The 72,089-nt window shown below is 37.8% G+C and overlaps 1 protein-coding gene across 1 annotated transcript; it reads right to left on the bottom strand.

Moving 5' to 3' along the window:
• Window positions 1-20,445: 20,445 nt before the first annotated feature.
• Window positions 20,446-22,243, bottom strand: LOC133814275 (uncharacterized). Its single transcript, XM_062247261.1, has 3 exons — window positions 21,604-22,243; window positions 20,749-21,294; window positions 20,446-20,576 (listed from the first exon to the last, which is right to left on the bottom strand). Exons 1-3 carry the CDS (start codon window positions 22,241-22,243, stop codon window positions 20,446-20,448), a joined length of 1,317 nt encoding a protein of 438 aa, XP_062103245.1.
• Window positions 22,244-72,089: the final 49,846 nt, after the last annotated feature.

A 72,089-nucleotide genomic window follows, 5' to 3' on the forward strand; every position in this document is an offset into this window, starting at 1 on the left:
CCCCGATTGGGTAGCCAACCCGGTGCTAGTCCCAAAGCCTAACGGGACATGGTGAACCTGCATTGACTACTCGGACCTCAAAATGGCCTGTCCTAAGGAATGTTTTCCTTTACCACGGATCGACCAGCTCGTGGACGCCACAGCAAGGCATGGACTCATGTCATTCATGGATGCCTATTCTGGATATAACCAGATTTCCATGCATGCCCCTGACCAAGAACATACGAGCTTCATAACAGACAAAGGGGTATATTGTTATAACGTCATACCATTCGGGCTCAAAAATGCTAGAGCCACTTACCAGCGGCTCGTAAACATGTTGTTCTCCGAACAAATAGGGAATAACATGGAAGTTTATGTTGACGATATGTTAGTCAAATCTCAACTTAACAATAACCATGTTGATGACCTCGAAGAATGCTTTGCCGTGTTACGGAAATATAACATGAAACTTAACCCTCAGAAATGCTCTTTTGGAGTATCTTCAGGAGAATTCATGGGTTTCATTGTAAATGCTCGGGGGATAGAAGCTAATCCAGAAAAGATCCAGGCTCTGATCGATATGCCTTCACCTCGAAAACACAAAGATGTCCAGAGTTTGACTGGCAGAATGGTGGCACTAAGTAGGTTTATTTCAAAATCTATAGACCGTTGTCTTCTGTTTTTCAACCTGTTAAGGGGAGGCAAGAAATTTGAATGGACAGAGGAATGCGAATTGGCTTTTCAGGAACTAAAGAAACACCTCGCAGAACCTCCCATCTTGTCAAAACCCATTATGGGAGAAGTTCTGTACTTGTACCTTGCTACGACCAAGCACGCCATAAGCGCATTACTTGTGAGAGAAGAAGGAAAAGTGCAAAGGCCCGTGTATTACGCCAGTAAAAGATTATTGGGGGAAGAATCAAGATATCCCTTGATGGAGAAGTTAGCTCTCAGCCTAATTCACTCATCTCAAAAGCTTCGACCCTATTTTCAAGCGCACCCCATCCATGTACTAATTGATCAACCACTAAGACAAGTCTTGTCCAAGCCAGAAGCTTCAGGTCGACTGCTTAAATGGGTCATTGAACTTGGACAATTCGAGATCACTTATCACCCAAGGACGACCATAAGGGGACAAACCTTGGCCGACTTCATAGTGGAATGAACGGGCGTGGCCAACGATGAAGTTATAACCCCGGCCCGCGAGTTGTGGAAACTTTATGTTGACGGGTCTTCTAATGAGAATGGATCGGGGGCAGGAGCAATTTTGATCACCCCAGCAGGAAGCCGATTTCACTCAGCCTTAAGATTTGACTTCGATGCGTCGAATAACGAGGCCGAGTATGAAGCTCTACTGGCAGGACTTCCCATAGCCAAGGAGCTCAAAGCCAGAGCAATACATTGCTACAATGACTCTCAGCTGGTGGTTAATCAAATTTTAGGAGAGTACCAGGCTCGTGGTACGAGGATGGCGACATACTTAGAAAAAGCGAAGTCGACACTGGAGCAGTTCGAGTTCTATGCGATGGAACAAGTCCCCCGAGAACAGAACTTGAACACGGACACCTTAGCTAGGTTTGCTACTTCTACCGAGAGTGATGAACTGAATATCGTGCCTATCGAACATCTCGCGATGGCCAGTATTGACGAGCCAGGAGAGGAGGATGTGTGTATGATCAACTCTGAGCCAACCTAGATGACTCCGATAATTGAATACCTTGAGATCGGTGTTCTCCCGAAAGAACGGACCAAGGCTCAAAAGTTGATGTATCAAACCCCTTGTTATACCATTGTAGATGGAAGGCTGTATAGAAGAGGATATTCCATGCCACTACTCTGGTGTGTGACTCCACCAGAAGCTCAGAAAATCATAGAAGAAATTCATGAAGGGTTCTGTGGAGACCATACTGGGGGGCATAGCTTGTCCAAGAAAATCATACGCCAGGGATACTTCTGGCCTACCATCAAATCAGACTCGTTCGACTACGTAAAAAGGTGTGATAAGTGCCAACAATTCACCACAATTCCTCGAGCTCCACCATCTAAGCTAACTATGATGACCTCCTCGTGGCCATTTGCGATATGGGGGATCGACCTCATAGGCTCCCTTCCGACTGGCAAAGGCGGAGTAAAATACGCAGTAGTCGTCGTAGATTACTTCACGAAGTGGACTGAAGCTGAACCTTTTGCGACAATAACCTCGAAGAAAGTCCTTGACTTTGTGGTGAAAAACATCATATGTCGATATGGGATGCTGAGGAAGATTGTGTCCGATAATGGTACCCAGTTCAACAACGATCTGTTTACCAACTTTTGCAAAAAAAATGGGATAATAAAGAGCTTCTTGTCAGTGGCCCATCCCTAGGAAAATGGCCAGGTCGAAGCTGTAAACAAAACCCTAAAAACTACGCTGAAGAAAAAGTTGGAAGAAGCTAAAGGAAGATGGCTCGAAGAATTGCCCCAGGTTCTGTGGGCATATAAGATGACGACCCATACATCAACAGGACATACCCCATTCTCTCTGGCGTACGGTTACGAGGCTATGTTGCCAATCGAGGTTGAAATTCCCACGATTCGAGCCCTCGCTTATGATCAAACCTCGAACCACTCTCAGCTCGAAGAAACTTTAGACCTGATCAAAGAAAGAAGGAATGAAGCTCAATTAAAAGATGTTGCATACCAACAGCGAGCTACCCGGTACTTCAACAAAAGAGTTCGAGATCAAAAATTCAGCGCAGGAGATTTGGTGCTAAGGCGGGTATTCTTGGCGACACGGGATCCAGCAGCTGGTGTGCTCGGGCTAAATTAGGAAGGACCTTATCAGATAGAATCAGTTGTCCGACCCGACATATACAAGTTGGCAAGATTGGATGGAAGTCTGGTACCACGAGCATGGAATGGCAAACACCTACGGCCTTACTATCAATAGTGTAGGAAGGATGTTGCCTATAACCATGCTTTTTGTCTGTACTGTTTTTCTATTTCTTGATTTTTTCAAATAAAGTTTGATTTCGTTTAATATGTTGTATTTTTTGCAATCTCTCTTAATTTAATAACCTATGGTTACACTCATAGGATATTAAGGGGGCATTAGTGGTACATATACCATCAGCTTGAAAAAATAAAATAGCATATACGAAACGCATATAAGTGTTTGGATATAACCAAATGCGCGAAATGAGATAAGTTTGGATATAACCAAACTATCAAAAACATATTAGTGTTTGGATATAACACATATAAGTGTTTGGATATAACCAAATGCGCGAAATGAGATAAGTTTGGATATAACCAAACTATCAAAAACATATAAGTGTTTGGATATAACCAAATGCGCGAAATGAGATAAGTTTGGATATAACCAAACTATCAAAACATAAAAGTATTTGGAAATAACCAAATATGCAAACTAGATTAAAAATATAAGTGAATGGATTACAAACCTAACACGACCTTAATAGGTTTGGAACAAACCAGCTAAAACTAATCAACAGTAAGTTGGAACATAACCCACTTCGTGTTAAGTCGAGATCGAGGCTGGAGTATCTTGCAAGACAATAGTTTCGACCTCATAAACTTGGGGAGCTAACTGAGGATGAGAAAAAGTAACTAAAAAAGTAAGATACAACTAAACCATTTTCATTACACACCATATAAGTACTTGCAGGTGCATGGTGAAAGTAATATCCGACCTTGACAAATAACGAGATCGAAAGCGGATAATTCGAGCAAACTGTGCATGAATGCATTGAATCTCGAGCTTAAATCCAAATTATGTTTGTATGAATAAACAGGCATCTATGACACTTTAATTTAAATTATGAAAAATATTTCGACCCAAGAAATGTAAAGCAAAGTGTATTAAAGTAAATTAAAAAAAGTAATATCATAAAGGACAACTCTTTCACGAGCTGTAAAATTGTCTTGGCCCTATGGGCATAAATAATAAATCAAACATAAAAGGCTATTACAAAAGATTCTGAGGGACGCAGCCTCGAGGCAAGTATTAAGAAGGAGGAGCATCTTCCTTGGCCTTCTCAGCATCAGCATCCTCCCCAGCTCCCTCTGCGACATCTTGAGAAGCCTCCTCCTCATCAAGTCGAGCTTGCCATTTGGCCACGAGCTTCGCTTCAAGATGGCCCAAGAAGCTGGTATTGAGGTCGACATTGTTTGCCCAGATTCTGTACATGGCCAGGTCGACCACCCTATCCTTTTTCTCTTTAAACTCTTTAAGAAGATGAGTCTTTTCACCCTCCATGATCTCGAAGGTGACGGCCTTCTCTTCTTCAAGCTTGGCATTGGTCTCCTTGACCCAAGCATTTTCCTTTTCAAGCTCTGCGAGCCGAGCATTCAGCTTTTCAAGCTCGAAAGACTTGGCCTTTAGCTCCTTAGCTTCGACCTCCACCTTTGCCTTTGTTGCCTTGAGCTCATCACTTAGTTTGAGCTGAAGAACTCGTAATTCCCTCCTGACACACTAATCAAGGCCCTTAAGCCTTATTAGTAAATTTGGGTCGTTACAACTATCCCCTCCTAATGAGAATTTCTTCCTCGAAATTTACCTGAATAACTCGGGATACTAATCCTGCATCGCTGTTTCAAGCTCCCAAGTGGACTCCTCGACCTTACTATTCCTCCACAACACTTTAATAAGAGGAATCATCTTATTCCACAATACTTTATCTTTCCGATCCAAGATCTGAACCAGTTGCTCTTCATAAGCCAAATATGTCTGTAACTCCAAATCTTCATTCCTTAATACATGAGTTACATCTGAGACGTACTTTTGAAGCATAGAAACATGGAATACGTCATGGACTCCTAACAACGATGGTGGCAAGGCTAACCTGTAAGCCACCTGACCAATCCTTTCCAGGATCTCAAATGGTCCAATGAATCTAGGGCTTAGCTTGCCCTTCCTTCAAAACCTCCTTACTCCCCGCAATGGTGAAACTCGAAGAAACACGCGGTCCCCAACCTAGAACTCCACGTCCCTACGCTTAGGATCAGCGTAGCTTTTCTGTCTGCTCTAAGAGGCGAGCATCCTAGCTCGGATCTTTTCTATAGCTTCACTTGTTCTTTGAACCATGTCTGGTCCCAAATACTTCCTCTCACCCATCTCATCCCAATGAATGGGTGATCTACACTTCCTCCCATACAACATCTCATAGGGAGCCACTCCAATTGTTGATTGGTAACTATTGCTATACGAAAATTCAATCAACAGAAGATACTTACTCCATGAACCCTCAAAGTCAATCACACACGCTCTGAGCATATCCTCTAACACCTGAATTGTCCTCTCAGACTGTCCGTCAGTCTGAGGAAGAAAGGTTGTACTGAACTTCAGTTGAGTCCCCAGAGCTTTCTGCAAACCACTCCAAAACTTGGAAGTGAAGATAGGATCCCGGTCCGACACAATAGACTTAAAAACCCCATGAAGATGTACGATCTCTCTCACATACAACTCAGCATACTGATCCATAGTATATGTCGACCTCACTGGAAGAAAATGAGTTGACTTGGTGTATCTGTCCACTATCACCCACACCGAGTCATGGAACCCCACTGTTCTGGGTAAAACTCCCACAAAATTCATAGTAATGTCCTCCCATTTCCACTCGGGAATACCTAATGGCTGAAGCAACCCTGCTGGTTGCTGATGCTCAGCTTTCACCTGCTGACAGGTTAAGCATCTGGCTACGTACTCCACCACATCCTTTTTCATCCTAGGCCACCAATATAACGTTCGCAAATCCTGGTACATCTTCGTGGTACCCGGATGAAGCGAGTACGACATCGTATGAGACTCATCTAGTATCTCTCGTCTGATCCCCTCATCAGTTGGAACATATATCCATCCCTGATACTGAAGTAAACCAACCTCATATATAGAATAGTCCTTAACTACTGCCATTAAGACATTCTCTCTAATCCCCTATAACTGAGCGTCTGCCAACTGTCCTTCTCTGATCCGCTTTAGCAGGGTCGACTGCAGAGTAATATTGGCCAACTGGCCTACCACCAACTCTATCCCCGCTCTGACCATCTCATTAGCTAACTCTCTTGAGATCTGAATGGAACTATATAACTGTCCTAGGACTCTCTAGCTCAATGCATCTGCCACCACATTGGCTTTCCCCCGATGGTAAAGAATATCACAATCATAGTCCTTTACCAACTCAAGCCAACGCCTCTGTCTCATGTTCAGGTCCTTTTGTGTAAAGAAATACTTCAGACTCTTATGGTTAGTGTATACCTCACACTTCTCCCCATACAGATAATGTCGCCAAATATTCAACACGAATACCACTGCTGCTAACTCCAAATCATGGGTAGGATACCGCTGTTCATACTCCTTCAGCTGTCGTGATGCATAAGCTATAACCTTCTCATTCTCCATCAACACACAGCCTAAACCCAACCTTGATGCATCGCAGTAAACAAAAAATTTCCCTTCCTCCAAAGGAAGACTCAACACAGGTGATGTAATAAGTCGTCGCTTCAACTCTTGAAAACTATCTTCGCACTTGTCTGACCAGATAAACTTCAAATTCTTTCGTGTCAATTCTGTCATCGGTGCCGCTATCTTTGAGAAGCCCTCTAAAAACCGTCTGTAGTAACCTACCAAACCAAGAAAAATCTGCACCTTTGAGGCGTTCCTTGGCCTCGGCCAATCCCTAACCGCCTCTACCTTAGATGGATCTACCTTAATCCCATCTGCACCCACTATATGTCCAAGGAATGTCACTTCTGGTAGCCAAAATTCACATTTCTTAAACTTAGTGTACAATTGATGCTCCCTCAACCTCTGAAGAACCTGTCGAAGATGAAGCTCGTGCTCTGCCTCTGAAATGGAATACACCAAGATGTCATCGATGAAGACAATAACGAACTGATCCAGAAAATCCTTGAACACCTTGTTCATTAGATCCATAAAGGATGCTGGGGCATTGGTCAAACCAAACGACATGACCAGAAACTCATAGTACGCGTACCTCATTCAAAAGGCCGTCTTCGGTATATCCTCATCCTTGATCCTCAGCTGGTGATAACCAGATCAAAGATCAATCTTTGAGAACACCGTCTTACCCTGCAGCTGATCAAACAAGTCATCCATCCTTGGTAGGGGATACTTATTCTTGATAGTCAACTTGTTCAATTCCCGGTAGTCTATACACATTCTCAAGGTTCCATCCTTCTTCTTCACGAATAAAATTGGAGCACCCCATGGCGAGTAACTAGGCCTGATAAACCCCAAATCTAGAAGCTCCTGCAACTGTATCTTCAATTCTTTCAGTTCTACCGGTCCCATCCTATATGGTGCCCTTGACACTGGCTCTGTCCCTGGCACCAACTCAATGACAAACTGAATCTCTCTACGCGGCGGCAACCCAGGAAAATCCTCAGGAAACACATCCAAAGACTCGCAAACCAGTCTGGTCTCCTCCGGTCCTACTGGTGAAACTCTGGTGGTATCCACCACATTAGCCAGGAAGCCTATGCATCCACCCAGTAACAAGTCTCTGGCTCTCAACACTGATATCCTGGGTACGCGGGGTCCATGCACCGCTCCCACAAAAACAAAGGGATCCTCACCCTCTGGCTCAAAATTCACCATCTTCTTCCTGCAGTCAATGGTAGCTCCATATCTAACCAACCAATCCATGCCTAAAATCATATCAAAGTCCTCCATACTCAACTCAATCAAGTCTACTGATAATTCCCTACCATCAACTATCACTGGCAGTGCTCTAATCCACCTCCTAGACACTACTAGTTCCCCTGTAGGCAAAATAGTCCCAAACCCTGAAACACAATACTCACTAGGTCTACACAGTCTATCAATCACCTTACTAGAAACAAACGAGTGTGTAGCACCAGAGTCAATCAATACAGTAAAAGGAGTGCCAGCACTAGAAAGCTGACCTGTCACTACCGAGGGACTAGCCTCGGCCTCCGCCTGCGTCAGGGTGAACACTCGAGCTGGAGTCATGCTGTCCACCTTCCCCGCATCTCCCTTCTTCACTGTCGGGCAATCTTTCTTGATGTGTCCCACCACCCCACACACATAACAGGCCTTAGCTCGACATTCGCCTGGATGGCGTCTTCTGCACCTTGTACACTCAGGATAAGTCCTCCATGAATCACCGCCTCCCTGACGGCCACCCTGAGTACCCCGACCTCTCCTATCAGGAGCAGTAGCGATCGAAGCATCAGGGGTCTTCCTCTTTAAATCACTAGGGCCTCCACCCCTACCAGAACCAGCATTAGGAGGCACCGCCCTGCGGCCCTCGCGCCTCACTGCACTTTCTCTCCATATCTTACTCTCCGCTTCCTCAGCGGTAAGAGCCTTCTCTACAGTCTGGGCATAAGTTGTCCCTCCAGGAACTGTCGTAATCCTCACATCTCGAGCAATCATAGCATTAAGCCCTCTAATGAATTTTTCTTGCCTAGCTGCATCAGTAGGCACAAGATCTGGTGCGAATTTCGCAAGTTTATCAAACTTCAGGGCGTATTCTGTAACTGTCATACCGCCCTGAACCAGCCCCACGAACTCATTTACTTTCACTGCCCTGATGGCAACATTATAATACTTCTGACTGAATAGGTCCTTGAATCCTTCCCAAGTCAAAGCAGTAACATCTCTGGTCTGTGATGCCACCCCCTACTAGATTCGGGCATCCTCTCTCAGCATATATATGGCACATGCCACTCTGTCATGTCCCTCTACCCTCATAAAATAAATAATGGTAATAATCATGGTCATCCACTGCTCAACCTTCAGTGGATCATGTCCTCCCTCAAAGATCGAGGGTTGTTGCTTCCTGAACTGCTCATACAACAGTTCCCACTTGTTCCCAACCTTAACTAGCTGCACAACAGGTACCACTGCAGGTGGCACAATAGGGGCAACACTCCCTGATGGAGCCTGCTGCCGCAGAATTCGGATCTGTTCATCTTGGCTCTGAAGCTGAGCCTGCATGTCTACCATTAGCTGCTGACAGTTCTCAGGGACTGGCGAAGGGGTCTGGCCCTGGTCATCATCTCTAGTCCCAAACCTGCCGGCTAGTCGCGTAGATTTTCTGGGATGCATAATTATCCAAGTCAATCTGTAATCAAAGACTCGACAATCAGACTATGATGACAGGGTAATAATCCTTTCGTGATCCATCACTGGAACTCCAATCATTCACAAGCAATCAATTTCATAGCAATTTATCCAAATATTCATTCACATGCATAGCAGTGCTGATAAGCACGCCTCAATAACATCATGCAATAGTCAAGGGCCAGGCCCTATCAGTATCTCATGCTCCCTATTAATCAAACATATATCAACAGTCATATCTCATTCAAATCATTCAAGCACATAATCATGTGTACACAATTACCAAACCCTGAGTCGAGCTTGTCTTTCGCGGTGAATGTACATGTCCAGCCAGTCTTCAGGAACCCATAAACCTAGGACACTCTGATACCAAGTTGTAATGCCCTGAATAGCCAAGAACGTTACACTGTGTGTTTATAAAAGTGCTAGACTTGCTAATCAAGTCATTTAATTAAAAACGTGTTACTGAAACTATAATGGAATTAGGGTTAAAATATTTTGGTCTCAAAAGCCGCATTTCTTATAAATAACATTTTCTTTTTACACGGGATCCCAAAAATAATAAGATTAAAACCATTTACAAAGATTCAAGATTTAAATACAGTAATTAGCCACTCTAAGGCAAAACATACTAATAGGCATTCCTTATCCTGATCCACTCCTCGGCCATGGCGGCCGAACAGCTGGCTATGTACGTTCAGCCCCACAGCTCTCTGTCTCAAGGTTGGTCCAACTTGCATTTTCCTTTACCTGCAGCACGTAGCACCCGTGAGCCAAGGCCCAGCAAGAAAACACAATAACAGAGCATAATCAATCAACAGATAGTCAAATATCTCATATTGCATAAGCATGTACTTAATTAGTTTAAGCTTTCATGACAATCAAGTATTCATTACACCAAGTATATCAATTCATATCAATAATCAATCCACATATAATAACTAGGGTTAGCGCCCTTAGGCTGCACCCCCTGTTTATCCCACTGACTCCGGCCCGCTTAAACCGAGCTCAGTGAATATTAAGCTGTCATCGGCTACCAGTGGCCAAGCCGCACCCTGTGCGCAAATATTGTATACGACACCCTTAGGTCATTTATCACATTTCCCATGGTGTTATCCCCAAAAATTGGAGATCAATGATGTGGCAATAAATGTGACAAGTGGCAGTGCATGGTCAGTAAAAGACATATTAATAGTCAATAAATACATTGACTCTTCAGAGTTGTGATAAAGTGACCCGGTAGACTGACGAAGAATTTGGACTGCTTGAGAGGCCCCAAGAGGTTCGGTCGGACCTTAGTCCGAGGGGTCTAAGAGATGGGGTCGGACCTTGGTCCGAGGAGAAGCCAAGGAGCATGTGTTCGGACCTTGGTCCGAGGAGGAGAGCCCCAAGAGGTCCGGTCGGACCACTTTGGTCCGAGGAGAACCCAAGGAGGGTGTGTTCGGACCTTAGTCCGAGGAGAGCTAAGGAGAGTGCATCCTAGGAGAGCTAAGGAGAGTGCATCCTAGGAGAGCTAAGGAGAGTGCATCCTAGGAGATCCCAAGGGTGTGGTCCGAGGAAAGCTAAGGAGAGTGCATCCTAGGAGAGCTAAGGAGAGTGCATCCTAGGAGATCCCAAGGGTGTGGTCTGAGGAGACCCCAAGGGTGTGGTCCGAGGAGAGCCCAATAATTTGATCTTTATGCATATGTCCAACCAGTGCATGGTTGTCCAAATAAAGAAATGGCATGCTAGAGGAGAGAAGTGCATGTCCAGCACTTGCGTGTCCTACCAGCAAGTGTATGTCCGACCAGCATGTGTATGATCGACCAGAGTGGAGGTGAGGTGGATCAACTAGCTAGAGGAGGACTAAGTCAAGATTCCCAGAAATGGCTTCAACAAGATACGCGGGAATCTCTCATTCTTCCCACAAATGGGGGTTTTGTTACATTTTGAATGTTTTTTTGTAATTTAAATGTAATAAATATAATAAAATATCCTGATTCTAGGGGATACCATATGTATGACCCTAAGCCTATAAATAGAGGGCTGATGGGATTAGAGGGGGCTGCTTCTTCTTCTTGGGAGACTTTTTGAGAATTGGTCTGAGTTCTAGAGAGAGAAAGTGCGTTTTTCTTGAGAGAGAACCCTTTATGTATTCCTATTTACACTGAAGAAACTCAGTTGACACTAGTTCATCTGATCTTGAGTGTGGATAAAATAATAAAATCTCTAAGTGGATTAGGCTATTACCGACTGATCGGGGCTGAACCACTATAAAATCTCTTGTGTTATTTACTTTTCTTGATTAAACTGTCTATGTCGTTTACATTCTCTTGAAGACTTGTCATTATTGACGTTCTCATGTCGTTGGCTAAAAACACAGTCAACACATGGCATAATACCATCATTGACATTATACATATATCGGGAGCACTTAGTCCCATCGCAAACATATAACCGGGTGCAGTTTTCTTACCTTTAGATTCACTAGCTTCGTTCACTTGATCCTCAAGCACGATCCCTCTTGAGCCCTAGCGCACACCTAGTCACAACCATAGGTCAGAATCATCACCAACCCTCAAGTCCAAAACCTAACCTCGGGACCAATCCCGAGCCCTCGGGAAGCTCAAATTCCACCAAACAGGGTGGTGGAATCAAACCCCAAACCCCCGGGCAAAAACCCTTAAAAATAACTCAAAAACCCCTTTTTGGAAACAGGGTAGCGCTACAACGCTCTAAGGAGGGCGCTACAACGCTACAAATAGAGCCCAAAATTGCCCAGAACACTTGGCTTAGTGCTACAGCGCCCAAAGGCTAGCGCTGTAGCGCTAGTCATAGAACAACAAATGCTGTTTTTCCCTCCTTTGACTTCCCCCGAGCCAAACCTTACCAAAACTTCTCCAATCTTCAACCAAACCTAAAAACAAGCTTATCAACATGCTCCACTCATCCCAAGCATCCTAAATACACAAAACCCAATCACATGCATCCCTAAACATAGAATTCACCATAGTTGAACCTAAACTCAGTAAAACAATCACAACCTTAGAATTTAGAGCTTAGAATTGCATACCTCCTATGGGGATTTGACCTTAAGTTAGCCTCTACACCTCCTTGGCTTACTCCTCCTCAAACCCTTGGCTTGAATTCCCTAGAGTTCCCATCAAATTCAGCTTAGACACCTTAGTTCAATACCAAAACCAGAAACTGAAGAACTTCAAAGTCTTACCTCAACTGAATGGTTTGTTCTTGCTAAAACCTTACCAATTCTTCAAGCCAGACCAAGGACTCTAGCCTCAAGCTTTACTCTGGCTTCCCCTGAGTTTCTGCTCCAAAATACCTCAAGAATTGATGGAGATATGCCTAAACCGACCTTGGAAAATACCCTGCTCTTCTTTCCCTTCTTTTCCTTTCTTTTCTTTTCTTTCCTTCACAGTTCTATTTCTTTCTAAAAGTTCCACTAAACATAAAGCCTCAGTTATGCCTATCCTTTATAAGCCCAAATGACCACAATACCCTCCCCTTTAATTCTAACTCCTTTAATCCACCTAGGGGTATTTTTGTCATTTATCCAAATTCCCGCTAATTCCTCGAGTGTCTCTAATATTTTCCGCTTACTTCCCGATAGCTAATTAATCACCAATTATATTCCTCAATATCAAAATTAACCCCAATATATTCTCTAAATTCCCATTTATACCCCTAGGCTCGCCTCGAGCCGGGTATAAATCCCCGCCGTGACTTTTCTCTAACCTGCTCGCTAGGATCGTCTCGAATCACAGATTACAAATATATCCACATAATAATGTGGTCTCAACAATTATCACATATATATACAGTTATGCCCTCAACGGGCCAAAATTACCATTATGCCCTTTCTAACCTAATCAGGGCCTACATGCATACTAATACACATAATCATGCATCTCAGATATTCAAATAGTCATATAGCATACTTTTAATCATTAAATCACATATATTCCAATTATGCCCTCCCAGCACACTAATCAAGGCCCTTGAGCCTTATTAGTAAATTTGGGTCGTTACATGTATCATCCGGGAAAGGCTAATGTCGTGGCAGACGCACTTAGTAGGCGGAGTTACGGAAGCTTGTCAACACTTAAAAGGATAGCTTAACACTTACAATATGATATTAAAGGGTCTGGAATTGAGCTGATAACTGGACAACTAGCTGACCTCACAATCAAGTCAACTCTAATGGAGGAAATAAAGGAGAATCAACAAGAGGATGAGTTTCTTCTTAAAATGAAGGCAGCAATACAAAGCTCAGAGAATGCTGATTTCTCCTTGACAAAAGAAGGCATGTTACGATATTGAAACTGAGTATGTGTGCCCGAATGTGGTGAATTAAGAGAAAGTATTATGAAGGAAGCGCACACTACTCCGTATTCACTTCACCCGGGATCGACCAAGATGTACAACGATGTCAAGACAATGTACTAGTGGCCGGGGATGAAGAAAGACATAGCAGAATTTGTAGCAAAATGCATTACATGTCAACAAGTTAAAGTTGAACATCAAAGACCCGCTGGAACTTTGCAACCATTAGAGATTCCCGAATGGAAATGGGAAGATATAGCGATGGACTTCATGACGGGATTTCCAAGGACCACCAAGCAGCATGAATCTGTTTGGGTGATAGTAGATAGACTCACAAAATTGGCTCAATTCTTGCTAGTAAGAACAGTTTATAACGCTGAGCAGTACACAGAGCTTTATGTGGCAGAGATAATGAGATTACATGGACTTCCAAAGACGATAGTCTCCGATAGAGGATCGATTTTCACATCAAAGTTCTGGGAAGGTCTACAGCATGCAATGGGCACTAAGTTAAAACTAAGTACGGTTTTTCACCCTCAAACCGATGGTTAGTCAGAACGTACCATACAAATATTAGAAGAAATGCTGAGGGCATGTGCTTTAGATTTCTCAGGATAATGGAGTAAGTATCTTCCATTGATAGAATTCTCTTACAACAATAGTTATCAAGCGACGATAGGCATGGCACCTTATGAGATGATATATGGACGGAAATGCCGATCACCACTTCATTGGGACGAGGTTGGTGAAAGACGATATTTAGGACCTGAGGCTGTAAGAGAAGCAACTGAGGCAGTAGAAAAGATAAGACAACGAATGATTGCCGCTCAAAGTCACCAGAAGAGCTATGCCGACGCTAAGAGGCGAAATGTTAAATTTTCAGTAGGTGATCAAGTCTTTCTCAAAGTTTCTCCGATGAAGGGGATTATGCGTTTCAGAAAGAAAGGAAAGTTAAGCTTGAGGTTTATTGGTCCTTTTGAGATATTGGATAAAGTAGGGCATGTTGCATATCGGTTGGCTTTACCGCCATCATTAGCTGAAACGCATACCATTTTTTGAGAAAATATATATCAGATCCATCCCATGTGCTCGATTACAAGGCTCTAGAATTAAAACAAGATTTCAGTTATGAAGAACGACCAGTACGTGTTCTAGAAAGGGGAACTAAGGAGTTAAGGTCCAAAAGTGTCCCTATGGTTAAAATCTTGTGGAGCAATAGCACAGAAAGAGAGGCCACATGGGTATTGGAGGAATATATAAGGGAGCGGTATCCCGAGATGTTTGGTAAGTAAATTTTGAGGACAAAATTCTTTTAAGTAGGGGAGAATTGTAGCGTCCCAAAATTTTACTTAGCTAGATAGCAGTAGTAGTAGTAGTAGCTGTAGAATTTTAGTTTTCGTGGATATTGGTCAAAGTCAGGATTTAGTTAGAAACTCGTAGAAATAGTTATGGATTTTATAAGTTTAATCTATGGTTTAGAAATATTAATTTTATCATAAGGTTTGATTAATCAATATAGTCCTAAGAATATTATTTATTATAACCTAAGGTTTAGATAGAATAATTAAGAGCGTGACACTTGTCACAAGCATGTTTATTAAGGATTTAAGTATTTTTAATGAATAGTTTAATTAAAAGAAAGATCTAGAAGCTCTAGAACCTTCCATTATCTGTTAGGATCACGTTTTACTCAGTGAAAGTAGTTTTTAATCAATTTCAAATTATCCTGAAATGTGCAAAAACGTGTTTAAAACATCAGTGTATGCTGATATATCGTAGCTATAGGAGCCGATATATCGCCTATGATTGATACAAAAAACACGTCAAATTCGCACGAACGAAACCACAGACCCTCGGTATTATGGTAGGGGCTATATATCGCCTACCCTAGGCAATATATCGACTCCAGTGGCCAATTTTTGACTTTTGTAAAATTCTAAACTAGAAACAGCCCTCAACAACCTTGACTTATTCCTAAACATTTTTGACTGAGTTGTGGGCATCTGTTGAATAGATAATTCAAATTTATTCATTTTTAATAATTTATTTATTCATTTAAATGGGAGTTAGTTTCACTCCTTAAACTCTATAAATATGACCTAGTACTCAGCCATTTTAATTATCATTCAAGCACTGTTCAGAGCCTCCAAGTTGCTAAGATTATTCTAGAGTGAAACACTAGGGTTTTGGGGGAAAAGCTTTCAAATCTAAAGCTTTTTATAAACACTTGGGAAGTAAGTTTTTGTGTGATTTCGGTGTCCGAGGTATAGATCGAGGTTCTGAGCTATCCAAGGTATTCATTATATTCAGGTTTAGTTCACTATAGTTTCTATTATTCTTTCATTTTCTTCAAATCCTAACTTGTGATAGTGACTTTTTGTTAGGTGTTCAAATCCTTTGAAACATAAGGTTTTCGGTAAGTTCTTATCCCAACAGTTTAGATCTTATCTTCAACTTCATTTCTTTAGAAACTTATGGTTTCTTTATGTTTGGTTTTAAGAGTTCCAATCCCGCTCTTGTCTCCAATATTCTGGTTTTTGGTAAGGAAAATTAGGTAGTTTAGTATTATGACTTAGTTTATGTAATTTATGATATAGTTTATGATCTAACATTTCAAGTACAATAAAGGGGTAAGTGTGTCTGGACCTAAGGTGTCCAATGATGTATGGCGGACTATGTCTGGTAGGCTCGGTTGCCAAAACTTTATGACGGACCTAAGTAATGTTCGGTGTATGACGGACTTTTTTCCGGGGCTTAATTGCCACCCCTGTATAAATACTTATCTTTTTATTATATTTGACTTGTTATTATGACCCATAGTTACGATTATGATTTATGACTTAGATAATGATTTATGATTATGACTTAGGTTATGATATGACCTATGGTTTTATGATGTGATATGATTAGTATATTTAAGTTTTGTTAGGACTCTTCTGTAATTTAGGATATGTTTGATTATATGATTATATGATTAACTTTTGTATGTATTTTCCTTACTGGGCTTACAAGCTCACTCCTTATGATGTTGTTGTGCAGAAAATTAAGGATAGAAAGACCGGCGGCGAGTGGAACCTAGAAGATTTGTGATGTACTCGTGGGGACCATATAATCGAGGAAGATCAAACAGGCCTATTTTTATTAAAACATGTTATTTTAAAGTTTTACTTAGATGTTGCTCATTTTTATGTTAAAGACAATTATTTTATTTTTGTAAAACCATGGATCCATGTATTTATTTTCAAGTTTATATTCAATTAAATAGCAATATTTACGATTATGACCCAACGCTGTGTTCTCGATAATCTATGAGAAATTAGGGCGTTACAAATGGTAAACTCTGTACTTAAGTAAAAAGTGGGTAGTTTTCTAAGATTAAGAGTTGTTTTAAAATCATTTTATAAGTAACCAAAATACGCGTAATACGATTGAGAGAGTTCTTTAGTTAAAGAATATTGAGATGCACAACACAGAGAGCGTGTGTCGGGGAGGCTGATTTTTCTCATGTTACTGTAAAGACTGAAACAAAATCTATCCGTATACACTTTAAGGTGTATAGGAGGCTATATTATAGAGTCTCTAAGAGAAATTTATTGCTTGTAGCAATCATAAAATATTAGTTATACGAGTATGTCATAGTTTAATCCGAGTACACTATATTAATAACAGTAACCGCGTAGGGAAAAGCAGATAGCAGAGTTAAAAGATCCAGTTGGGAACCAAGGACTCCAAGTAAGTTAGCCTTTCTCTTTCTTGGCTACAACATGAGCATACTAGTGTGTGCTTGTAGTAGTAGATTACACTAGTTTTGTTTGGGTCATTAAGACTAGGGCATACTTAATGCCTACTCTAACAATGCTTTGGCCTTCTGCGGCCAAATTGTAAGTTGGTTCGGGTTGAAGCCAGAACCATAGCATAATATAGTCCAGGTTGGGCCCAGGACAATGGTAATATGGTCCGGGTTTGAGCCAGGACATGGTAAAAATATAGTTCAGGTTGGAGCCAGGACAATGGTAATATAGTCCAGGTTGGAGCCAGGACATGGTAAGTATATAGTCCAAGTTGGAGCCAAGACATGGTAAGTATATAGTCCGGGTTGAATCCAGAACAATGGTAATATAGTCTAGGTTAGAGCCAGGACATAAATGCTGGAACCAGGTTATGGCCCAGATCCATTGCTGATAATTTAATTGCTTAGTCATGATGTGTGTTAAATATATTTGAATATTATGAGAATCTTCTGAGTGTAGGATATTACGATTTGAGTGATATATTGTATGTTGTGGGAGTTTTCTAAGTGCAGGTTATTGTGCTATGTGTGAAATTGGTTGTTAGAAATAACCAGTGTATTTATTTCGGATATGGTTATATATCTTGAATGTCTGGGATTTTCTGAATGCAGGTGGTTTTGATATGTATGAACATTGGTTGTTGGGCACAACCAATGTGCTTGATTTTCTGTTAGGACTATTATTGAGAATTGTATGATAGGGTTGGAATTTATCCAATACCCTAATGACCGGCAGCGGTAACTGCCTTAGGGCAACCCGTTACTGGGTTTAGTATATTCGTGTGCAAGGCTATTCTTACTAAGCGTTTTCGCTTACCTAGTTATTTCATGTTGTAGGTAAGTGCAAAAGCAAAGTGGAGCAGTGAGTGTCGGAGTCTGCTTGTGGATATGTACATGTGGCCCGACCTAGGGAGATTTTTGATGGAACACCATTTTGAAAAGAAACGCTGGGAGCTTGTTATTTCTTTTATGACATTTGTTTTGCTTTAACTCTATAAAAGAGTAGTTGCAATTCTATTTGCTAAACTAAAAGTGTGCGCACACGATCTTTTAAAAGTTTTTTATATGGATTTTTGGTACAATGAGTTAAAAGTAAAAAGTTTTAAATTTCCTCATGATTTGGTCTTGTATGTTTTGAGGGTTGTTACATACATTATATATAAGTGTCGTGTGTATAAATAGTATGACTGTGTTACTAAATAAGAAATTAGAATAACATTTATCTTTTTATCAAGAATAAACAAGCTTCTTCTCCATTCATTGAAGTGTGATTTGAATAATATCATGAATATTTTATACCTTAAATATGGTAGTTTGTGATAAAAAATGTTATCATATTAAAAAAAAAAACTATAAACAATGTTTTGGTTTAATTTTTTTCAATATGTTTGTGTCATTCTTTTATATATAATATTTTTATTAATTTAAAATTTATATGACAATCATAAAAACTTAATAAAAATAATTAATATTTTTTTTAAAAATAAAACTAAGCAAACATGCATTGCACGATGCTTGTACCTAATTATATATAAAAGAATGACATAAACATATTAAAAGAAAAATTAAATCAAAACATTATTTATGGTTTTTTTAATATATACAATACGATAACCTCTTTAATATAAATGATAATTTTTTAATAAAAAATAAGATTATGTATTATATATTATTATTGTAATGATATTTAATAATATTTATATTTATATTAATATAAGTATTAAATATTTAGTCTTGTATTAAATATTATTATAATAATATTTTATAATATTTGAATTTATATTAATATAATTACTAAAAAATTAAGATTATATATTATTATCTGTAGTGCCTCAGAATTTTACTTAGTTAGATAATATTATCCTATGCTATAGTATTTTAATTTCCGTGATATTGGTTCAAAGCTGGGAATTATTTGGAAACTCGTAGAGCTAGTTATGAATTTTATAAGTTTAGCCTATAGTTTAGAAATATTAATTTTATCATAAGGTTTAATTATTGTAGTTGTTCCTAGAAATATTATTAGTTAGAGCCTAAGATTTAAATAGAATAATTAAGAATGTGATATTTTGCACATGTATATTTATTAAGGATTTAGGGATTTTAGATGAATAAAAATAATCAAGGATATGCCTAGGAAGTCTAGAACCTTCCCTCAGATGCTAGGATCTCGTATTAATTAGTCAAAGTGGTTTAAACAGCTTTAAGTGTGCTTAAAACGTGCAAAAACATGGTTTAGTGTATAAGCGTAGGCCGATATTGTTGGGAAATGTGCCCTGAAAGCATATGTAGTAGACATTGTTTTTAAGACATAAATAAATAAATTGAATTTTGTATGCATATATTTTATGGACTATATTATTCTGTGATAATATTAAGTAAATTTCAGAAAAATTCCTAAGTTCATATATGTGATCTCAACCACGTATTGGTACGGAATGATTGTGATTGAGATAAATGAACTTGAATAGTTCGCAGCAAAATAAAGTTATGGAATCTTTAGATTAAGTACTACAAGTACGGTCCACTAGTATTATGAATACATGTGATTTAGATCCGGATTACTAGTGTAGTAGGACACTTTAGTGGAGGTTCTTTATATATTAGAGAATATATAGAACTGGACCAGATATGTTTATTAATATTTAGTTAAATATTGTTTCGAAGTTTTAATTAAATATATCAACTGATGACCATATACAAATAGATCTTAATCCTGAAGTTACTATGAACTCATGTTTATGTTATATGAGTTATTTGATTCACTCATTAGAGTTTGTCAGAATGATCAGGCTATAAACTTTTTTTTTGGGAACTCATTAATGTAAATGGCTGGGGACATAGTATACAGATAAGGAATTTATACATTCTCGTAAGAGATTGAATAATGGTTCTCTTAAGGGTTGACTTTTGGGACTGAAAGGTTATTGAGCTCAAATTCATAATTTGGTTATGAATTAACCTTCACTAGTAAATTCGATGGTACTTAAGGAAACAAGATATAATTAAAAGGGTAAAATGGTAATTTTATTCCTGGTTCATTATGAACCATTATTAGAGAATTCATCTGTATGTAATGATTATATCAATGGACGCTTTATTGTTATAAAGTACTCAGTAAATGAAATGTCTATAATTACAAGAGTGCAGTCTCATATATATTTTTTTATCAAAAGAAGAAAAAAGTCATTGATCAAACAACCTGAAAATTACAAAAGGGAGAAGACAATCAACCCTTAACACTTTACAATGATTTCACAAACTCAATCATTTGCTTTTCTCTAGTAGATAAATGCCTAGAAGAAATGTTAAGAACTCTAGCTTTAACAGAGTGCCTAATCAATTGCTCAACTTTAAAGATAGTAAAATAACTACCTCCAAAACAGCAAGAATTGCGATTTAACCAAAGAAAATAAATGGAAGCAGCAAGAGTTGCAGCCACACTTCCAACTGGCTAGCCAAGCAATCCAATCCTCATAATTTCCAGGCCAAGCAACCCCTCCAAGCCAGCTGGAAAAAAGCTGCAGAACCTTCTTGGAAAAAATACACTCAAAATATAAATGGCCATGACTTTCATCAGCAAGACCAAAAACCGGGCAAAGCACAGAGTCAACAACAACATGATGAAGCCAACCGGACTTCCAACTGGCTAGCCAAGCAATCCAATCCTCATAATTTCCAGGCCAAGCAACCCCTCCAAGCCAGCTGGAAAAAAGCTGCAGAACCTTCTTGGAAAAAATACACTCAAAAAATAAATGGCCATGACTTTCATCAGCAAGACCAAAAACCGGGCAAAGCACAAAGTCAACAACAACATGATGAAGAACCAACAAGTCTCTAGTAATAAGATGTTGATTAATAGTCTGCCAAAATATAAATCTATGCTTAGGAATAGAAAGCTTACACCAAACAGGCCTCTCATACTCAATACGCTCACAAGAAAGGAATTGAACATCTAAGGTACCCAAATGAAGTTTACCCTTTACCACAACAGCCTCCAAATCAGATCGAGAAACAGAATTACAGAAGAAAAAAAGTTTTCGCCAGTACCAACTGGAGTCATGCTTTAGCACATGATCCCAACGAATATCCCCTTTCAGATAAATGCAATTCACCCACTTAACCCAAAGTTGATCTTGTTTAGAAGCAATAGCCCAAATATATTTGGCAAGCAATATCTTGTTCCAAGAACGCCCCTCTCGAAACCCCAAACCACCAAACAATTTAGGACAAACTTACTCCCAAGAGGTGAAATGAAACCTGTTGCGGGATCCACTCTCTCCCCAAAGGAACTATCGACAAATCCTATCAATATCCTTAACAACACGTTGAGGAAGCAAGAATACACTCATCCAATAATTTCGAATTCGAAGCAATATCAAATGAATAAGTTGGACCCTACCAGCATATGAAAGATGGCGATTGGACCAAACATTGAGACGCAGCTGAATCTTCTTAAATATGATATCACAGTCAGTGGCCTTCCATTTGGTAGGCCGAAGAGGAACCCCAAGATATTTCAGCGGGAAACTACCCTCAGTAAGCTTCGAACATTCCAGAATTTTAGCTTTAAACTCAGCTGGAACACCTCCAAAGTAAATATGAGATTTAGAGTAATTAATTTTTAGACTCGAAGAGATGCCAAACTCAGAAAACGCCTCTAGAAGAATTTGCACAGAGGAGGAGGTACCTTTACAAAATAGAATAAGGTCGTCAGCAAAGCATAGACTAATTAGATTCAAAGACTTACACATTGGATGAAATCTGAATCGATTATCCTTGGAAGCCTTAATCAATAGGCGGGTGAGATACTCCATCACAATAACAAAGAGTAAAGGAGAAATAGGATTTCCTTGCCGAAGCCCTTTTCCGCCCTTAAAGTGCCCTTGAATTCTACCATTTAGAACCAAAGAGTAAGACGAACCCCTCAAGCAAACCATAATCCAATTGATGAACCGACTAGGAAAGAAAAACATATTGAGCAAATTCTCCAAAAAATTCCAGTCAATAGTATCATATGCCTTGCTCAAGTGAAGTTTCATCGCGCATCGAGGGGAATTATTTTTCCTATTGTAACCCTTAATCAAATCTTGAAAGATGAGGACATTGTAAGCCAAGGATCTATGCTTTATAAAAGCACCTTGATTAAGGTTGATTAGAGAAGGGAGAACAACAGCCAGCCGGGTACAGAGCTGTAATGCCCCGAATTCTCCGATGTGTTTAACGGCTGGATTAGTGGGCCGGGAGGGCCATAACTGTTTAATTATGCCATTAAATGAATATATGCATGTTTATGTGAATTATATTATAATATGATGTTAAATGCATGCGTGTGGGTTCACATTTTATGACAGGGGTATTTTGTTAATTTGGCTCATTGAGAGCATATTTGTATATTTTGGGTGCATGCTTGTGTTTAATTGTGAGGCCACATTATAATGAGGATTGGTTCGAGTTATTCGGCATGAGACGATCATTAAATATAAATGATCGGTTTGGTCATAACAGGCTTAAGCTCGGGGCTCGGGGTGAGTCTTGGGATGTTTTGGTGATTAAAGCGTTACCGGGAATTAGAGGGTAACGGGATAAGAATATTTGGTATTTGGGAATATTGAGATTAACGAGAATTGGAGAGAGTTAATTATGATTAACGAAATAGGTGGGAAATACCAATTTTACCCTTGGGGAGACTTTAGAGACTTTAAATGACCTAGGGGCATTAAGGTCATTTGGCTTGGGTTATATTTGACTTTGGTTGGCTATAGAAACATACAGAACAAAAATAGGGCACTCTTCTCCTTCAACCATTCATCATTTTCTCTCCATTCTCCTTGGAAGTTTTTGGTCCCAAATTGAAGAATCAAGCTAGGAAATCAAAGCTTGGGGTTATAGACTTAGTTCATCTATTGAGGAGGATTCAAACCAGCTTGAGGTAAGAAATTTTCCATGAATTTTAAGCTATACTCCGTTTTGGTTTAAGTTTTCAACTTGTGGTTTTGTTGAGGATAGTTGGAATTAATGGAAGTTTTGGTTGGTGTTTAACTTGGGTTTTGATGAGGGTGTGATATGGATGAGGTTTAGGGGTTGAATTGGATGTTTGGGTGATGTTTGGGATTGGTTTGAAAAGTTGGTTTCAAGGAAAAACACAGGGGAGGAAAACTAGTTTCTTGCTGTTTTGCAGTAAAGAGCCGCAGCACGGCTATGGTGAGCTGCGGCCCGCGCTGGTTGCTGGGGAAGAGCCGCCTCTGTCTGAGGGGTGAGCCGCGACGCAGCTAGGGAGGGCCGCGACCCTTAGTGGCATTTTGGCCAGAAATGGGTTTTTGGCTTGGGGATTCTAGCCTTAGGCCTCGGGGTCGATCCTACTACCCGGTTTAGTAGTGCTCGATGTCTCAGAGGCTAGGTTTTGGTTTGGGAACCCGTTGTTATTAATTTTATTGATGGAATCCCATAATTGGTTATGACCAGGTAACCGCTAAAGAACCAAAAGGTTGATCGTTCTTAGGGGTCGTTCTTATTATACTTCTCGCTCGAACCTGAGGTAAGAAAATTGCACCCTGTGTATGTATGACATGCGTGTTTGTATTGAGGCATGTTGATTGATAAATGTGGACATGGATTACCTATTAAATGCTAGCAAATGTTGTTTACTTGTATATGTACTGACTAGTCAGGGACACTGACCTAAGAGTCAGAAATGGCATAGCGTCATGAACGTCGAGCCAAATGAAGATTAGATCTAATCGATATCAGCGTTGAATGGCTCTAAGGCATTAACACTGGACTGACCCTAAGGTCGATGAACTTATAAGCGCTTGTCTAGTCTAAGACTAGTTACTAGAGCCAGGGCCAAAGGCTCAGGTGACTGTTTGTCACATGGCTAGGGAACGCTGTTCCAGGGTTATGACCCTATGGTCATGAGCAAGGTTATGTTGGTGACTAGTCACCATGCACCTATCCTGACCGAACTGATAAAAGTTCACTTATCTGTTAAGCCCCGGTGACCCTATCGTCACAAGGCTAAAGGGAGCTAGACCCAATTTAGTGACTTTTGTGTCTGTCACCTATTTGTTTGGACTGATAGTCCTGAATGATTATTATGATCATTGTTGATATTATATCATGCTTTATTGTGTTTTCTTGTTGGGCCTTGGCTCATGGGTGCTATGTGGTGCAGGTAAAGGGAAAGAAAAGCTCACCCAACCTTGAGTGGAGAGCTTAGGTGGTGATGTGTAAATATGCGGCCGCTTGACCACCACGGCCAAGGAGTTCTCAGAGGAACTAGGGGGTTTACCCTATTTTTGCCGCTTAGGTCGGCGGGTTTGTAATTTTGAAACTGTAATGACCATTTTGAGTTGTAAATAACTTGTAAATGTTCTTGTGGGCCCATGAACAGTTTTATGTATTAAATAAAGCATATCCTTTCCTTTTTATTAATTTTTCCACCTTAACCTGTTAATGACACTTAGAACACGTTTTTAACCAAAGGACTCGGGTAGCGGGTCAAATTTCTGGTTCACCGTAACTCTTCTGGGGTAACCAGGGCGTTACAAGAGCATTTTAGAAATGCATTTGTAAATGGTATTGCAACAAGCGATTGGCCTAAAATCAGAAGCATTAGTTGGCTGATCCACTTTTGGAATAAGAGAGATGATAGTATCATTGAGCAAGGGGGGAATTCCGCCTATTTCAAAGAAGTCCAAAACAGCCATAGAAACTTCCTTGCCTATTTCCTTCTATAGAGCAGTCTCATATTTATAGTGGAGTAATCATGAGATTAATAAATTAAGATTATTTAATTAAAGAGTTTAATTAATAATCACAAATTTATAGGAGCTTGGAATTATAAGTCCATAGGTCCCCACAGCGACTCTATCAACACTATTCAAGGCAAGAGTTGATATAAAGGGCAAAATGGTAAAAAGGCATATTTAAGAAGAATTTTGTTCTTTGGGCCAAATATGCAATTATGTGATAATAGTGATTAATTAATTAATTAAAAATTAGTTGTAATGATCAAAATTAATTAATAATTAATTATTGTATAATTTTTGAAACTATATAAATAATTAATTTATTATAATTTTCAAAATTATAATAAAATGAATATTAAAATTTTGAAATTAATATTTAATTAAAATTGGTTTTAATTAGTTAGTATAATTAATTAAATATCTTTATTTGAGCGGGAGATAATAATCTCACAAGTTCAAATTGGATTTGAATTTAAAAAGATTAATATTTATTCAAATGATTAATTATATGTGATAATTAGTTAAAAAGATAATAGATTCAAATTTGAGTTAATTATCAAGTTGTTGAATTTTATTTGATAAGGTAGTTTGAATAAATAATTAAATAATTGTGGAAAAATCACATTCTCCTATTTTATAAGGTGCTGAACGACACACACAATGCGTGCAACTATAGAAATCAGGGAATGAATTTTTCACTTTTATTTAATTAATTAATTGAAAATTCAAAAAGATAGTTTTGATATTTTCATTAATAAGATAATTAATTAATTAATTAAAAGATAAATTGTAATTGGTTACATATTTATTTTTTAAATTTAAATATTTTCTATATAAGTTAGACTTATCAGAAAATAACAAATATACTCAATACTCAATTATTCGCTCTAAGAAAAGAACGATACTTTCCATCTCTTCCTGAAAAGATACAAAAATATTTTTGTACACTGGGCCAACCCATCATACAATTTCGCTGCGTATTAGGAAACTTGTTCCTAAAAATTGGTACCAGAACGGTCATTAATCTCTGCATACATTAATTACTGTGTGGGCATAGTATGCGTTCTTATGTTATCGTAATATATGAGAATGGATGGATGTATGTATGTTTAAAGTTTATTCTTAAGGGTCGTTAATTATATTGTGTTTTGAGTTCAGGAATTGTTCTTAAATTTCAAGATGAAAAATGTAAGCCATTTTGGGGCATAGGAATTTTTGTAATTTAATTTTCTACATTAAATTATTGGAAAAAATTCTGTAAGGCCCGAGCCCTGGGTTACGTGCCCCTAAGCTCGAGCCCAAGGCTATCGCACGCTGTCGTATGGCCCCGTGGCCTATGGCTCCCCAGTCGTGCGACCCTGCGCCTGCATCCACGCGCACCCTGTTGGCTCCCTGCCGCAGCCTGCACGCCTTCCAGTCATGGCCCCAACTGCTGGCCCGTGCCCCCTGCGTACCTCGTCAAGCCGCTGCCAGTCACTACCATGGCCTCTCGCCATGCCTCCTGCCCAATGCCGAGCCACCTTGTGCCGCCGACCCTAGGGTTTTTAACCCTAAGGTTTACACAATGTTATCTATTTAAATTATGGGTCTAATTAATTTAAGCCCATAATTAAAATTGTTTTGTTTTGAATTAATTTTTTTAGCCCAAATTCAAAAGTGGGCCTAATAACTTGTTGGGCATTAAAGCCCAAGTTAATTATTCTTAATTTTTTTAAAGATAATTAAAAGTTATTTTAATTCAAAATTAAATGGATAAATGGCTTAATGGATCAAGACTACTTGTGAATGCCCAAAGATGGAGATTGAGATCTCTTTAGGTTTTATTTAGTTTCTTATACTTTTGTGTATAATTTTGCAAGTGTTGTAATTCTTCTAGAAATACCCGAGACACCCATCCCGAATTTATTTATTTAAATGTCTGAATGTGATTAAATTATTTAATACTTTATCATGCATATTTTGACATGCCATACATATTACCCACACAATATTTAAAATTAACATGCATCTCATATGAGTAGAAACATGCCTTAGGATTGTCCTTTGTGATTATATGCTTTATGTGATGGACCATATAATAATAAATCTAGTTTTAAGTAGTTCAAGAGCGGAAATAGATTTTAAAAGTAGTTTAGTTTCTAGTATTTAATAAAATTATTTTATTAAATAATAAATGATACTCCTAGTAATTATAGCAAATTAAAATTGAATTAATTAGGGCATAGTTCTATAATTTTAATTTTACTTAATTGGTTTAGTATTATTAGAATATCATTTTGTAAAAATAGATCACTTTATTTTTACAAATTAATTAAAAAGCATAGGATGTTTTGAGAAAACACATATTTTAAAATAGTGAGTGGGAGAGGGAGTTGTGACAATAAGTCTCATGGTATCTATTATTAGTTGGCACTGAGGTAACATGGAAAGGGCCTCGCGGAACCATTGCTTGTGTCCCCCTAAGGAAGGCTTCCGGCTGTGTTATTCTCAAGGAAAACTTATTTAAGAATAGGATTTAATGATGTATTTCAAGTTTGGCTAACCCCAAGGCACACTCTTGAGTTAAGTCATTGATCTAAAATAATGGGTTACACTCACAAGGTACATTAGGCTTTCGAGTGAACTAGTGTATCTTTGACCAAACAAGCGATTGTTTATAAGTCAAAAGAGAAATGTTGATTTGAGTTTTCACTTATAAATTTGAGAAATTGCCTCAAAATTAATTTGGAATTAGTCTGACCTACCCTAAGGCTGGTCCATTAATGGTCAAATTAATTAATCGTGGAATTAGTAATTTTTTTATGTGTTCTTTAATTGATGCATTCATGCATCACGTTTACTATTCCGAAAATTACTGATATTTATTATATGCATAAATTCATTTTTGTTTATTTATTTATTCACAGCAAAGATGTCTATTGGTGAATTACACATCGATACTTTTCTTAGATCTTTGGTTTTTGAACCTGAAAACATGCAACACTGGTTTTGAGGCATTTTGACCATTTTTTCTTATAAGAAATTAATGTCAGCCGTCTATAACAAACCTCCAACAGAACCACCTTTGACTGCTAGCTATGAAGCAGAAGAAAAATATGCGAATTGGATGAAATTCGATCGGTTGGCACGTTATTTCATACTTTCAACCATGCCTGACGAAACAAAGGAAAAATATACACACTATGGATCAGCACATGAGATGTGGCAAGCAATGACAAAGGAAGTCTTTGCTGAGTGTCATCGTTTGTAACAAACGAAAAAGGTAAATGAGATTTACATATATTTTTTCAACTTTAAATAGTAGATTCAAATACTGTGAATAGCAGATTCAATTTTTGGATAGTAGATTAAAAAATATATGCCACTAATCTATTTTTCTTTGTTTTTCCTTTTGCAGAATCAGACTCCTAAAAAGGAGGAAGAGACTGATGAGGATTTTGATAGCCAACAAAGCTAGAGGAGTTGTAGAGTAGTTTTATTTAGAAATTTTATTGATAGTTGAACAATATAAATTTCTTTATTTTGTTTTAGAAATTCTAGATTTCTTTGAACAAAGAAAACTATAGTCTTGAAATTTAGTTTATTATTAGTAATTTTGATTATTAATGTTTGGAAACTTATTTATATTTTTTCACGACATTTGTTTCTTTTATTAATATAGTAGTTATTATTTAAAGAAATTATCAATTTACTTGTTATGCAAATGCTTTGGGATAAACAAATTTATATACTTATAATGAATGAAAAATCATTTAATTCTGAATTATTTAAAACAGCTAATCCTAGATCTATTTAAAAAAGATTGATTCCGATAGTGAAACATATCTGTGGGACTTGAGATTGAGTCGTATTGGTCTAGATAGAATTAATAGGCTTGTAAAGGATGGTCCTTTAAGAGAACTATCTATTTAATATCTCCCTGTTTGTGAGTCCTGTCTAGAAGGCAAGATGACCAAGAGACCTTTCTCTACTAAAGGTTCAAGAGCTACAGAACCACTTCAGCTGGTACATACGGATGTTTGTGGTCCACTTAATGTACAAGCAATGGGGAGGTTATGAATACTTTGTCACTTTCGTTGATGATTATTCAAGATATGGTTACCTATACTTAATGCAAAGAAAATCTAAAACTCTTGGAAAGTTCAAAGAATTTCGAGCTGAGGTTGAAAAGCAATTAGGTAAATCATTGAAAGTTCTTAGATCTGTTTGAGGAGGAGAGTGTTTGGTTTTTGAATTTGAGGACCATCTGTGTGAGCATGGTATTCAATCCCAACTCACAACACTTGCAACGCCACAACAAAATGGTGTTTCAGAAAGACGGAACAGAACGTTACTAGATATGGTTAGATCAATGATGAGCTTCTCATCATTACCACTGTCATTCTGGGGCTATGCGATTCAATGTGCTATATCCATACTGAATGTTGTTCCATCTAAGTCTATCCAAAAGACACCCATGGAATTATGGAATGGTTGTAAACCTAGTTTACACCATTTTCACATTTGGGGGTGTCCTGCACATATGCTAAAAGGAAAGACCGGGAAGTTGGAATCACGCTCTGAAGTGTGCATGTTTGTGGGCTATTCCAAAGAGACTAGAGGTGGAATTTTCTATACTCCCAAATAAAATAAAACATTTGTATCGACAAATGCAACTTTTCTTGAACATGACTATGTTAATAACCACAAACCTCGCAGTAAGGTTGTACTGGAGGAGATGGTCTCAAATGAAGTTGCAAAGTCACCAGCAACAACCAATGAAAAATGGCAAGAGGAAACTGCTAGTTCTAGTCAGAATAGTAGAGAGCCTCGTCGTAGTGGGAGGGTTAGTAAGCAACCCATATGCTATAAACACAAATTTCAAATGCTTGTGTTTGACACAAACAAAGACGATACATTGACATTTAAAGATGCATTGAATGATTATGACAAGGAAAAATGGCAAGACGCCATGATCCAAGAAATGGAATCGATGTATTCCAATTCGGTCTGGGTTCTTGAAGATCCACCTGAGAATATCAATCCCATTGGTTGCAAGTGGTTATTCAAGAAGAAAAGAGGAGCTGATGGGAAAGTAGAGACTTTTTGTAATGCCCTGAATTTCCTAATAAGGGTTAGGACCTTTATTAGGAGGCCGAGAGGGCCATAATTGAATTATGATACTATTCAATGATCATATGCATGTTCATGTGAATTATATTATTATATGATGGTAAATGCATGCATATGGGAGTATTTATTATTATAAGGGTATTTTGGTAATTTGGCCGCTGTGGGTGTAATTGTGTATCTTGGGAGCATGGTTGTGATTGATTTATATGGCCACCTTATAAGGTGGATTGGTTCGAGCTATTCGGCATGAGACGATCATGAGATGTAAGTGTTTGGTCTAGTCATAACAGGTTTAAGTTCGGGGCTCGGGGTGAGTCTCGAGGTCATTTTAATGATTAGAACATTACCGGGAATTAAAGGGTAATGGGATATGATTTATTGGTATTTGAGAATATTGAGAATAGCGGGAATTGGAGAGCGTTAATTATAATTAACGAGATAGGCGGGAAAGGATGGTTTTACCCTCGGGAAGGCTTTAGAAACCTTAAATGACCTAGGGGCATTTAGGTCATTTGGCTTGGATATATATGAGGTTTAGTAGGCTGTGGAAAACAGAACCAAAAAATAGAGCCCCATCCTCATCTTCTTCTTCTCTCCCGTACATGTTTTCCCCTTTGCTTTTCTTTGAATTTTGAGAGCCCAAATTGAGGAGTTAAGCTAGGAGATCAAAGGTGGGAGCTTAGGACCTTGGTTCAGCCATTAAAGGGGATTCGAAATCAAGTTTGAGGTAAGTTCCAGCCATTAGTTTCATGGTATACTCTGTTTTGGCTTTAAACTTTCAGCTTGTGATTTCTTGGTAAATAGTTGGAATTAATGGAAGTTTAGTTGATGTTTAACTTGGGTTTTGATGTGGGTGAGTTGTTGATAATGTTTAGTGGTTGAATTGGGTGTTAGGTTGGTGTTTTGGACTGGTTTGAAGGTTTGGTTTCGAGGAGAAACGCAGGGGAAGCAAGCTGGTGGCTTGCTGGTTTGCGTAATGTGCCGCGGCCTGGCTATGGTGTGCCGCGGCCTGAGTGTGTTTTTGGGAAGAATTATGCTTCTGTCTGAGGGTGAGCCGTGGCATGGCTATGGTGAGCCGCGGCCCATCAGGGCAGTTTTGGCCAGAAATAGGTTTTTGACTTGGGGATGTTGGCCTTAGGCCTCGGGGTCGATCCTACTACCCGGTTAAGTGTGGATTGATGTCCCGGAGGCTAGATATTGGTTTGGGAACCTATGTTGATCATTTTTATTGATGGTATCATATATTTGGTTATGACTAGGTGACCGCTAAAGGACTAAAAGTTGATCGTTCTCAAGGGTCGTTCTTTTAATCATTCTAGCTCGACTCTGAGGTAAGAAAACTGCACCCTGTGTATATGTGACATGCATGGCTATTCTTGATGCATGTTGGTTGATTATTGAACGTGACATGCATGGCTATTATTGGTGCATGTTGGATTGTTGAATATAATGCATATGATGCATGAGAAACATGTGATTAGGACATGCTTTGAGTACTAAGTATGATATTGTTCAGAGCTTGTGCCTCTGGGTTTGTGCATGGTCCTAATTGTGCTAGTACCTGTTAAGTAAGCATGTTGAATACCTTGTTTATGGATATTGGACATGTGATATATGTGTTTAGTGGCATGGCTTACTTGTGTATGGCACTGACTTATTAGTCAGAATCGGCAATGGTGTCAGATCCGTCTGTGAGGCTGTGACTTATTAGTTAAGCTCACAACGGGTTGAGCACTGGTCGTGTTTCACTGACCTGAGGGTCAGAAACGGCATGAGCGTCGAGGACGCAAGGCCGAATGAAGCTTAGATCTAATCGATATCAGCATTGAATGGCTCTATGGCATTAATGCTGGACCGACCCTAAAGTCGATGAACTTGCATTGAATGGCTCTATGGCATTAATGCTGGACCGACCCTAAAGTCGATGAACTTATAAGCGCTTGCCTGGTCTAAGACCAGATGTTCAGAGCCAGGGCGTATGGCCCCGGTGACTGTTTGTCACACGGCTAGGGAACGTTGTTCCATAGTTACGACTCTAGAGTCGGGAGGAAGGTTATGTTGGTGACCAATCACCATGCACCTATCCTGCTAAAGCTAGTGAGATGTTCACTTATTTATTAAGCCCCGGTGATCCTACCGTCACATGGCTAAAGGGTGCTGTTCTCAGGTTATGACTCTATGGTCATGAGGAAGGTTATGTTGGTGACCATTCACCATACACCTATCCTGATTGAACTTATGAAAGGATAACTTATCAGTTAAGCCCTGGTGACCCTATCGTCACATGGCTAAAGGGAACTGGACCCATTTTTGTGACTTTGGCTACTGTCACCTACTTTTTTTGGACTGATAGTCCTGAATGATTATTATGATCATTGTTGATATTATGTCATGCCTTATTGTGTTTTCTTGCTGGGCTTCGGCTCACGGGTGCTATGTGGTGCAGGTAAAGGCAAGAGGAAGTTGGACCATCCTTGAGTTGGAGAGCTTAGGTGATGACGTGTACATATGCAGCTGCTCGTCCGCCACGACCGAGGTTTAAAGAGGAACTAGGGTTGAACCCTGTTTTGCCGCTTAGAACGGCCTGTTGTAAATAGTTTTCTGTAATGGACTCTGAAATTATGTTTTTGGGATCCCAATGTATATATTAAACGTTCTAGTGAAACGTTACATCTTAACCATAATTTTTAGTCCCTAAACTGCTAATCATACTTAGTTACACGATTTTGCCCAAATGACTCGATTAGCGAGTTTAGCACTGTTTACAAGGCACACCGTAACGGTCCCTGGAGTTAGGGCGTTACAATTTGGTATCAAAGCGAGCCAAGGTTTATGGTTCCTGAAGACAAGCTGGGCATGTACACTCATCACTGAAGATAGCTTCACTCAAGGAATGGTAACTATTTCTGTAGTTGTGTGCATAGCTGTTTAAATGGAATGTAAATGCTTTACCTGCACATTGTATTAGGGAGCATGAGATTCTGATAGAGCTTGGCTCTTGATTATATGATTATATGCTCCGTGAATATATATATATATGACTGTGATCATATGATTGCCTGCTCCATGAATATATAATTGTGATGTTTGCATGCTGGGGTTGGAGGCATGGTTTGAGTATTGGAAGAGCAGGGATTATGAGTAGTGTATGATTTGTAGCACTGCAAGTGGTTTAAGATTGTGGTGTGGTAAGATTTATCCCGTGGGGAAAAGCCCTTGATATGTTTATTGTGATTAATGGGACAAGTTATTGACTGCAGATTCAATCAGCAGGTTTATATCCAAGGTAGGTTATAAGGCCTGGTGGTAGTTATACAGGGGCTGGGAGTTACAGCCAGGGTATCAGTTCTTCGTCTGCACTTATGGATCTTTAGCGGACACTTACAGATTTGCAATTAAGATTGCAGAGGCAGGAGGAAGAGATCAGGTATTTGAAGCAACAGCGAAGTCTGTTGGGGAGTACCTCTTCCTTTGTTATGCTAGGGGTGGCATCAGCTTTAGCTCAGGCTAGGGTTGAGAACAGATGGGAATTCCTCTGTGGAAGATTCCTGAAGTTTTATCCTCCAGTCTTCGAGGGAGGCCTAGATCCATTCAGAGCTGAGCAATGGATGGGCATGATCAGCTCCATTCTTGATAGTATGGGATTGGTGGGTCACGATAGGGTGGCCTGTGCTACATGTGTATTGCGGGATGATGCCCGGACGTGGTGGGAGGTAGTATCCCAGACACGAGATACAGCTGTGATGGATTGGAAAGAGTTTAGGCAGCTGTTCAATGAGAAGTATTACTGTGATGTAGCTAAGACTGTCAAGAGAAAAAAGTTTGCAAGCTTCTTAGGTCCATCTATGGACTCAAACAAGCTTCTAGATCTTGGAATCTTAGATTTGATGACACAATTAAAACGTTTGGTTTTGAACAAAACGTTGATGAACCATGTGTCTATAAATAAATCAAAGATGATGTAGTAGTATTCCTCGTTCTTTACGTTGATGATATATTACTGATTGGCAATGACTTAACATCATTATCAAAGGTAAAAAACTGGTTAGCTGAACAATTCCAAATGAAAAGATTTGGGAGAAGCCAAGTATGTTCTGGGCATTCAAATTCTTAGAGATAGACAGAACAAGACTTTAGCACTGTCTCAAGCAACTTATATTGATAAGGTGCTAGAACGCTTTAATATGCAAAACTCCAAAAAAGGTGATATACCAACCCATTCTAGAGTAGTCCTTTCCAAGGAGCAGTGTCCCAAAACACCTCAGGAAGAGGAAGATATGAGACAGTATCCTTATGCCTTAGCGGTAGGTAGTCTTATGTACACTATGCTATGTACAAGACCTCACATTTGTTATGCAGTAGGGATAGTCAGCCGTTATCAATCCAATCTTGGTTTGAGTCATTGGATTGCAGTGAAGAATATTCTCAAGTATCTTCAAAATACTAGAGATTATATGCTTGTATATTCAGGTGGAGACCTGAACCACACTGGTTACGCTGATTCTGATTTTCAATCAGACAGAGATAGTCGGAAATTGACTTCTAGATCAGTGCTTACTCTTGGAGGAGGAACAGTAGTCTAGCGAAGTATTAAACAAACCAACAGTGCAGACTTCACCATGGAAGCTGAGTATATAGCAGCTTGTGAAGCAGGTAAAGAGGATGTGTGGCTCAAGAAGTTCTATTCCGATCTGGAAGTAGTGCCATATGTGGATAAGCCACTAGTCCTATACTGTGACAACAGTGGGGCAATAGCTAACTCTAAGGAACCACGGAGTCACAAGAGGGGAAAGCACATCGAAAGGAATTATCACTTGATCAAAGAGATAGTTCACCGAGGAGACGTTACAGTTATGAAGATAGCTTCAGAGCATAATCTTGCATATCCTTTCACAAAGACTGTATCTATGAAATCTTTTAAGGAACATGTAAGAAACATGGGAATGAGAGAGATGTCTCATTTGCTTTAGGGCAAGTGAGAGATTGTTGGGAATTGTGCCCTGAAAGCATATGTAGTAGACATTTTTTTTAAGAAATAAATAAATAAATTGAATTTTGTATGCATATATTTTATGGACTATATTATTCTATGATACTATTAAGTAAATATTATAAAAATTCCTAAGTTCATATATGTAATCTCAACGACGTATTGGTACGAGAGGATTGTGATTGAGATAAATCAACTTGAATAGTTCGTAGTAAAATAAAGTTATGGAATCTTTAGATTAATTACTGCAAGTACAGTCCACTAGTACTATGAATACATGTGATCTAGATCCAGATTACTAGTGTAGCAGGACACTTTAGTGGATGTGCTTTATATATTATAGAATATATAGAACTCGACCAGATATGTTTATTAATACTTAGTTAAATACCGTTTCAAAGTATTAATTAAATATATTAACTGATGATCATATACAAATAGATCTTAATCCTGAAGTTACTATGAACTCCTGTTTATGCTATATGAGTTCTTTGATTCAGTCATTAGGGTTTATCAGAATGATCAGTCTAGAAACTTTTGTTTTTGGAACTCATTAATGTAAATAGCTGGGGGCATAGTATACAGATAAGGAATCTATACATTCTCGTAAGAGATTGAATAATGGTTCTCTTAAGGGTTGACTTTTGGGACTGGAAGGTTATTGAGCTCAAATTCATAATTTGGTTATGAATTAACCTTCACTAGTAAAGTCAATGGTACTTAAGGAAACAAGATACAATTAAAATGGTAAAACAGTAATTTTATTCCCGGTTAATTATGAACCATTATTAGAGGGTTAATTTGTATGTAATGATTATATCAATGGACACTTTATTGTTATAAAGTACTCAGTAAATGAAATGTCTATAATTACAAGAGTGCAGTCTCATATTTATAGTGGAGTAATCATAAGATTAATAAATTAAGATTATTTAATTAAAGAGTATAATTAATAATCACAAATTTATTGGAGCTTGGAATTATAGGTCCATAGGTCCCCACAGCGGCTCTATCAACACTATTCAAGGCAATAGTTGATGTAAAAGGTAAAATGGTAAAAAGACATATTTAAGAAGAATTTTGTTCTTCACGAAAAATATGCAATTATGTGATAATAGTGATTAATTAATTAATTACAAATTAGTTGTAATGATCAAAATTAGTTAATAACTAATTATTGTATAATTTTCGAAATTATATAAATAATTAATTTATTATCATTTTCAAAATTATAATAAAACAAATATTAAAATTTTCAAATTAATATTTAATTAAAATTGGTTTTACTTAATTAGTAGAATTAATTAAATATCTTTATTTGAGTGGGAGATAATAATCTGACAAGTTCAAATTGGATTTGAATTTAAAAATATTAATATTTATTCAAATAATTAATTATATGTGATAATTAGTTAAAAAGATAATAGATTCAAATTTGAATTAATTATAAAGTTGTTGGATTTTATCTGATAAGTTAGTTTGAATAAATAATTAAATAATTGTGGAAAAATCACATTCCCCTATTTTAGGATGCTGCACGACACACAGAGTGCGTGCAATAGAAATCAGGGAGTAAATTTTTCACTTTTATTTGTTTAATTAATTAATTAATGAAAATTTCAAAAAGATAGTTTTGATATTTTCATTAATAAGATAATTAATTAATTAAAAGATAATTTGTAATTGGTTACATATTTATTTTTTAAATTTAAATATTTCTATATAAGTTAGACTTATCAGAAAATAACAAATATACTAAATACTCAATTTTTCGCTTTAAGAAAAGAACGATACTTTCTATCTCTCCTTGAAAAGGTACAAAATTTTTGTTGTACACTCGGCCAACCCATCGCACAATTCCGCTACGTATTAGGAAAATTGTTCCTAACAGATATATCGCAGCAATAAGGGGCGATATATTGCCCATGCTAATACGGAAAAACACGTCGACTTTGCATGATTGAAAACATGGGGCCTCGACAAATCAGAGCAGGCGATATATCGACTGCATGAGTCACTTTTGAATTTTTGTGGAATCAGAAGCTATAATCAATCCTCACTAGCTTGGACTTGTTCTTAAACAATTTTGACCGAGTTTTGGGAATTTGTTGAGTTGAAAGTGCCATTTTATTCAATTATTTATTCATTTTAATGGGAGTTAGTTTCACTCCTTGAATCCTATAAATAGGACCCTTCACTCAGTCATTTTCATTATTTTTCAAACATTTCTCAAAGCCTCCAAGCTGTCATTTTCATTCTAGAGAGAAATACTAGGGTTTTGGGGTTAAAACTTTCAAATCTAAGATTTTCTAAACACTTGGGAAGTAAGTTATAGTGTGATTTTGGTGTTTGTGGTATAGATAGAAGCTCTAGCTATCTAAGGTACTATTAATCCTCAAATCTAGTTTATTTATATTCTTCTTATTCATTTCTTTTAATTCAAATCCTAATTCGTAATAATGGCTTTTGGTTAGGTACTCATTTTCCTTGAAACTTAAGATGTTCGGTAAGTTTTTATTCCGATGGTTTAGATCTTCTTTTCATCTTCTTTTCTCTAGGAAACTTATGGTTTTTAATGTTTGGTTTTAGGAGTTTCTAATCCCGCACTTGTTTCCAATACCTTGATTTTGGTAAGGAAATAGTCACAACCAAGTATAGAATCCCATAAAAAATGAGTAAATAAAGGCTTTTGGACCGAGTCCTAGCTTCCAAGACATTGAATCCTACTAAATTGGGTAGTAGGATCGATCCCGAGCCCTTAGGTTTGAGTTCTCGCACTCAAAAACCTCTAAGGCCCAAAATCCCTTAAGTGATGCATCCCCCAAGCATTTGAACCTCAACCCGCTCAAGTCAGTGGCCAAAGCCTCATCCCTGCCTGCAGCTGCGCCTCGGCGCGCCCTAACAGGCGCTGCGGTGCCAAAAGCCTAGAGGCACCTGCTTCTCCTCCGACCAATTTGAGTTGCGACACCCCAAGAACAGGGCCATGACTCAACATGAAAACTTTGATTTTTCTCTGTTATCCGCAAGCTAAATCCCTCCAAAAACCTATCAAAACAGTACCCAAGCTTGTATTTCAATCCCAGAACATCATCAGTACATCCCAGGCAACAAAACCCGAATTACAAACGAATCAAAAACTCATCAAAATACAAAAATCCAATCAAACTTAAGAAACTCAAAACTCAGAACTTAAATCTTGGATTACCTATGTTTAAGTAGTTTCCCAGCTAAATCCTTCGGCTATCAAGCTTCTAATCTTCCCTATAATCGTTATGACTCTATCCTTGCTTGAATCTGAGCCCTAAAACTCAAGTTTCCTTCCAAAACGCTAACGGGAGTCAAGGGAGAGAATGGGAGAGAGAACAAGATTGTTTTCTGAGTTTTATAGTTCTGAGAGGTTACTTTGAGCTTAAGTAACCTTAAGCAAATCACAAGACTCGGGGTCCCAAAAATGTCCCTGAGGAAAAAATTGTCAAAATCCTCAGAATTCCCTCATGATCTCACTAACTCCAAATATATCATCAAATATTTATTCACATTACCTAATATCCAGGTAATGTACTAAATACCCAAAATACTCCTAACTCTCCCCGAGTCAAGTATTGGTCCCGTTGTGACTTTCCCACTAGCTTGCTCCCTAGGATCACTTCGTGTCGAGTAACCCAAATATATCCACATAATGATATCGTCCCACACATATATGTCAAATATACTCATAACGGGCCAAATTATGAAAATTGCCTTTTTAATCAGAAACAGGCCCACATGTATATTTAATACACCTAAACATGCATATCAAGTCATATTATAATATAACTCACATAATCATATAATGATATACATATATATATATCACATACACACATAATTTCCATAATTTTCCATCTTGGTCCCCTAATCAAGGCCCTAAGCCTTATTAGGTAATTTGGTACGTTACAGTTACCCCCTAACCAGGAAATTGACTTCACAATCGAACTAGTACCGGGAACCGAGCCTATCTCAAAGGCACCATACCGGATGGCACCCACCAAACTCAAGGAGTTAAAAACACACTTACAAGAGCTCTTAGAGTTAGGATTTATCAGATCAATCCATTCGCCATGGAGGACATCGATTCTATTTGTTAAGAAGAAGGATGGAAGCATGCAGATGTGTATCGATTACCGCAAGCTGAACAAAGTGACAATTAAGAACAAGTACCCGCTACCCCGGATCGATGACTTATTTGATCAACTCCGAGGAGCGGCAGTATTTTCAAAAATAGATCTACGGTCCGGTTATCACCAGCTCAAGGTAAAGGAAGAAGATATACCAAAAATGACTTGTAGGACTCGATACGGACATTACGAGTTCCTAGTTATGTCTTTTGGTCTTACCAATGCTCCAGCCATAATTATGGACTTAATGAAGTGGGTCTTCAAGGACTTCTTAGGCAAATTCGTCGTAGTATTCATTGACGATATATTAGTGTACTCCAAGGACGAAGTCGAGCATGAGGAACACTTAAGACTGACCATGCTGCGACTGAAGGAGCACCAATTAGGATTATATATTATTATCTGTAATGCCTCGAAATTTTACTTAGTTAGATAATGTTATTCTATGCTATAGTATTTTAATTTTCGTGATATTGGTTCAAGCCGGGAATTATTTGGAAACTCGTAGAGCTAGTTATGAATTTTATAAGTTTAGCCTATAGTTTAGAAATATTAATTTTATCATAAGGTTTGATTATTGTAGTTGTTCCTAGAAATATTATTTGTTATAGCTTAAGATTTAAATAGAATAATTAAGAATGTGACATTTGTCACATGTATATTTATTAAGGATTTTATATGAATAAAAATAATCAAGGATAAGCCTAGGAAGTCTAGAACCATCCCTCAGATGCTAGGATCTTGCATTAATTAAAGTGGTTTAAACAACTTTAAGTGTGCTTAAAATGTGCAAAAACATGGTTTAGTATATAAGCGTAAGCCGATATATCGCAGCTATAGGGGCGATATATCGCCTATGCTAATATGGAAAAACACGTTGACTTTGCATGATCGAAACAACAGGGCCTCAAAAAATCAGAGCAGGCGATGTATCGCCTATAGTGGGCGATATATGGATTGCATGTGTCACTTTTGAATTTCTGTGGAATCCGAAGCTAGAATCAATCATCAACAGCTTGGACTTGTTCTTAAATGATTTTGACCGAGTTCTGGGCATTTGTTGAGCGGAAAGTTCCATTTTATTCAATTATTTATTCATTTTAATGGGAGTTAGTTTCACTCCTTGAATCCTATAAATATGACCCTTCATTCAGTCATTTGCATCATTTTTCAAACATTTCTCAGAGCCTCCAAGCTGCCATTTTCGTTCTAGAGAGAAACACTAGGGTTTTGGGGTTAAAGCTTTCAAATCTAAGTTTTTCTAAACACTTGGGAAGTAAGTTATAGTATGCTTTTGGGGTTTGCGATATAGATCAAAGCTTTAGCTATCTAAGGTACTCTTAATCCTGAGATCTAGTTTATTTATATTATTCTTATTCATTTCTTTTAATTCAAATCCTAACTCGTCATAATGGATTTTGGTTAGGTACTCGTTTTCCTTGAAACTTAAGATTTTTGGAAAGTCTTTATTCCGATGGTTTAGATCTTCTCTTCATCTTATTTTCTCAAGAAAACTTATGGTTTTTCATGTTTGGTTTTAGGAGTTTCCAATCCCGCACTTGTCTCTAATACCTCGGTTTTGGTATGGAAAATAAGTTAGATTTTATGTGCTATGTGTTTGTATGTTTTTTTTTGTCTTTAGTCACTCGAGAAATATGATTGCTTAGAGCGCAAATCCCGAGATTTTTATTGTTATCGTAGACTATAGTTTTGTCTAAACCTACCTCTAAAATAATAGCTAAAATAAGAGGACTATAGCGTTTTTATCACATACTACGAAAATGAGTTAATAGCCATTAATATTGAAGTTTATTTTATATTTTATGTTTTATGTTTTAGTAGTTTTTCCTTACTGGGCATTAGACTCATCCCTTTTAATTTTAAATTGTGCAGGAAAATGAACTTGGAAGGCGGGACGGATCCGAGGCAGCTTTGACTTGTGTATCAGGCGAGGAACTAAAATAATGAACCGATGGGATCGATCGATGATGACGTTGTTATTTTTGAGTCTTTTGAATGATGACTTTAAAGTTTCCGCACTTAGTACTTTGAATATTTAAATTTTAATTAAAGATTTTGTTCTCTTTATTATTATATGTATGAACAATGGGATCCCGTATTTTTTTATTTTCTATATATTAATATTAAAGTTTGATTATTTTATGTATATATCCAAAAGATAAGTAGTTATGTCTTAGTAGTTTTAAAGGTCCGAGTTCTTTAAATTAGCCGGGTCTTTACATTATGATAATAATATTTTATAACATTTGAATTTATATTAATATAATTATTAAATATCTAGGCTTGTATTATATATTAATATAATTATTAAATATGTAGTCTTATATTAAATATTATTATAATAATGATATTTTATAATATTTGAATTTATATTAATATAATTAATAAAAATCTATTTTTAAATAGTTTTAAATGTATATTCTGTTAAATATTTAGAATATTCTGTTAAAGTTAACAAAAAAAACCCGTTAAAATTAAGAATTTCCGTTATCTACAAACTTTTTTTTTATATGAAGAGATATTTTTAATATAGATTTTATGTTTGCAATTTGAGTAATGATATGCGTACACAAAATATGCATATAAATATTACATTTACTGACGTAACGCTACTTTTACAAATAGTGGGTCCCATCTTGACTAAATGCGATTAGTTGTTAAAAAATTACCTAGTCATTGTTTGTAATGTTTTTTGTGCATGTTTTGGGTGCATGTACCATTACTCTCACAATTTTGTTCAACTTTAGCTTATAAAAAATGGTAAATTTGTTCATATATAATTAAATGAGCAATGAGAATGGTAATCCTATTTCTTAATCTCAAATCTATGCAGGATCTACATATTCCATTCACATTCCTTAGTAAAATTTTAGGTAAATAAATAGGAGTAATCATACCCATTATTGATTCTCATTTTTATTCTTAAACTTTATAAGTAAACACACCCTCACACTAATAGTTTGCACAACTTCATTAATTATTGAGGGTATCTTTTTCTACCATACTACCACATTTATGAGTAGAGCTTTAAATGTGAGTCGGCCCGGCCCCTCACAACCCATTTTTATGCATTTGAAAATTTAGAATGGACCTAGCTCGACATACATTTGAGGAGGATGGCCTGGCAATGCTTCATGCCTTATTCAAGTCGACCTGTTTTTTCGAATTTGTGCTCAAATTCGGCCCATTTAGTTATTACCAAAAACAAAAGATGAGATTTAAACCTGCAACTTCTTTTATAATATTTAGGAGACTAATCACTATGCTAAATGTCTTTTTTTTTTGTTTAGATAATAGTTTTAGTTATTTTTATACTTTTTTAACAATAATTTATACACATTTATATTGAAGATGTTTAATTATTAGAATTTGAATACCTATTAATAAATATTCAAAATTATAACTCTCAAATCTTAAAACAAATCAATATCTTATAAAAAAAAACAAATCAATGTAGTTTTTAATTAAAATTTAAAAATACTTTTTTATGACTACAAATTCTCAAAATTATATTATATTTTTATTATGATATTAATTTAAATATAATTCACAAATAAATATTTATTATTATTAATGTCATATTATCGAGTTTAATCCAAACTATTTACCATGTCATGTTTTCAAACTAATTTGTTTGTGCTTACATGTCGTGCCCATTGCCAGCCAAATCTCATATAGGCTTGTCAAAATATATTTATGGAGCTTTTGTTTTAAAAAAGAAAACTAAGACATTTTTAAGTAATATTCTTTAAAATATGTTGCATTATTTTTGTTATGATTTTTTGCATGTTGTTCATAGGCTAGCCAAACTAAACACTTTTGATCTACAGTGCAATTTTTTTTATAAATTAATAATTTTGGGTGACCTTAAGACTAGGTTTTCTTAATCTCAAAATTTTATTTTTAGATCTACTGTTTTGGGTCATTTTTAAAATCTGGATGATATACGTTGGCAAACTTAACTTGCTCATCAAAATAATGATGATGGGTTATTGTTCAAGATTAGCGTCAAGTTGCTAGATTTTCTGCTGATGACTTTTGCTTGATTAGTAGTTTAAAGTTACATGGTAATGTGAATGAGTTATTGTTTCATCATAAAGAAAATCAGTTTAGAAATAGGATATTTCCTTATGTAACTGGTAAGTTGAATAAGTATGATGTGTGAAATAGGTTTGCTTACTATGTGTGAAATGTGGATGATGATGATGAAGATGTTGTTGGGCTGGGTTTGCTTACTATTTGTTTTCAAAACCAATAGATATTAAGCTGGTTGACAATATTTTTGTTGACCGAGTGGATTGTAGTTTTAATGATACGAATGGTTTTCCTTTTGGGAGGTTGCTACCAGATTTGACTAGTTTTTACTTGAAATTTGGTTTGAAGGATGGGAATCAAATTATTGATGGTTTGAGAAAAGAATATGGGAAATGGATTTTCAGTCTTACAAGTTGTTGGGCTATCCACTTTGTTTTCATGTTTGGATTTATGAGACCATCCCTATTGTCAGATGAGATTGATGAAATAGTTGGTGATGGATATCCAAGAATTCTGAACTGGAAGAGCAAAGATCATATTGCTTATAGTTAGTTCCCTTACTAAAGAAATATTCTCACATAAGGTGGTAACTGGTTACAATTTTTCCTTAATGTTTTATCTGTTTATATTGTAACTGGTTTTATATTGTCTCTTATTGCCTTTTTTTTTATATACACTAAATTTGGTACTAGTTTCAATTTATTACTAACTTGTTTTTCTACCGTTGTTTCAGTTGGAAGCTAGGCCAGTTTTGCCTATCGATATTGAGATGAATGTTGATATTGTCAAGGCTTTGAATTTTGTAAAAACCCGACTAACTTAAAGATCTCGGACCTTTAAAAACTACTAAGACATAATTACTATCTTTTGGATATATACATAAAATAATCAAACTTTATTATTAATACATAGAAAATCCAAAAGTACGGGATCCCATTGTTCATACATAAAAATAACAAAAATAACAAAATCTTTAAGATATTCCAAAATACTAATGCGGAAATCATAAAGACATAATAAAAAGATTCAAAATATCAACGTCATCCTCGATCGAACCCATCGGTTCATTCCTTTAGTTCCTCTCCCAATACACATGCCAAAGCCACCTCGAATCCGTCCCGCCTTCCATGTTCATTTACCTGCACAATCTAAATAAAAATGAATGAGCCTAATGCCTAGTAAGGAAAAACTACTAAAATATAAAACACAAAATGGACTACAATATTAATGGTCATTAACTCATTATCGTAGTATGTGATAAAAACCGCTATAGTCCTCTTGTTTTAACTATTATTTAAGAGGTAGGTTTAGACACAACTATAGTCTACGATAAAAATAAAAATCTTAGGATTTGCTATCCAAGCAACCATATTTCCTGAGTGACTAAAGACATAAAAAGAAACATACAAACACGTAGCACATAAAATCTAACTTATTTTGCTTACCAAATTTGAGAAATTGGAGACAAGTGAGGGATCGTAAACTCCTAAAACCAAACATTAAAACCATAAGTTTCCTAGAGAAAAAGGATGAAAATAAGATCCAAACCATTGGAATAAAGACTTAATGAAAACCTTAAGTTCAAAGAAATCGAGTTCCTAACCAAAAGCCATTATAACGAGTTAGGATTTGAAGCAAAAGAAAAGAATAAGAAGAATAGAAATAGATTGTATTTGAGGATTAAGAGTACCTTAGATAGCTAGAGCTTTGATCTATACCTCAAACACCGAAATCACACTATAGCTTACTTCTCAAGTGTTTAGAAAAGCTTAGATTTGAAAGCTTTAACCCCAAAACCCTAGTGTTTCTCTCTAGAACAAAAATAGAATCTTGGAGGCTCTGGAAAGTATTTGAAAGATGATGCAATTGATTGAGTGAAGGGTCCTATTTATAGAGTTCAAGGAGTGAAACTAAATCCCATTAAAATGAATAAATAAATAAATAATGACATTTTCCGCTCAAAAAATGCCCAGAACTCGGTCAAAATTGTTTAAGAACAAGTACAAGTTGTTGAGGACTATTTTTAGCTTTAGATACCAAAGATTTTCAAAAAATGGCTCATGGAGCCGATATATCGCCTGCCTTGTTTTCCCGAGGGTCCGTGGTTTCGTTCTTGCAAAGTCGACGTGTTTTTCCGTATTAGCATAGATGATATATCTCCCCCTACATATGCGATATATCGGCTTACGCTTACATACTAAACCACATTATTGCACGTTGTAAGCACACTTAAAGCTGTTTAAACCACTTTGACTGAGTAATAAGAGATCCTAGCATCTGACGGAAGGTTCTAGACTTCCTAGGCTTATCCTTGATTATTTTTATTAATCTAAAATCCTTAAATCCCTAATAAACATACATGTGACAAATGTCACATTCTTAGTTATTCTATTTAAATCTTAGGTTATAATAAATAATATTTCTAGGACTAGATTCAATAATTAAACCTTATGATAAAATTAATATTTCTAAACTATAGGCTAAACTCATAAAATACATAACTATCTCTACGAGTTTCCAAATAATTCTCGGCTTGAACCAACATCCAATAATATTAAAATACTACAACATAAGATAATATTATCTAACTATGTAAAATTCTAAGGCACTACAATCCTCCCCAACTTAAAAAGAATTTCTTCCTCAAAATTTACTTACCATACAATTTCGGATACCATGCTAGGATGTCTTCCTTCAATTCCCACGTTGCCTCCCATTCTTTGCTATTACTTCATAAGACTTTTACTATCAGAATACTCTTCGACCGCAATTCCTTCACCCCTATCCAGGATGCGAACCAGTCATTCCACATAACTTAAGTTTTTCTGGAGTGCTAACGTATCGTATCTGAGCACGTGGGATGGGTCTGACACATACCTACACAACATCGAGATGTGAAACACATTGTGGTTGTCTTCTAGAGCTAGTGGTAGGGCTAATCTATACGCTACTGGTCCCACCTTGTCCAATATCTCAAAAGGACCTATATATCGGGGACTAAGTTTGCCTTACTTCCCAAACCGCTTCACTCCTTTCATTGGAGATATCCTTAAGAAGACTTGATCTCTGACCTTGAATTCCACATCTCGTCGCTTGGCATCCTCATAACTCTATTGTCGACTCTGAGCAGCGAGCATACAATTTCTAATTAGTTTCACTGCGTCTTGAGCCTCTATAACAGTCTCGGGTCCAAGTAGTTGTCTTTCTCCTACCTCGTCCCAATGTAACGGTGACGACATTTCCTTTCATAAAGTATCTCATAGGGCGCCGTACTGATTGTTGCATGGTAGCTATTATTGTATGAGAATTCTATAAGTTGCAAATACTTACTCCGTGATCCTCTAAAGTCTAGTACACAAGCACGCAACATATCTTCTAAAATTTGTATGGTACGCTTGGACTGTCCATCAATCTGAGGATGAAATGTTGTACTGAGACTTAGCTTGGTACCCATGGCTTGCTGCAAGCTTCCCCAAAATCTCGATGTGAACACCTAACCTCTGTCAGATACTATGGTCTTAGGGATTCCATGTAGTCGTACAATTTCTCGAACATAGATTTCTTTGTACTGGTCTAGAGTGTATGTAGTCTTGACAGACAGGAAGTGAGCTGACTTTGTGAGTCTATCCACCACAAACCAAGCTGAGTTGTGCTGCTTGCTTGTCCGTGGTAGTCCTGTCACGAAGTCCATGGCTATGTCTTCCCATTTCCATTCCGGAATACTAAGCGTTTGTAATAAGCCTGGGGGTCGTTGATGTTCTGCCTTTACTTGCTGGCATGTTAAGCATTTAGACACATACTCTGCTACATCCTTCTTCATTCTCGGCCACCAATATAGTGTCTTAAGGACATGAGTCATCTTGGTGGACCCCGGGTGAACTAAGTATAGGGTAGTGTGTGCCTCCTCCGATATCTTCATTTTAATCCCATGGTCTTTCGGCACGCATACCTAGCCCTTATATTTCAAGAACCCATTTCTGATATAGAGAACTTCGTAGTCTTTCCTTCTTTGACTGCAACTATATGCAGTAATAGCATGTCTTCATGCCCTTGCCCGATCCGTATATCTTCTAGTAAACTTGACTGGATGGACAAGTTAGCCAGTTGACCCGTGACTATTTTTATCTCGGCATTAATCAACTCTTGCTATAGCGGCTTCTCAAGTCTGGATAATGCTGTCAGACTTCCATAATTCTTTCGACTTAAAGCATCTGCAACGACATTTTCCTTTCCTGGGTGGTATAGGATTTCGCAGTCATAGTCATTTACTAGTTCCAACCACCTGCGCTGCCTCATGTTGAACTCCTTTTGTGTGAAGAAATATTTTAAGCTTTTGTGGTTCGTATAAATCTTACACCATTCTCCATATAGATAATGGCGCCAAATTTTCAGTGTGAAAACCACCGCTGCCAATTCCATATCATGTGTTGGATAATGTTGCTCATATTCCTTCAGCTATCTTGAGGTGTAACACCCTGGATAACTAAGACCGTTACACTGTGTATTTTAAAATAGTGCAAGACTTTCTAATCAAGTTGTTTGAACAATAATGTGTACCTAAAGTCAACTATCAGGTTAGGGTTAAAAGATTTTGATTATAAATGGTTAATTTTTATTAAAACAGATGTTTGGTACATGGGATCCCAAAAACAGGGTATAAGTGATGATTTACAACCCTCAAAATTTTAATACAACCGAAAGCCACTTTAATGGAAAATTACAAGTTTTAGGGCTTTGTCCCTGTACTTTCCCCTTGGCCGTGGTGGTCGAGAAGCTGACTAAGTACACTCCGCCCCCAGAGCTCTCCAGCTCATGGTTGGTCCAGCTTTCCTTTGCCTTTACATGCACCACATAGCACCCGTGAGCCAAGGCCTAGCAAGAAAACCATAAACAACAAACGCATATACAGTAGTAGCATCTAATCAATCTTAATACAGTCATTCAGAAATTACACAAAATATAAGCATCAAGCTAATAACAGTAAACATGTATTTTCAAGAATATATTTTAACCAATAATAAAAATTCCCATTGTCGGTGTCCTTAGGCCGAGCCCTCTATTTACTAAGTTGACCTTAGCTCGCTTAGGTCGAGTCCATTGTTTATTTAGCTAACCCCAACTCATAGTGGTTGAGCCGCGTACAATGCACTAATCGTCAGCCCCGGCTCCCTTAGGTCGTACTTTCACATTTCACGTACTAATAATACAGTTACACAACATATATATCCAGGTACAGGGAACCTTAGTCCCAAACACAACCACATGGGAATAGTTTTCTTACCTCGAATCCCAAGCGAAGAATTAAGAATGATCTCGAGCATGATCCTCAGTCCCGAGCCTTAGTGATAAACCTAGTCACAGTGTCAATGGGTAACCATCAATTTCTAATCCAAATAAATACTTAGGGAATAAATATTAGTCTCCGGGGCCTCGAATCCTACTAAACCGAGTAGTAGAATTCTTCTCGAGCGCCTAGGTTTGAATCCCCGAGCCTTAAACCTTATTTAGGCCATAATTCCCTAGGCAGGTCGCGACGCGTCTCAAGTCAAAGGGACGACCCTATGCATCTAGGGGAGGCGGGCCGTGACTTGCCCCCTAGGGCCGCGGTGCGCCCTCAAAATAGAGAGCCCACCCAGGGCATTCTGGGCATGTGGGCCGCGGCGCCCACGAGCTGGGTCGCGGCACGCCCCCACGAACCCAAAATTTTCTAGGTTTTATCATCATCATTCCTAGCCAAAAACCTCAAAATTCAACTAATTATGCTCCCAACTTCCAACCAAATTCCAGGAGCTAGTCTAGGACTCCTAACCATATATTTTAAGCATAGTATAACACAAAACTCTACTGAAACTTCCAATCCAACTATCAATAATTCATCACTTAAAAACCTAAATCAATTGATCATTACACCCTGAATTCTTAAAGAAACCAGACAAAAATCCTTACCTCAATGGCAGCTAAACCCTCTCAATCCTTGAGCTTAAGTTCCCATGCTTCCCAAATAAATTCCTTGGTTTTATCCTTCAGTTCATCGAGAACTCTTCAAGCACAAGAGAGGGGAAGGGAAAAATCGTGTAAGAGAAAAGGGAGAGAGAATGTTTAGGCTTCCTCTTGTGTCTAGTGGGTTCTGCTTACTTTCAGAGCCTTAGCTAATCTTATCCTTGATCAAAACAATGACTAAAATGCCCCCCTTGAATTACTTAGCCATTTAATTTGCTCTAAGGGTAAACTAGTCTTTTCCCCCAATTCCCGCTAATTCCTCAAGTGTTCCTAAAATTTACCAAGTAATCCCGTCGTGTGCAAATAATTATCAAATACTTATTCGTTACTCAATAAATCCCAAAATATTCTCTAAATTCCCAAAAATACCCCCAGGCTCCCCCGAGCCGGGTATTTAAACCCCGCTGTGACTATTTCGCTAATCCGCTCACTAGAACAGTCTCGAGCCATATACTGCTAATATATACACATAATAATGTGGTCTCAACCATATAATATATCACATAAAATCACATTTATGCCCTTAACGGGCCAAAATTACAAATATGCCCTTATGAACACTAAAGGGCCCACATGCATATTTAATACTCATAAACATGCACATAACATACTCACACAGTCATATTAATCATGCATGTCACATAGTTATGCATTTAACCAATTAAACACACATGTACCCAATTATGCCCTCCCGACACGCTAATCAAGGCACTAAGCCCTATTAGCAATTTTGGGTCGTTACATGAGGCGCAGACTATCACCTTGCCATTTTGCATTAGCACGCAACCCAACCCTTGCTTGGATGCATCACAGAATACAAAAAACTTGTCGTTGGGTGTTGGTACACAAAGCACTGGTGCTGAACACAATTTGTCTTTGAGTAACTGGAAGATTTCTTGACATTTATCCGTCTAGTTGAACTTCTGGTGTTTCCAGGTCAGGTTGGTAAGTGGAGTGGCTGTCTTAGAAAAGCCTTCCATAAACCTTCGTTAATAGCCTGCCAGCTCGAGAAAACTTCTAACCCCTGACGCATTCTTATGTCTTGGTCAATCCTTCACAACCTCTACCTTAGTTAGGTCTACTGCGACTCCATCCATGGATACTATGTGCTCGAGGAACGCCACTTGTGATAGCCAAAATTCACATTTCTTGAACTTGGCATAAATTTGGTGCTCCTTCAGTCGCAACATGGTCAGTCTTAAGTGTTCCCCGTGCTCGACTTCGTTCTTGGAGTACACCAATATATCTTCAATGAATACCACGCCAAATTTGTCTAACTAATCCTTGAAGACTCGGTTCATTAAGTCCATAAATGTGGTTGGAACGTTGGTATGACCAAAAGACATAACTAGGAACTCATAATGTTCGTATCGAGTCCTAAAAGTCGTCTTTGGTATATCTTCTTCCTTTACCTTGAGTTGGTTTTAACCAGACCATAGATCGATTTTTGAAAATACTTTCGCTCCTCGAAGTTGATCAAATAAGTCATCGATCTGGGGTACCGAGTACTTTTTCTTCATCGTCACCTTGTTCAACTCGCAGTAATCGATACACATCCGCATGCTTCAATCCTTCTTCTTCACAAATAGAACCGGTGCCCCCCATGGCGAATGGCTTGGTCTGATAAATCCCAAGTCTTGGAGCTCTTGTAACTGTGCTTTCAACTCCTTGAGTTCGGTAGGTGCCATCCGGTATGGTTCCTTTGAGATAGGCTCGATTCCTGGTACTAGTTCGATTATGAAGTCAATTTCCCAGTTAAGGGGTAACCCTGGTAAGTCATCAGGAAATATATCAGAAAATTCCTTTATAATGCGGACATCTCCAACCTTTAATGGTGTTTCCTGTGCAATATCTATCACACTTGCTAAGAGTGTGTGACATCCTTTCTCTATCATCCTCTGGGCCTTGAGAGATGATATAAGCGGTGTCCGTATATCTGAAACCTTGCCCATAAAACACAGTTTTTGACCCTCAGGGGTTTCAAATGTCACTTGCTTGCATCGATAGTCGATGGTTGCACCATGTCTTGCTAGCCAATCCATGCCCAATATTACGTCAAAATCCTTGATCTGTAGTTCTATCAGGTCTCCTTCTAGATCCGTGCCCTCGACTTTGATCAGTACTCCTCATACTATCCGTGATGATAGAACAATTTCGCCCAAAGGCAGTTCCGTATCAAACCTATTTCTGAATCTTTCACAAGGTTTGTCTAGTTTTTCTATCATTCCTGACGAGATATACGAGTGTGTTGCTCCTGAATCAAACAATACTGAAAATATATTATCGAGGATAGGAAGCTGACCTGCGACCACCTTGTTACTGGTTTCGGCTTCTCCCTGGGTCAAAGTGAAGACTCTTGCTAGAACCATCTTGTTATCTTTCTTCTCTTTTGCTTTGAGTTGCAGACATTCTCTTTTCAAATGACCTTCCTGGACACACTTATAGCAACCTTTGTTGTTTGCATGATACTCCCCAACATGCCTTTTCTGGCACTTGGGGCACTGAGGGTATTCCACAAAACCTGACTTGTTATTACCATTATTGGTCTGTGCTCTTTTATCAGCGTCGACTTGTTATTATCGGGATGCTTTCTTTTCTGCCCATTATTGTTATGTCGATTGATTTGGTTTCGACCATTCTGAGTATGATTTTGTTGTTTGGGGTATGACTTGCTTTCCTCCTCCTTGCTAACATTTCCTTGGAGCCTTTCCACCTCTATAGCCATTTCCAGGACATCGGCGTAAGAAGTGGTTCCGGTGTTTGCCAGCTTGACCCTTAATTTGATCTTTGGTCTGAGTCCTCTAGAAAACTTGGTTACCCGCAAGTAGTCGTTCGGGACTAACTCCAGTGCGAACTTTGCTGGCCGATCATTCTGTCGAGAGTACTCAACTACCGAAAAAATTCCCTGTTTCAGCCTGACAAATTCCTCCACCCTTGTACCGATGACTGCCGAGTTGTAGTACTTCTTGTCAAACAGCTCCACAAATCTAGCCCAAGTCATGTTGGTGATATCGTGAGACTACTGCACTAGATCCCACTAGATTCTGACATCCTTTTTCAGTAGAGAAGAAATGCAGGATATGCGATCTACGTTGTCAAGGTTCATGTGTGTCAAAATTTGCTCTACATTCATGAGCCACTCCTCAGCCTCAAAGGGGTCGATTGTCCCTTCAAAATTCAGAGTGTGCTACTTTTGAAAACGCTCATAGACTGGCTCCATGTACGTAGCTGGATAGGGTGCGTAATTTTCCATCGGACATCCCCCGTACGGATATCCTCCATTCTGCTCTGGCTGGGGTGCTTGAGCTGCTGGCTGAGGTTGTCGTTATTGTTGTAGTAGTTCTTCTACTTGTCATCGTAACAAGATAATTTCAGCATCGTTGTCAACCGGAGGTGGTGCATTCCTATTAGGAGCAGCAGTGGAAGCAGGTCTTCCCCTTCATCAGTTTGGAGGGGCCTCGTGTGTCTCATTGGTGGTGCTGGGAGCATTGTCCTTACTGCGTGCAGACCTTCAGAGTGACATCTTCAGTAGAGTTCTAATGGTCAAGAGAAACACGTTAAAACTTATCCTAGTAGTTTCCAAGGCAAAAAAATTAGTCTAAGCAAACATAACTCGGACCTACTAGTTATGATTTCTTATGAAAATTTATGTAAGTCATCTTTATAAATTAAGGTGTGTTTCTATACTTAGACTATTGGGCCATCTTTATTATTTTCTAGATTTGTTTCTAACCACCCTATATGACTTAATTCTCAGGCTCAAAACTTGTCGTTGTTCTGAAGTTAACCACGTTGAGGGAGAGCTGGGATCAGTAAAATCGTTCCCACTACTATGGCCCCCTAAACTCTCAATACAAAACCTGGTCCATTGATTTGTATCCACCCTCACCGAACTCAGCCATTATTTATTGAATTATGAAAAATATAATTCAAATTTCATACATACAATTCAAAAATAATAATAACTTTATTCATTTGGAAAATTTTCACTTATTACAATAATAATTCGAACTAAATAAAGAAACAATACTAATAATAACTAGGGTAAATTTTCTAAAAATCAGGATCTTCTACATCTGATCCTTCATCTAGAATATCATCAATTATTTCCTCATAAGCATCAATATCATAAGCCTCGAATCTACTACGTGGAATATTCATTAGGATATTATTCTTTTGTTCATTGGTGAATTGAATATCAAACTTGTCGGTAAACCTACGTATAAGAAAATAATATCTAATGGCTACTGGTAAGTTATCCTCATTATCTAGAGCTTCCCATAATTCTTTCAAATTTGAAACTACAAAAGAAAAGAACTTGGTTATCCAGTTAAACAGTAATAACTGAATCTGGTGTAGTTAATATACAAATCAACAACCATAGGGTCACGCAAGTGCGTGTCGCACCTCCTTTCAATTTGTTGGCATCCGAGCCAGTCAAGTGCATGTTGCACTCCCAGGGTGGCCCAGCCATGGTGGCCTGCACTCCACTTGCACAATGCCAATCTCAGCTTATAAACTGAGTCCTTTAAGTCCTTGACTTATAAGTCAAGCCTCACATGCCCCTGACTTGTAAGTCGAAGCTTTAGGACCCTCAACTTATAAGACAAGTCTTTCGAAGTCCAATATGTCCTCGACTAATAAGTCGACCCCCAATTAACATCCTAATACCCTCTGGTTTATAAACCGAGCTTCCCAGTCACAACAGACAATCACATATCTCATATAACATACATACTAGCAATTACAATGCATTATAATACATTCAAACAGCAGTCATAGGCATAATCATAATTATGCGCATTCCAGTGTACTTAATCAGATATTCACAAACATAATTATAATCATGTTCATATTTGACCATTGAACTAAGCCCTAATCACACACTGGGTGCAGTTTTCTTACCTTCAATCTGAATGCAAGTTACTAGCGACGCCCTTTGAGTACGACCCCTGATTCGAGCCCTTAGCGTAGACCTAGTCACAACCATAATAAGGAATTCCATCAACAACAGGAGAATAAAAGCTTCCAGACCAAATCCTAGCCTCCGAGATGTCGAATTCCACTCAACAAGGAAGTAGAATCGACCCTGAGCCCAAAAGGTTAAGTTCCTGACCTAAAAACCTCATTAGGGCCAAATTTCTGCTTAAGGGTCGCGGCCCTAAGGACCCATGTCGCAGCCCGCCTCTAAGTCAGAGGCTCAGCCCCCTGGAAAACCAACACGCGCCGCGGCGCTCCCCTGAGGCATCGCGGTCCGCCTCTGCCTCTGAGCCCTCCTAGCTCCTTCTTGCTCCATAGGGCCATAGCATACCAAGAACAAGGCCACGGCCCAGCCCTTCGAACCCATAATTTCTGGGTTTTTCCCTTAGCCAAACCCAACTAGAAACCACCCAATTACACCCCAATCTTCCAATTACATCCCCAAAATCAATATACTTCCTTCCAACAACCAAACCTAACTAAATACTAGATTAAAAACCCATCAATAACCCAAATTCTTTCCCCAACTATCAAACATGCAAAACTTTAAACTTCAATCAAAACCACAGAAATTTGATAAATGAATTCTGAATTAAGGACCTTACCTCTACTATGTTGATCCTCTTGAGCTAATCCTCTAGTTCCCCAAGCTTAGTACCTTAATTCCTAGGCTTGATCACCAATTTTTTCCCCAAAAATCCTCAAGCTTCATGAAAACAGAGAAAACGAGGGAGAGAGAAAGAGTAAGCTGCTGAGACTTCTTTCCTTTAGTTTCCTTAACCATCTCAGAGATTCCCAGCCCACCAAACTCTATACTTAGACAAAAATGACTTATTTGCCCCATACCCTTAGCCTATTCTTCATATGCTCTCAAGGGCAATTTTGTCCTTTGTCTCATATCCCGCTATTCACAACTTATGTCCTATAATTCCCATTACTTCCAATATTCTCACATGGTCACCAAATAATTTCCCATTACCCACTAACTCCGGTTAATGCACTAAATTACTAAAATACCCCCAAGCTCACCTCGAGCTACGTATAGAACCTCGTTGTGACTTTTCCGCTAACTTGTTCATCAGGATCGCCTCACGTCGAGTAACCCAAATATATCCACATAATAATGTGGTCTCAATCACACAAACACATATTTGTATTTATACCCGAACGGGTCAAATTACTAAAATACCATTCTTATAAGAAATGGGCCACATACACATATTTGATATTGCTAACACGCAATCATAATTATATTATAATATAATTCACATAATAACACAGTTATTGCCTCTCGGCCCCCTAATCTAGGCACTAAGCCACATAAGAAATTTGGGATGTTACAACTATCCCCTCCTTATAGGAATTTCCTCCTTGAAATTTTACCTGAACAGCTCGGGATACTGGTCCCGCATGGTTGATTCCAACTCCCAGGTCGTCTCCTCGACCTTGCTGTTCCTCCATAATACCTTCACTAAAGGTATAACTTTATTCCTCAGGACCTTGTCCTTCTTGTCTAACATCTGGATTGGCTGCTCCTCAAAGGACAAATCCGTCTGCAGCTCCAGATCTTCATAACTCAGCACATGAGTCTCATCAGAAACATACTTCCGCAGCATCGAAATATGAAACACGCTGTGCACGGCCGACAACGCCGGAGGTAATGCCAACCTATAGGCCACCTAGCCGATCCTTTCTAGAATCTCAAATGGTCCTACGAACTTAGGGCTCAACTTGCCCTTCTTGCCAAATCTTCTCACCCCCTTGAGTGGCGAGACTCTAAGGAAGACATAGTCTCCCACCTGGAACTCCACGTTCCTACGCTTCAGATTCGCATAACTTCTCTGTCTACTCTGCGATGCGAGCATCTGAGCTTTGATCTTTTCAATAGCTTCATTGGTCCTCTGAACTGCCTCAGGACCCAAGTATTTACGCTCACCCAATTCATCCCAGTGAATAGGTGATCTGCACTTCCTACCATACAACATCTCATAAGGAGTCACTCCTATGGTTGCCTGATAGTTGTTGTTGTAGGAAAACTCTATCAGGGGTAAATATTTACTCCAAGACCCCTCAAAATCCAGTACACATGCTCTCAATATGTCCTCCAGTATCTGGATAGTCCTCTCAGAGTGACCATCGGTCTGAGGATGATATGTTGTACTAAAATTCAGTTGTGTGCCCATTGCCTTCTTCAAACTTCCCCAGAACTTGGAAGTAAAAGTAGGGTTTCGATCTGACACAATCGACCTCGGAGCTCCATGAAGATGTACTATCTCTTTCATATAGAGATTTGCATACTGATCAATGGTATAAGTCATCCTCACAGGTAGAAAGTGAGTTGATTTAGTATATCTATCTACAACCACCCATACTGAATCATGCTGACCCACTGTCTTAGGCAATCCCACCACAAAGTCCATTGTGATGTCTTCCCATTTCCACTCTGGAATGTCTAAGGGTTGTAATAATCGTGCAGGTCTTTGATGTTCAGCTTTGATTTTCTGACACGTCAGACACTTGGCTACATACTCAGTTACATCACCCTTCATCCTCGGCCACCAATACAAAGTTCTTAAGTCCTGGTACATCTTCGTGGTGCCGGGATGCAAGGAATACGGAGTGGTATGAGATTCATCCAGAATCTCTCGTCTGATAACAGCATCCATTGGAATGCAAATCCGACCCTTATATCTTAACAGGCCCATGTCTGATATAGAATAGTCCCTAGCTACTCCAGCTAGAACATCCTCTCTAAACTTCACCAGTTGTGACTCTTGTAACTGACTCTCCTTTATCCTTTCTAGGAGAGTAGACTGCAGGGTAATTGTAACGCCCTCCTACCTTAGAGTCATTGCTAAGTGAGTTTAAAATGTGCAATTAACACGCTCAGCGAGGTTTTTAGAACAAAAGTGTGATTAAACAAAAAAAACAAGGCTGTAATCTTTAAAAGTACTCCATTTCACTAAAAGTTCCAAGAGTTTAACATTTGGGATCCCAAAACGAGGTTTGTAAAATATTTACAAATTCAAAATAGATTTACAGATGACTAATTATCAAAAACATAGTTTAGTACAGCCATTTCTCAAAATGCCCCCAACCAAAGCAGTCGGGCAGACCAAACATGTACGCGCCGCCTCCACGCTCTCCGTACTCATGGCTGGTTGACTTTCTCTTTGCCCTTACCTGCAACACAGAGCACCCGTGAGCCGAAGCCCAGCAAGAAAACTCACACAGCACACAACATATGCATATCATACAATCACTATAGCAGATAACTCATATCTAGTCAAACAGTCCATAAGATTTAAACACATGCCGTCCTAGAAGCGTTACTAAAGCCTGGGATCTCGGTATACACCGTAAGGATATCCCATGTATCCATTGGGGTCTCACCCTAACCACAAGCACTCCATGTGTTAAGTGGTATTCCCGGCCCCACTGCCGTTCTCGGCCCTTCGCCATTCCCGGCTCCTTTGCCGTTCATTTTGCTATAACCACATATAGCATTCTCAAACAATAATCAAACATATAATAATTCATTTAAAGCTATATCATAGCAATAATACAATCTAGGGCCGTGCCCTGCAACAACACTATGGGCCCATGCCCTGCTCTACGGGTGTTACAATTTTCTTACCTGTATCCCGAGCTTTCCGATGCACCAAGGTCACAAGCACGGTCTTCTATCACGAGCCTCTCCAAAAACCTAGTCACAACACACATAAAACACTTTTAATACTAACCAATCCCAAAACCACTTCCCGGGACCAATCCCGTACTCTCGGGACCTCTAATTCCCTAAAACAATGCATTGGAGCCATCCCCCGAGTCCCTAGGAAAAAGCCCTAAATATGTAATATTTGGCTGCCAAAAATAGCCTAGGGCCGCGGCACTCCCATCAAGGGTCGCGGCGCCCAGAACCCCCCTCCTGATCCTGATGCATGCCTACGCTGCGGCACCAAAGAACAGGGCCGCGGCGCCCCTACGCGAACCCAGATTTATGGGTTTTCCCCTGCATTTTTCCCGAGCCAAAACAACTCCAATTTAACCCAAACAAGTACCTAAACCCCAAAATCAATTTAAAACCCCAAATGAACCCTTTAACAACCTATAAACATCATAAGCAAGCTCAATTACACAATCACACCCAAAATCCATACTTGAGTTTCAGATTTCAGAAATTCAAACCATGACTTCTAAAACCTAAACCAGTGCTTGAAAGATATAAACCATGCCTCTAACATCTCAAGCCAAACTAGATACGAAATTCAAACATGATAAAACTCTTACCTCAGTCAAGAACCCAACTTGAATTCTCCTCAATCCTAGCTTCAAGTCACCTTCCTTTTGATTATCCCAACTCTGAATTCCATACAAAACCAGCCACAACTCTCTTCAATTTCATGCTTATTCTCTAAAAAACCAAACTTGAAACTTAAGAAAAATAGAGACAAATCCTTACCTCTGAATAATCTTGGCTTATATTCCACTTAGTTGCCTTAAACCACCTTGATTCTCCTCCTAGGTCTCCCAACTTCAGCCTTCCTCTTCTTCCCTTTCCTTCTGGCTTTTTCCTCAAATTTCAGCATAAACCCAATTGCCCAAGTGAAATAACGTGAATGATCTTTCCCTTAGCTGAAGTAATCTAAATCCCTGCCAAAAGACCACTTTGCCCTTCCATAAGAATTCTTTCCTAACTAAACCTCAAGGGCACCTTTGTCCTTTCACCTATATTGCAATTCTACCATTTTCCCATCTAAACTTGTTACTCTCAGCAGTTGCTAATGGTTACTCAAGTTACTCAATCACCAATAACCATTAACCACTAATCCTCAATTCAACTTACGAAATTCCCCAAAGTACCCCTAGGCTCCTCCCGAGCCGGGTACAAAAATCCCGTTGTGACTTTTAGGTTGACTAGCTCCCTAGGACCGTCTTGGCACATGCATCTCATTAATATCACCACACTCACGTGGCACTAATCACATAACAAAATTATCACATTTATGCCCTCAACAGGCTAAAATTACCAATTTACCCCTAACATACAAACGGGGTCCACATGCATATTTATTCCACCTAAACATGCATTCTAATCACATATTCATTCAAATTCATATATTAACATATTAATCCACTTATTGCCTTCCAGGCATGCTAATCAAGGTCCTAAACCTTATTAGCAACTTTGGGTGTTACAGTAATGTTGGCTAATTAGCCCACTACTAACTCAATCCCTGCCTTGGTCATATCCTCTGCTAACTCCTTGGATATCTGCCTCACACTATACAACTGCCCTGGATCTTTCTGACTTAGGGCATCAGCCACCACGTTGGCTTTCCCTGGATGATAAAGAATATCACATTCATAGTCTTTCACTAGTTCCAACCAACGCCTCTACCTCATATTCAAATCCTTCTGTGCAAAGAAGTACTTAAGGCTCTTGTGGTCTGTATATATCTCACACTTCTCTCCATAAAGGTAATGCCTCCATACCTTCAATGCAAAGACCATTGCTGCCAACTCCAAGTCATGGGTTAGTTATCTCTGCTCATAATCCTTCAACTGACATGACGCATAGGCAATCACCCTCTCTGCCTGCATAAGGACACAGCCTAACCCTTGCCTCGAAGCATCGCAATAAACCATAAAATTCTCCTGATCTGTCAGAAGACTCAAGACTGGAGCAGTAATCAAACGCCACTTTAATTCCTGGAAAGTGTTCTCACACCTGTCTGACCATATAAATTTCTTATTCTTACGTGTCAACTCTGTCAGTGGGGACGATATTCTTGAGAACCCTTCTACAAATTTCCTGTAATAGCCTACCAATCCAATGAAGCTTCTAATCTCGGAGGCATTCTTTGGCCTCGGCTAGTTCCTAACAGCTTCGATCTTAGCTGGGTCTGCCTTGATCCCATCTCTACTAATGATATGACCCTAGAATGTCACCTGTGGTAACCAGAACTCACACTTCTTAAAATTCGCAAATAACTTATGCTCTCTCAATCTCTGCTAGACCAACCTGAGGTGTTTCTCATGCTCCTCCTCTGACTGTGAATAAATCAGGATATCGTCAATGAAGACGGTCATGAACTGGTCCAAATAGTCCTTGAACACTCTGTTCATTAAGTCCATAAAATTTTCTGGGGCGTTAGTCAAACCAAACGCCATAACGAGAAACTCATAGTGCCCATATCTAGTATGGAAAGCTGTCTTGGGTATGTCTTCGTCCTACTTCTCAATTGGTGATAACTAGATCGAAGATCTATCTTTGAAAATACCATTTTACCTTGCAGTTGATCAAATAAGCCATCTATCCTTGGTAGAGGATACTTGTTCTTGATAGTCAACTTATTCAGTTCTCTATAGTCTATGCACATTCTTAGACAACCGTCCTTCTTCTTCACAAATAACATTGGCGCACCCCATGGCGAGAAGCTGGGTCTAATAAAACCCAGATCCAACAACTCATGTAACTGTACCTTGAGTTCCCTCAACTCTGCTGGGGCCATTTGGTAAGGTGCCCTAGGCACTAGCTCTATCCCTAGTGCCAGCTCAATAACAAAGTCGATCTCCCTGCGCGGCGGCAACCCTGGTAAATCTTCTGGGAACACATCTAGGAATTCACAGACCAACCTAGTCTCTGATGGTCCCACTGGCATGACCTGAGTGGTATCCACCACATTGCCTAGGAATCCTATGTAGCCTCCCTACAGTAGGTTTCTAGCCCTTAATGCTGAAATCATAGGTATTCGGGGTCCACGCACAGTGCCAACGAATACGAAAGGTTCCTCACCCTCAGGTTCAAAGGTTACCATCTTCTTTTTATAATCAATGGTTGCTCCATATCTAGTTAACAATTCCATTCCCAAAATCATGTCAAAGTCGGACATAGCTAACTCTATCAAATCAACCGATAACTCCCTGCCATCCACCATCACTGGTAAAGAGCATAACTGAATCTGAATAACCAACTTGGTATCAGAGCATCCTAGGTTTAATGGTTCTTGAAGATAGGCTGGACATGTACACTTGCCGCTAAAGACAAGCTCGACTCAGGGTTCTATAATTGAATATATGAGATTATGTGCTTAAGTTCTTGATTGAGATATGGATGTATTATGTTGTATGACTCAGGGTTCTGTAATTGAATATATTCGGTGAGCGTCAGTGGAATTGGAAGAGGAATTTGGGATACAACTTGGTTATCCAGGGTGCTACAACTTGGTTCAGGTGAACTAGTAATGGGGCAGAGCATTGGTAATGCTGAGTAGAAACCCTATAGTCTTCCTGTTATATTATATTATAATATAGTGTTTTAGATTAAATAAATGTGACAAAGTGTGTCACATATTGTAACATATAATAGAGAGTTACATGAGATATATCTAGATATATGAGATATATCTAGATATATGAGATATATCCAAATAATGTAACATATTTGGTGTTACAAATTAGTAACCTCCAAATATTACCCTTTATTGTGTAAATTGTTGTTACACAATATTGAGATGAATTTCATAAAAGCCATATGTGATATGGTTGTTAGAGATATGATTTTAACCCCAATAATGTGTTTTGGGAGTTACAAAATCATTTGGGAGGGTTTGGAACCATTTGGAAAAACAGCACAATTTTTGTGCTAAATTTGGTCAGTGGCCGCGGCCTGTGGGTCAGAGACCAGTGGCCGCGGCCACAAGCCAAAAACTGACCAAATTTTCAGTTTTTTCAATATTTGTTGAACGGCTCAAAAAACCCAAATAACTCCCAAATCTCCTTTTTAATTCCATATTAATCCAATTAAACATTAGTAACAGCCATGGGGGTTGGTGGAATTTGAAATTCAAATGGTGTCTCTAAACTCTATAAATAGGAGCCTATAGCTCACTTGTAAGACACAACTTTTCTATCCACTAGAGCACTTGGCTAGAAACACCTTGAGGCTTGATAATTTCAGAAAGCTTTTCCAATATCTGAGAGAGATCCCATAGTGCTTGAGTTAGGGGGAAATAAGCTTTTGGACAAAGGTTTTATACCTTGTTCAAGTTGGTGATCCCCAATCCTCTTCACTTAGGTTGTGTAAGTGAGAGTTTGCTTTTGTTTCTGTTCTTCTTTCTATTGCATTGTTTTCTACTTATTCTCTTGTTCCTATTAATTGTATTTCTTGTTCAAAGGTTGTAATCTTCTTTTCTTTATTTCAAACATTTTAGTTTACTTGTAACATTTTGCTTTGAGTTGTATTTCCACCATTCTCTTCTTCATCATCATCTTCTCCCTTTCTTTGGTTTATTTGTATTTTCAGTTATAGAGTTGTAACCTTATTTAATCAATCTATATTTACTTGTAATATTATTGCATAGAGTTGTAATATTATAATAATTTCCATTGAGGCAAAACAATATTTTCCTAACACTTCCAAGCTGTGGAAAGAACTAGAGAACAAAGAGAATAGAGTGGGAACCTGGGATTATTGGTTGATTTCAGATGGGATGGCAATCTGAAGACTTAACGGTTAATTAAGATTGTATGCATTGAATGTGAAGATATTTTAGATATCCCAGAAGGTATAATCCTTTGATGGAATGGTCACAGTGATGAATGCTGGAGTACAGCTAAGGTGACACGGCACAGGACATGACAAGATAAAAAGTAAGGGGTACTGCTCTAAGTAAAGAAGTAAAGGGTAGTGGATACTACGGTTCAATATTAGTTCGGGAGAAAACCAAAGAGGTTGCTGGAATTTTTAAGGAAAGAGTATCTGCCTATTTGAAAGAACATAAGAGCTTGAAAATTGTTAACTTTGGAATATAAAGCTCCAGGATGAGAGATTTGTATCTCTCCAAGTAGTGCAGCAAAGAAGGGTATGATATTCTGGGAAAGAAAGGGGAGTTCTGACTCCCAATTGAACAAGAATTCTGAGGTTGTCCCAAGGGTTAGGTCGGGGGCCTATAAGCTGATCTTACCCTGGTAGGGGTGATGACTCATGAGTATTCTGGTATCGATGATAAGACGATAGAGCGACCGTTGATGAAATAAGCATACCTTGGGGTTTCAACAGATTTGATGTGCAAACGAAGGTTAACGAAGGTATAGTTATTAGATAAGATCTTGTGGAACAAGATTGTTACTCACGTTTGAGTGTTATCGAAGAGTAACAGTAAAGACCTTGGGAATTATAGTCAGAGGTACGAGGTTTACCATCTGATGTGTTCAAATAAATTTCGATGAAGAAATTATTATAAGGAGGGGATAGTTGTAACGACCCAAAATTACTAATAAGGCTTAAGGGCCTTGATTAGTGTGCCGGGAGGGAATAATTGGAAGTTATGTGAATTAATGGTGAAAATGCATGATTATGTGATATGTATGATCCTATGATTATATTGATATGTGGAATGCATGTTTATGAGTATTAGATAAGCGTGCGGGCCCTGTTTAGCTTGTAAGGGCATAATTGTAATTTTGGCCTGTTAGGGCATAAATGTGGTTATTTGTGATAACTATTTAGACCACATTATTATGTGGATATATATTTTCAGCCTTCGGCACGAGGCGATCCTAGGGAGCAAGTAGCAGGAAAGTCACAACGGGACCCGGTACCTGACTTGGGGCGAGTCAAGGGGTATTTTGGGTAGTGGATATTTATTTGGGTTATTGAGTTGTGAAAATAAATAATTGGAGATATATTTGAGGTTAGGAAGCCTAGGTGGGAATACAGGAGAATTTTACCATTTTGCCATTGGGGACATTTTCGGTACCCCGAGCCTCGGGATTGACTTGATTAATTAAGGATAGGTTAGACAAAGCTGAGAAAATAGTTGAAAATACCCAAACCGGCCTTCTTTCTCTCTTTCTCTTTCTCTCTCAAGGGAACCACATAAACAAAGGATTTTTGGGCTGGAAACTCATGAATTTGAGCTGGGATTGTGGGGAGAATTTCAGTAGCAATCTGAAGGTTCAGACCAAGAGTTTAGGTAAGTATTGAATTGTGGTTTAGCTGATTAAATTCTATAGTTTTGGCTGGGTTCTAAGAGTTTTTGGTTTTGAATTTAGAACTGAATTGAGGCTAAAGATTTGGGAGATAGCTCAACAATCTCTTGGAGGATTGGTTCTTCAGTGAAGGTAAGTTCCAATTTATGGTTTAGTGTTTGAATTCTGTGATTTCCTGGCTGGTTTTGGTGTTCATGAGCTTATGGGTTTCAAAGATTAAAATGTTACCTTGATGAGTTTCTAGACTAGGTTTTTGCTGGGTTATGTTGCTGGAAACATGTTAGAATGTTGTGATAATTGGGTTGTATCATTGGGATGAATTTGGTTGGGTTTGAGTAAGGTTTTAGTGTTAAAAATGGTGGACTTTATGGGTTCGAAGGGGTCAGGCCGCGGCTTAGTTCTTGGTGTGTTGCGGCCCTTCGAAGCTGATTGGTGCTGAGGAAGAAGGGTGGGCCGCGGCATGGGGAGTGTTGAGCCACGACCCGTGTCTGATTCTAGGCAAGGCTGGGCCTCTAGTTGGGGGCAAGTCGCGGCATAGGGAGCTTAGGTCAGGCCCTTAAGGGAATTTTTGGCCTTTTGGAGTTTTTAAGCGTGAGAACCTAACCTAGGGTTCTCGGGATCGATCCCACTACCGTGTTTGGTGGAATTCGAGGTCCCGAAGGTTAGAACTCTATCCGAAAACCTTTATACAATTATTGATGGAATCCTTTATCATGGTTGTGAGGTGTACGCTTGGGCTCGGGGCAGGATCGTGCTGGGGGTCGTCTTTCCTAATCAAAGCACTTGGAATTAAAGGTAAGAAAACTACACCCGTTTATATGGATAAGATGGGACTAAGTGTTCCCTATATTTGTATGCACTATTATTTGATTGTGATAGACCAAGTGACTAAGTTGGGACTAAGAGCTCCATATAACTGTATGAATGTCATTGGTGGTATTATGCCATGGGGACATGTGATAAGCAGCCTAAGAGTGCCGGATTCAATACTTGCGCATAGGGCGTGGCTCAACCACTGGTATTTGAAGACAGCTTAATAAATACTGAGCTCGGTGTAAGCGGGCCGAAGTCAGTGGGGTGAACACAGGGCTTGGCCTAAGTGAGCCAAAGACAGTGGATTATTGCAGAGGGTGCGGCCTAAGGGAGCCGACCCTAGTTATTGCATGACATGTGTACTGTTGTTAGTTGATGTATATGATATGTTGAATATCTGGACGTTGGATCATTGGTTTGTTAACTGGTGTTCTTGATTATGTGAATGATATGGCTTGTTGGGTAATTGATTTATGTCTTGTAAATCATTTGGTCATGCTCTATGATCTATTTGGTTATCAATATTGATTGTGCTATGTTGTTATAGTTTTCTTGTTGGGCCTTGGCTCACGGGTGCTACGTGGTGCAGGTAAAGGCAAGGGTAAGATGAGTTGGCCATGAGTTAGAGAGCTCTGGGGGCGAGCTGTACATTGTCAGTTGCTCGGCCGCCACGGTCGAGGGGTTTGTACATGGACGGAAACCTAAAACGTGTATTTTTCCATTAGAGTGGCTTGATTATTTATAAGATTCAGAAATTCTGTAATTATGTTATTTAAACATTGATTTGGGATCCCATGTACCAAACATTTGTTTTAATGAAAATTATTCGTTAATAACCAAAATCTTCTAAACCTAACATGTTTATGTCTTGAGATTCACATTTTTATTTAAATGACTTGGTTAGCAAGTCTCGCACTATTTTAAACACACAGTGTAACGGTCTTGGTTACCCAGGGCGTTACAACTTGGTATCACAGCAGTCTAGGTTTAAGGGTTCCTGAAGATTGGTTGGACATGTACACTCGTCGCTAAAGACAAGCTCGACTCAGGGTTCTATAATTGAATATATGAGATTATATGCTTAAGTTCTTGATTGAAATATGAATGTATTATGTTGTATGACTGTAGGGAGCATGAGAAACTGATAGGGCCTAGCCTTTGACTATTGTGTGATGAGATTGAGGCATGCTGATTAGCATTGCTATTGCATGTGAATGAATATTTGGATAATGGTTTGCATACTGATTGTATGTGGTTAACTACCTAAATCCAATTTATATATTGTATCTGTTTATTGGTATGTAGGAAGCATGGTAAAGTGTGAATATACGTGGTGGCAATAAAATTTGGTAGCTAAATGCATAGAATTGTAGATTAGTGTTTATTATGCTTTATGTGCATGATTATTGTGGTTATTTGGACTTGGTTATGGATTGGTTTAGAGTGTGAACCTCAGGGCTTAGGAGTTTAGTCAACAATGGCGGATGAATTCAAATTATTTGCGCCCAGAATGGTTAAGTGGGCTTGGCATTGTACTACAGGGGGTTACGGATAATAGTCGGGGTTGGAAACCTCCATCTGCCCTGAAAGTCGCAACAGATGTTCGCTAGTATGTGAGTAAGCTGTGGGGTTTAATAGCTGAGACTAGATGGTAGGTCAGCAGACTCTTCTGGAGAAGGAGCTGCTTTGTATACTTTGACAGTGAGGTGTACATTGTTAGCTGCTCGGCCACCACGGTCGAGGGATTTGTACAGGGACGAAAACCTAAAACGTGTATTTTTCCATTAGAGTGGCTTGATTATTTATAAAATTTGGAAATTCTGTAATTATGTTATTTAAACCCTGATTTGGGATCCCATGTACCAAACATTTATTTTAATGACTTGTATCCCAATTCCTCTTCCAAAAGTTTCTAATTCCTCCTCAACAATTACTAATATCTCCAGTCCCTCATACACAGCCGTAATTATGTTCATTTGTTTTTTTTGTCCAAAAAACCTAATTACTAGGACATATTGATTCATGGCTCTCATCATAATTTGCCTAGCACACCTATTGTATCCTTTGGCTCCCTAATCCTTTTTAATGCCTTAATGGCATAGATATCTTGATAAGTCATGGCTCCATTCATTTTGACTGAAAACATATTAACTAAAACATTAGTTTCAGCATAAGCATAATATCCATAACATAAAAACTTACATTGGCGGTTAGATCCTAGAGCTTTTGCGTGTGTACCAAGGAGAACTTTATGCATATGAATCGTTTCTTTGATACCAATTGTAAAGACACGACTAACTTAAAGACCTCAGACCTTTTAAAACTACTAAGACATAACTACTATCTTTTGGATATATACATAAAATAATAAATTTTATTATTAATACATAGAAAATTCAAAAGTACGTGATCCCATTGTTCATACATAAAAATAATAAAGTGAACAAAATCTTTAAGATATTTCAAAATACTAAATGCAGAAATTGTTAGGAACGAGTTTCCTAATACGCATCGAAATGGTGGTGGGTTGGCCCAGTGTACAACAAAAAAATTTGTAACATATTTAAACTACCTTTAAATATGCGGATCCATTAATATACATATATTAATCACAAGCAATAAAGAATAGAAAACATATCTCTTGATGCCTATCAAGTGTCCTTGCTATCTTTTCGTAATTTGAACGAACTTCCTATCCAAGCTGTTCCCAAGTACTCACACCAAGATCTTCCACAATGTTCTCTACACCTGAAGAAGTGTGTGGGCACTTAGAGAATAAATGATAGTTAATTTCTTATTCTACTTGATGTACTCAACACATGAGATCAAGAGAATATGCATGAGATTGGTTCTTTATCTTTTTTAGGGAGAGGTAGAAAAGTATCATTCTTTTCTTTAGAGCAAATAATAGTCTGTCTTCTTATTTTCTGGTAAGTCTAACTTAAATAGAAAATATTTAAATTTAAAAAATAAATCTATAACCAATTTACAATTTATCTTTTAATTAATTAATTATCTCATTAATAAAAATATTCACAAACTAACTTTTGAATTTTCCATTAATTAATTAATTAAATAAATAAAATTGAAAAATCTATCCCTGAAAACTATGCAGTACACACCACACACAGTCCATGGACTATGTGTGTCGTGTACCACCCTATATTTTAGGGATATTTAATTTTTCCATAATTATTTATTCAAAATACCTTATCAGATAAAAATCCAACAACTTAATAATTAATTTAAATATGAATTAATTATCTTTTTAATTAATTATCAAATATAATTAATTATTTGAATAAATATCAATCTTGTAAATTTAAATCTAATTTGAACTTATCAGATTATTATCTCCTACTCAAATAAAGATATTTAATTAATTCTACCAATTAATCAAAACTAATTTAAATTAAATAATAATTTCGAAATTAAATATTTAATTTATTATAATTTCGAAAATTATAATTAATTAATTATTTAATATAATTTCAAAAATTACATAATAATTAAATATTGATTAATTTTGTTAATTACAACTAATTTGTAATTAATTAATTAATCACTATTACCAAATAATTACAAATTTGGCTCGAAGAACAAATTTCTTCTTAAATATGTCTTTCAACCATTTTTTTAGACCAACTCTTACCTTGAATAGTGTTGATAGAGCCGATGTGGGGACCTATTAACCTATAATTCCAAGCTCCAATAAATTTGAGATTATTAATTAAACTCTTTAATTAAATAATCTTAATTTATTAATCTCATGATTACTCCACTATAAATATGAGACTGCACTCTTGTAATTATAGACATTTCATTTACTGAGTACTTTATAAAATAAAGCGTCCATTGATATAATCATTACATACAAATTAACCCTCTAATAATGGTTCATGATTAACCAAGAATAAAATTACTATTTTACCCTTTTAATTATATTTTGTTTCCTTAAGTACCATTGACTTTACTAGTGAAGGTTCATTCATAAATATACTATGAATTTGAGCTCAATAACCTTTCAGTCCCAAAAATCAACCCTTAAGAGAATCATTATTCAATCTCTTATTAGAAGGTATAGATTACATATTTGTATACTATGTCCCTAGCTATTTACATTAATGAGTTCCAAAAAAAAATGTTTCTAGCCAGATCATTCTGACAGACCCTAACGAGTGAATCATAGAACTCATATAACATAAACAGGAGTTCATAGTAACATGAGGATTAAGATCTATTTGTATATGATCATTAGTTTATATATTTAATTAATACTTCGAAACGGTATTTAACTAAGTATTAATAAACATAACTGGTCTAGTGTTATATATTCTCTACTATATAAAGTACCTCCACTAAAGTGTCCTACTACACTAGTAATCTAGATCTAGATCACATGTATTCATAATACTAATGGACCGTACTTGCAGTAATTAATCTAAAGATTCCTTAACTTTATTTTACTACGAACTATTCAAGTTCATTTATCTCGAACACAATCCTCCCGTACGAATACATGTTTGAGATCACATATATGAACTTAGGAATTTTTTTGATATTTACATAATATTATCACAAAATAATATAGTCCATAAAATATATGCATAACAAATTCAATTTATTTATTTATTTCTTAAAAAAATGTCTACTACATATGCTTTCAGGGCACAATTCCCAACAGAAATCATAAAGACATAATTAAAAGATTCAAAATATCAACCTCATCCTCGATCGATCCCATCGGTTCATTCCGTTAATTCCTCGCCCAATACACATGCCAAAGCCACCTCGAATCCGTCCCACCTTCCATGTTCATTTACCTGCACAATCTAAATAAAAAGAATGAGCCTAATTCCCAGAAGGAAAAACTAGTAAAACATAAAACATAAAATGGACTACAATATTAATGGTCATTAACTCATTATCGTAGTATGTGATAAAAACTGCTATAGTCCTCTTGTTTTAACTATTATTTAAGAGGTATTTTTAGACACAACTATAGTCTATGATAACAATAAAAATCTCACGATTTGCTACCTAAGCAACCATATTTCTCGAGTGACTAAAGACATAAAAAGAAACATACAAACACATAACACATAAAATCTAACTTATTTTCCTTACCAAATTCGAGATATTGGAGACAAGTGTGGGATCAGAAACTCCTAAAACCAAACATTAAAAACATAAGTTTCCTAGAGAAAATAAGATGAAAAGAAGATCTAAACCATTGGAATAAAGATTTGCCGAAAACCTTAAGTTCAAAGAAATCAAGTTCCTAACCAAAAGTCATTTTAACTAGTTAGGATGTGAAGTAAAAGAAAAGAATAAGAAGAATAGAAATAGATTGGATTTGAGGACTAAAAGTACCTTAGATATCTAGAGCTTTGATCTATACCTCAAGCACCAAAATCACACTATAGCTTACTTCCCAAGTGTTTAGAAAATCTTATATTTGAAAGCTTTAACCCCAAAACCCTAGTGTTTCTCTTTCGAACGAAAATAGCAGCTTGGAGTCTCTGGAAAGTGTTTGAAATATGATGCAATTGACTGAGTGAAGGGTCCTATTTATAGAGTTCAAAGATTGAAACTAACTCCCATTAAAATGAATAAATAAAAATGACATTTTTCGCTTAAAAATGCCCAGAACTCGGTCAAAATAATTCAAGAACAAGTACAAGCTGTTGAGGACTGTTAACAGCTTCGTATTCCACGTAATTTCAAAAAATGGCTCATGGAGCCGATATATCTCCCCTTATAGGCCATATATCACCAGCCTTGTTTTCCCGAGGGTCTGTGGTTTTGTTCATGCAAAGCCGACGTGTTTTTCGGTATCAGCATAGGCGATATATCGCCCCCTACTACTACGATTTATCAACTTACGCTTACATACTAAACCACGTGTTTGCACGTTTTAAGCACAATTAAAGATGTTGAACCACTTTGACTGAGTAATACGAGATCCTAGCATCTGAGGGAAGAATCTAGACTTCCTAGGCTTATCCTTGATTATTTTTATTCATCTAAAATCCTTAATAAACATACATGTGACAAATGTCACATTCTTAGTTATTCTATTTAAATCTTAGGTTATAATAAATAATATTTCTACGACCAACTTCAATAATTTAACCTTATGATAAAATTAATATTTCTAAACTATAGGCTGAACTCATAAAATCCATAACTATCTCTACGAGTTTCCAAATAATTCCCGGCTTGAACCAATATCTCCAAAAATTTAAAATACAACAACATAAGATAATATTATCTAACTAAGTAAAATTCTAAGGCACTACAAATTTTGAAGCAATTATTTTAGTAAAAGATCCTTCGGAGTACGTTGAGAGTGTCAATGATTCTAAATGGAATTTTGAGGGTCCTTTTATCATAGTATGGATGTTGATATTGTCAAGGCTTTCATGTTCACAACATATTGATATTTGTATATACTACTTATGTAAGAAGTTGAGGTATAGTGACATCATGGATATGCATGTTACTATCATTGATTCTATGTTTGATCAGTCGATTTGAGGTGTATATAAAAGGTTTATTGATGGTGGTGGTTTCGATACTTCAATTTTTAACATTGACTAGACTTGTTGTGAGTATGTGTTTGTAATGACCCAACTACTCTAGACTTTGGACCATTAATGAAAACTACACATAGATCCTAATCCTTAATAGAACTTACAAGTGAAAAGATCATAACTTTATTAAAACTTGTAAAAACCAATGTTAAACTTACATAAAAGTTAAAGTAGGATATGGGATCCCATTGTTTTAAAATCAAAACATAACATACTTGTAATTAAAAGAGATTACATATATAAGTGCGGAAAAATACATATAAACCATAAATAAAGACTTCATCCTGAATCGAAACTCTCGGCTCTTTTAATCCATTCCGCCTCAATACACATTCCCCAAGCATCCAAGAACATTTCCCGCCACTAAAGCTATTTTCCTGCACATATAAACAAAAAGGAGTGAGCCTAATGCCCAGCAAGGAAAATCTAACATATAA

Source organism: Humulus lupulus, chromosome 2 (genome assembly GCF_963169125.1).
Source record: "Humulus lupulus chromosome 2, drHumLupu1.1, whole genome shotgun sequence".
Taxonomy (NCBI): Eukaryota; Viridiplantae; Streptophyta; class Magnoliopsida; order Rosales; family Cannabaceae; genus Humulus; species Humulus lupulus.

What these genes read in the sequence shown, in the direction of transcription:
- LOC133814275 (XM_062247261.1), bottom strand. Translation starts at nt 22,243, where the DNA reads ATGAAACTTCACTTGAGCAAGGCATATGATACTATTGACTGGAATTTT. An exon ending in TCGCCATCTTTCATATGCTG is followed by an intron (nt 21,295 to 21,603) that starts GTAGGGTCCAAC and finishes TTTATCTGAAAG; the next exon opens with GGGATATTCGTTGGGATCAT. An exon ending in TGGCCATTTATATTTTGAGT is followed by an intron (nt 20,577 to 20,748) that starts GTATTTTTTCCA and finishes GCTGTTTTGGAG; the next exon opens with GTAGTTATTTTACTATCTTT.